We start from the raw sequence: 58,339 nt of genomic DNA, 5'->3' as shown, positions 1-58,339 counted from the left end.
AGAAACATTAAAACTAAACGCAGCGAGAAACATTGTTTGAATCTAGTTTAAAAAAAAAAAATTGGAGGGAGCCAGTTGGGGAAATTTGAAAATATGGACTATTAAATTACAGAGTTGTTATAAATGTTGTTAGGTCTAATATGGTACTGAAGTTATGCTTTTATTCTTAGTTCTTATTTTTAGGAGATGTCTGCTAAGTATTTAGGTATGGAATTTAAAGGTTACAGTAACTTTCAGATTTCTTGCAGACTTAATGATCTTGGGCAAATGACATTAAAAATTAGGGAGTATACGAGCAGGCCTATCGTGAGAGAATCTAAACCTTACTAAATAAAAGTGGTTCACTTCTTGGGCTTGCATGAATCAGTCCTTCCCAACCCTCCCTCCCCCTTCCCCCGCAGTGTTCTAGTCTATGGCTATATTTGCAGTAAGAAATAAGTACAAGATTTTTTGTAGTTAAATACAATTTTAGTTCCTGTTTACTAGCTTAGAAAAACAGGATCTCTAAAAAGTGAAAACAAAATCCTTTTTAAAAAATTGTATTATTCTTTTTTTTTTTTTTTTTTTATTTTTTATTTTTTTTTTAAAAATTGTATTATTCATACCAAGGATACATGCAAATCCGTATGTCTTTAAGGAAAGATTAAAATTGTCCTCTCTAGCACCTCTTTTCCCTACTTGCTGCTAACCCTGGACCTTTGAGAGGAAATAATTCCAACATACAAACAAGAGTTAGGGGCTCTGGGATTCAGAAAAGACAAAAAACCGCGTGGTAAACCTCTTCTCACCTTCTCTGTGGATTTCACCACCATATAAGGAAAGAGAGTGCACCATAACCTCCCTATCGGATACCCTCTGTATGCGCCTTTTTATTCTCAGGTGGGTCTCTCGAGTGCCCAGGTATCTGGAGTTCTGTTTTATGCATCCTTTCTGGGCTGCAGAGGAACAGAAGGCAATGTCTCAGCCGATTATCAAGGTAAGGGACTAGAAGACAGTCTAGTAGTGACTTTGCTCAAAGCAGAGTCTTTTCAAGTGGTTGACAGGACACAGAAAGTTTTCAGTTTTGCAGCATACCTTGGATTTTTGCTTGGGTCAAAATCCCATTTAACACAGTAAACTTACTGAAAACACCTATAACAGGGAAGATAGAGAGGCAGCATACAGGCGAGGGCTCCATAGCTCAGGGGTTAGAGCACTGGTCTTGTAAACCAGGGGTCGCGAGTTCAAATCTCGCTGGGGCCTACGAGTCGCTTTTTTTCCCCCTCCTAAGCGTTAAAGCAGTGGCTGCAGGACAAGGGTACCAATGCAGCTGTTCCGGCAGATCTCCCCTGTCTTCGGCAGCGCGTGATAAGACTTTCAGGCCAAGTGGACGTAGTTCCCCTGCTGCTGTCCTGGTCTGGATCCACGATCACAGCTGATAAATCCTTCTCCGCTGCCTCAGGCACGCGCTCGCTGGGGAAACAGACACGCATTTCTGCCGGTAGAAGGCACTCAAACTCATTTCTTTGAGAACCGCCTAGTGACGTGGCCTAGTGACGTGCCTGAGCCTTGAGGCGGAAATAAAAGGCCATTTTACCGTGGCTCGTTGGTCTAGGGGTATGATTCTCGCTTAGGGTGCGAGAGGTCCCGGGTTCAAATCCCGGACGAGCCCGTCTTTGTTTGCTTCTGGTAATTTATTTAAACTATATGGGCTATCTCATTTTGTTCTCTCTACTCTGCTTTGAACGGAGAAGGCAATGGCACCCCATTCCAGTACTCTTGCCTGGAAAATCCCAAGCGGCGGAGCCTGGAAGGCTGCAGTCCACGGGGTCGCTGAGGGTCGGACACGACTGAGCGACTTCACTTTCACTTTTCACTTTCATGCACTGGAGAAGGAAATGGCAACCCACTCCAGTGTTCTTGCCTGGAGAATCCCAGGGATGGGAGAGCCTGGTGGGCTCCTGTCTACGGGGTCGCACAGAGTCGGACACGACTGACGTGCCTTAGCAGCACTCTGCTTTGTAAAGTTGCGGCAGAGGACCCCTAGGGATGAGAAATGGTAAAGTTACGGAGAACTATGAGTTGTTTTTGAATTCTGTCTGATGATGCGATTCCCCACCCTCCTGGCTGGCAGGCTGACGTGGCAGCTCCGAGAGCCTGTCTCTAGACCTCGCAGTGCATCTGCTGTGAAATGGAAATGGTTGCACGTTCCCTTTTCTTGCCTAGCGCCAGGAATCCAGTTCAGTAAAATAAAACAGTGTATGGGAAACTGAAGAAGGAAAGGAGCAGTTTGCCCTGACTGGACGGACTCCATTTTTTAAAAAGAACAGGAACTCCATATTACACTCTCGGCGAACTTTGGACTACATACCTGGGGAGCCACAGAGATAAAATACCAACAGCCAAGCGGGCCTCCCTGGAGAATAAAAACCAGACCAGGCAGACTCCGTACCTAGACCTCCCGGAGCTAGAAGGAACGCAATGTCCACTATGTAATCTTAACAGTACCTATTGATGTGGACTAAACTCAATGTCCAGATAGCTTTAGAATGTAAATTTATGGCTGTAACCTGATTGTTTTCTTACTAACATTGTCCAGAGTGGACTTTAGAGAATTTGGAGATGTGGGCTTGGGCACGTACACTTTTGTATAAAAGGTTGTCACCAAGTCGATAGGGGTCCTTGGCTAAGGAGGAAACTCTGCCTGGGACCCGCCGTGTAATAAACTGCACTCCACTATCCAGGCTGTCCTGAGTGAGTTTGCTTCCCAGAGCGTTTGGGTGTAACAAAACTGCCTGGAAACTTCAAATAGTGCTAAATACAAACTGCTTTTCCCGCCCCTGAAGGAACGCGGGTCTGAAATATACTAACATAATCACCATTTTAAGCGTGTGTGATATGTTATCCTTTAAAAGAGTTTTTATGCAGTATCATATACTGTGGTGTCTTTTCTTTCTTATTTTTTCCTCTTTCTCCTACTCCACACTGCCTGTTAAAAAACAAGCCAGCAAACAAACAAAAACCGAAATTAAAAAAAAGAAAACACTCATGTAGAATGACCTTATTACAATGATTGTTGTTAAGGCGCGAGTCGTGTCCGACTCTTTGTGACCCCGTGGACAGTAGTACGCCGGGTTTCCCTGTCCTTCACCGTCTCCCGGAGCTTGCATGATGCCATTCAACCTTCTCATCCTCCCTTCGATTTTTCCCAGCAACAGGATCTTTTCCAATGAACAGAAGCATGGGAAGTCGCAAAACCGGGCAAGTCCAGATTGTCTATCAAGTATAAGTCAAGAAACTGTATTAAAGTGGCAGGATTAGCGGAGTCAAGGATGTTTGATCCGCATGGTTTCAAAAACCACCTGGCAGCGGTGGGATTCGAACCCACGCCCCCGAAGAGACTGGAGCCTTAATCCAGCGCCTTAGACCGCTCGGCCACGCTACCGACTGAGGGCAACATGCAAACGTACTGTATATGATCCTCTCTCCTCCCAGTCCCTCCACACCCAGTGGTTCATATATTTATCGTTTGTGGGAGGCTCTTCGTATTTCGCCCCCCCCTTTCTTCCTAATATGATTTTCTTTCTTTCTTCTTTGAAGCCGCAGTGCTTGAGACTAATGGGAAGAGTCTCTTGAGAGGCTGGACAACCTTTGTTAGCTCTAACGGGTACCGAGCGCCTGCCTGGGCCGGGCACAGTCTGGTCGCCCGGAAGAGTCGGCCCTCCCGGGTCTTGGGGGTGCTTTCTGTGGAAGGCGCCACACGGCGAGAGCCTTCGGTCCTTGAGCTGCTGAGTCTGGGGTCCTGCGGCGAGAAAGCGCCTGGATCTTCCTAGAGGAGACGCAGAAGCTCGCCAGGCGGTGAGTTCCATAGTTTATAAGGGAGAGCCAGAAAAGTCCCAGCCTGACCGAGCTCAGGAACCAGTCAGTAATGTGCCGAAGCCTGAAGAAGCCTCCCACTTGGGCCCCAGTGTCCAGCCCGCAGAGGACCGAAAACAGATGCTCTGTCAGCAACGCGGGTCCACTCCCCTCCCCAATATCACAGGATCACCCCTCGGCCTGTGACTGTCCAAAATGCAATTGCCTACCTTCGTTCCCGCAGCGTCTTCGGCTCACTCAGAAGCGAAAACATGCGGCGCGATTATTTTTTGTTGATCCTGAATTTTTTTCTCAAAAAAGATCTGTGAAATAGCAATCCTTAATGTGGACGAGAGTGCAGTGATTTATTCTTCCACTAGGTGTCACCCACGTCCATAGTTAGCAAAAGAAGATTTTACAACCAACTGTAAACGTGGCTGAAAGTTTCTTTATAAAAGTTTGAAAAGAGAGAATAAATTGTGTGGCTCGTTGGTCTAGGGGTATGATTCTCGCTTAGGGTGCGAGAGGTCCCGGGTTCAAATCCCGGACGAGCCCTACTTTTTCCTTTCCTAGTCAGCTGTCTTTCCCTTGCCTGCCTCCCATAAAGCCTCTGATTTGTTGATGTTAAACAAGCATCCTATGTAGCTATTAGTACAGTAAGGAGCACCATTTTATACTCCACTACTGCAGATTTAAACATATCTTTAGACAAATATTCCTTGTTGTATTCTTAAATCACGAGGATAAATGCCAGATATTATTAAGCATATTTCATATAAAATTTCTTCTACAAAATCATTATTTCTAAAGTCAAGTATCATTTCTCTTTTGTAGTTTCTTGTTATTAAACAGAAAGTGTTCCTTCAGAACTTAGGGAGGTGGAAATTTTCCTAGGCAGTAAGCCTGTGGCCCACACTGGGTCCTGGGACCTCCACAGGTCAACAAGTGTGACCACGTGTCTTGTCACCGAAAGCTTGGACTCCCTCCCGCATTCAAACCTAACATTCCAGAGCCCTTGGGTGTGTTAGTAGGGGCGTGGGAGTTTCTTGTGGAGTAGCACCCTGGGAAGGAACTTCTTGACAGGGGTACTCATACATGCCTGCAAATTAGCCTCAACCTGTAGATCTGTTTAATCATTCACTGGGGGTCCAACCCCAAACCAATGAAACCAAAGTCTTTGAGGATGGTCATTTCATAACAGATCTTCAAATGTAATTAAGGTTGGCCTGGGAGTTACAGATGCTACCTCGGTGCTCTACAGGCCACACCTGGAGACCACGCCCAGTATCCCAGCAACTAGACATCCTGCATCCCATTCCACCTGCCTCAGAATCACCCTCTTCCAGCTGGTACTTCCTCTTCACTCCTTAAGTTTGGTTCTGAGTACAATCTTTTCTCTGGGATATGGGGTGGGAGGGGTGGTAACTCTCATCCTCTGCACAAGGGCTAGACTCTCAGTTCATGACCTTCACCCTACTCGCTCCCTACCTGCTGGATATGCAGTGTTCACACCCCTTTATTTCAGTCAGATGCACTCTGACTCACCTGATGAACAAGACCTAGAAACCATAAGTAATTTTTCAGTTCAATCAGTTCAGTTCAGTCTCTCAGCCGTGTCCGACTCTTTGAGATCCCATGAATTGCAGCATGCCAGGCCTCCCTGTCCATCACCAACTCCTGGAGTTCACTCAAACTCATGTCCAAATTTTTACTTCACTCTTAATTATTTTCCTGAGTACCTTCTAGTACCTCTTAAGACATTTGGAAGAACTGTAAAACAAATGATCTTGGAATCATTGTTTAGTGCTTTCTCTTGTAACCTACCTTCAGTCCTGTAACAAATAATATTGTCTATACCTTTAGAATATTTCCAGAGTCTAAACAATTTTCACCACCTCCACCATCTCTGGACTTCAAGGCACCACCACCTCGCCCCTGCACTATTACAATAGCCCATCAACAGGCCTCTCTGACTGGCCCTTGTGTATACTCTCAAGGCAGCATAGACATAAACAAGAAGGACTCTATGGGGCCTTCCCAGAACATGCCTTCTCTCATATCCTTTGCCTTAACTCTTCTCTGAAGTACCTAGATAACAGTATTTGATGCATAGTATTTTCAGAGTTGTTTTAGAGATATGAAAACCCCCCACCAAATGGAAGATGTTAACTACTTGATGACCATGAACACATAGTCCCCAGCCTCTGGCGCCTAAGGACTGATACTGTTAACTCCTGTGACAGTGCCTGTTCCCTCACCATCAGCCAGTCAGAGAAATGTGCATGATCACATACCCTGTGACCCTTTCCCTCACCTGGCTTTTAAAAATGCTTTGTTTAGGAACTTCCCTCATGGTCCAGTAGTTAAGATTCCATGCTTTCACTCAGGGGACAAGGTTCAGTCCCTGGTCAGGGAACTAAGATCCCATATACTGCACTGTGCAGTCAAAAACAAAAATGCTTTCCTGAAACCCTTCGGGAGCTTAGACAATTTAGAGTAAGAGCCACCTTGTCTCCTTCTGCTACTGCTGCTGCTAAGTCACTTCAGTCGTGTCCGACTCTGTGCAACCCCATAGACGGCAGCCCACCAGGCTCCCCTGTCCCTGGGACTCTCCAGGCAAGAACACTGGAGTGGGTTGCCATTTCCTTCTCCATGTCTCCTTCTATGGCCCTGCAATAAACTTTTCTCTTGCTCCAAACTCCAACATTTCAGTTTGTTTCACCTCACGGTAAGTCAGGCACATGAACTTGTGTTAACAGAGAGAATAATCCTATTAAAACCTTTGTTGCTGTTCAGTTGCTATGTCATGTCTGCCTCTTTGTGACCCCATGGACTGCAGCAAGCCAGGCTCCTCTGTCCTCCACTATCGCCTGGAGTTTGCTCAAATTCATATCCATTGAGTTGGTGACGCTATTTAACCATCTCATGCCAGTAGCATATTGGACACCTTCCAACCTGGGGGGCTCATCTTCTGCTGTCATATCTTTTTGGCTTTTCAAACTGTTCATGTAGATCTCCAGGCAAGAATACTGGAGTGGGTTGCCATTTCCTCCTCCAGTGGACCATGATTTGTCGAAACTCTTCACTATGACCCTTCCATCTTGGGTGGTCCTGCACGGCACGGTTCATAGCTTTATCAAGTTATGCAAGCCCCTTCACCATGACACGGCTATGATCCATGAAGGGGATTAAAACTTAGGAGAGAGAAAATCATTGCTCTGCTTAAAATCCTTTGATGCATCTCTGTTTCATTTCACATTTTATCAAACTCCTTGCCATGACTTCAAGAATCTGTACATGACTCTGCCATTCCTTAGACTCCTCTCACTTTTTTGACCTCATCTCTAATGTCTTGCCCATTGTCAGCTGTGTTCCAACTACATTAGCCTATGGTAGGTCTCAGAAATGCCCACCTCAGTGCCTTTGCACATGCTCTTCTCTCTGCTTTGAATCTTGCCTGAGCCAATCTTATTGAGCCAATCCTGCTTTTAAGATCTCTGCTCAGATGTTACCAGAGAGAACTCTGTATGAAATAGCACCCACTCCCTTTGCTCTCTGCTCCTCTGTCTCTACTTTAATTACATTCTTTGCATGGACCAGCACCTAACTTTTGCTGGTGCTCCTGCTGTTGTTTAATTCTCCTTCCTCAGCCACTAACGGAAGCTCCGCGAGGACAGGGCATTGTAATTGTTGTTTTCACTGCCAAAGTCTATTTCAGAGGCTGGAACAGTTCTTAGCACCTAATAGATACTCAAGAAATATTTGTTTAATAAATTGTGTGAATTGTTTTATTTTATTTGTTTATTTTTAACCACAGAGCAAGGTCCTAACTGCTGGATCACCAGGGAATTCCCCGTATGAATTATTTTAAATCAAAAAGGAATCCCTGGGGACTTCCCTTGCAGTCCCAGGTTAAGACTTCTCTGCCCCAATGCAAGGGATGGTTTTCCAATCCCTGGTCAGGTAGCAAAGATCCCACATGCCTCGCGGCCAAAAAAAAAAAAAAAAGAACCCAAAACATAAAACAGAAGCAATATTATAACAAGTTCAATAAAAACTTTAAAAAATGGTCCACATTAAAAAACATTTTAAAAAAGAAAAAGGAATCCCTGATTCTGGATGCTGAAGGGAATAAAGAGCATGGAGGTATTGGAGCTTGAACAGAGGGATCTTGCAGGGTCAGGTGTCCTATGCATGTGCCATCTTCTAAGAAAGCCTGAGAGCGGGGCCATGTATGCAATATATTCTTTGGCAGCTCTCCTCGGTCACAGTATGGACCTGCAAATGCTTTACAGAAGCGTTGAAATGTTCTCCCAGTAGGACATTAAGAAAGGCACAAAGTGGGCTCTCACAGCTGTAAATTGTGCCTCAGTGCCACTGACTTCTATAGCAAGCTCTCCCCAGGCAGAGCTGCTGAAGTACAGAGCTGCTTGGGCAAATTCTGAACCACATGGTATTTTGAGGTCACACTGTAGGGTTGCATTTAGCAGGGCCATTCTGTTAGAGTCTGTAAAATAATGGACTTAATAAGATGAGGAACAAAAGTCCATAAAAGGGAGATTGCAGAAGAAGAGGAAAAAGAAAGAAAAGGAGCTGTATAATCCAATAGGATTTTATCAACTTCACTTGACCAGGTTTCATGATAAGCGATCTGTGACTGTGAGTCAAGGAAACAGTGCTCATATGTAGGGAGAATGCTGGGAGGAGTATATAAAACAAGAAGTGAAAACCTGTTGATGGTCACAAGATAGGTATTAATAGGCAAAGTGACTGTTCTCAGGGGCTATGACCACCAGTTGAAATCTGCCCCCTTGTGGACAAACCAAATATTACCATGAGTTTTTCCATTAGAGTCTTGGAGATGATTGATTTAATTTCCTTGCAGTCTAAAATCCTGCTGCTGCTGCTGCTGCTGCTGCTAAGTCGCTTCAGTCGTGTCCGACTCTGTGCGACCCCATAGACGGCAGCCCACCAGGCTCCCCCGTCCCTGGGATTCTCCAGGCAAGAGTACTGGAGTGGGTTGCCATTTCCTTCTCCAATGCATGAAAGTGAAAAGTGAAAGTGAAGTCGCTCAGTCGTGTCGGACTCTTAGCGACGCCATGGACTGCAGCCCACCAAGCTCCTCCGTCCATGGGATTTTCCAGGCAAGAGTACTGGAGTGGGGTGCCATTGCCTTCTCCACAGTTTGAAAGCATCAATTCGAAAATATCTTTTCTTCAGGTGCTCGGGCTTCTTTATGGTCCAGCTCTCACATCCGTACATGACTCCTGGAAAAACCATAGCTTTGACTATACCGATATTTGTTGGTGAAGTGATATCTCTGCTTTTTAATACGCTGTCTAGGTTTGTCACAGCTTTCCTTCCAAGGAGCAAGCGTCTTTTAATTTCATGGCTGTAGTCACCATCCACAGTGATTTTGGAGCCCAAGAAAAGAAAATCTGTCACTGCTTCTCCTTTTTCCACATCTGTGTCCCATGAAGTGATAGGACCAGATGCCATGATCTTAGTTTTTTGAATGTTGAGTTTTAAGCTAGCTTTTTCACTATCCTCTTTCATCTTTATCAAGAGAAGTTTTAGTTTCTGTGTTTTCTGCCATTAGAGTGGTATTATCTGCATATCTGAGGTTATTTCTCCCTTCAATCTTGATCTCAGCTTATGATTCATCCAGCCTGGCATTTCGCATGATGTACTCTGCATATAAGTTAAATAAACAGGGTGACAGTATACAGTCTTGTCATACGTCTTTCCAAATTTTCAACCAGTCCATTATTCCATGTCCAATTCTAACTGTTGCTTCTTGACCTGCACACAGGTTTCTCAGGTGGCAGGTAAGGTGGTCTGGTATTCCCATTTCTCTAAGAATTTTCCACAGTTTGTTGTGATCCACACAAACCAATCAATCCTAAAAGAAACCAACCCTGAATATTCACTGAAGGACTGACGCTGAAGCTGAAGCGCCAACACTTTGGCCACCTGATGCGAAGAGCCAACTCATTGGAAAAGACCCTGATGCTGGAAAAATTGAGGGCAGGAGGAGAAGGGGGCAACAGAGGATGAGAAGTTTGGATGGCATCAACGACTCAATGGACATGAGTTTGAGCAAACTCTGGGAGATAGTGAAGGACAGGGAAGCCTGGAGCACTGCTGTCCACAGAGTCGCAAAGAGTCGGACATGACTCAGCGACTAAACAACAGCTTTCAGATTAAAAGTTAATTTTCAAGGACCTCATTACTTTTTGCTGAATCTTCTGTGTGCAGTATATGCAGGTGGATCTTACAGGGGAAAAAGCTATATTACTGTCCAGGGAGATGGTGTTGGTGGGATTAAGCTGAACTACTTATTAAAGTACATGGGATCCCATGGATATACAGGGAAAGCAGAAAATAGAGCTAGCACCCATTAGCAAAACTCTTGAGCTGTTTCTTTAACTAAAGGTGAAGGTTCAGAGTGACAATCAAAGATTTAAAATCTTCAAGTAGAGGTGAATCAACATTTTTCTTTTCTTTTATTGATCTTTCTGATCTTATGTCCATATGGGGCTACAGGCTCCCACCAAAAAGTATCAAAAAGGATTGTTAAATTTTGCCAAGGATAGCCTTTTGATACTATTTTTAATGGTGAAATCTAGTTCTTTTAGGACATTCAGTCTTGGATTTTAAGAGTAGTTAAAGAGTATTTATTGAGCAAACATTTGCTGAACATTTGCAGTATTCCAGACTCTGTACTTGGAGCAGAGGTTACTTCAGGGAACCAGACAGATGTGGTTTCTACCCTCATGAGACAATCAAATAACTTTTCAAAAACTGAGAAATACAGTTAATTTAATATACTCGTGATAAGGGCCAAAAAGGACGAGTACAGAGTGTGATGCCAGCAAAACAGAGACTGTTCATTTAGGCTGGGGCTTCTGGGAAGGCTGGCCTAAGGCAAGGAGGAACACACAGGGTTTAAGCAGGTAGAATGGGGAGGGGTGAAGGGCATAAGGCACATATGCAGGAACTAGATGTTAAAATCTTGAGTTGAGAGGAGTCCTGATGAGTTCAGGGATCTGAAAAGGGGAGTTTAAGTAGGGTTAGGGAGACAGGGAGAGTGGTTTGCGGTGAGGCTCCTTTGCCTGGCCTGGTGGGCAGAGGTAAGGACTGTGGTCATTATTTTAAAGCTTATGAAAAGCCACTGATACAGTTTAGGTGGGGCGGCGGGGGCGGTGGAAAGCACAGGCACAGAACTAAATTTGTGTTTTCCAAAGATTACTGTGGTTTAGTAGTGTTGACAACAAAGCCATGGAGAACCCCTGTGTCAGCTTTCTAATAAGCAAGCCCAGAGCCCCACATCAGGGAAGTTTACGGATGAATGTGTTGTATCAACTCTAAAATTGTTCGTTGTTTTCATCTCGTGCATTCCACCAAATCTGCCAGCTCCCAGCTACTTCAGAGCAGGTCAGTGAGGCCCGTGGAATTAAGCTCAGGGTCACAGAACTATTTAGTGGCAAAGCCAGGGTAAAGAGAGGAACCTAGCTTTCATGACTCCCAGGCCACTGCTCATTTTGCTCTAGCTGGAGGCCTCTGAAAAGGGATGGTGTTTTTCTTTTTCTTTTTGTTGGTGGTGGGCTTTATTTTTGGTTTTGTTTATTTATTTATTTATTTTTAATTTGGAGGAGGAAATGGCAGTCCACTGCAGTACTCTTGCCTGGAAAATCCCATGGATGGAGGAGCCTGGTAGGCTACAGCATGGGGTCGAAAAGAGTCAGACATGACTGAATGACTTCACTTTCACTTTTGTTTTTAAAATTGCATCTAGGTTCTTTAAGGCCTTAATAATGATTGGGGTCAGGCAATCATCATTTGAAGGAATCTTATCTGATTTTCAGGGAAACTGGAATTGACCCCCAAGAAGACAGCAGAGATGGGAGTGGTAGGAAAGGTGTGAATGTGCTTGGAGGTGCTGTAGGGGAAGGACGGGTTAATGCTCCTTCCTCAATGTGGACTCAAGGGAAACCGTTCAGGGCTCAGCCTGGGACACACATGAGGAGTCAGGTACATTGTGCTCAAAGCTTTCTCAGAAGTAGGCATCAGAAAGGCTTACCAAGTAGCTATTAGATACAGTTAGGGCAGTCTCCCCTCAACCTGACCTCCCTTGGCCTACCACTTGGTGGCTGTCATTTCAGGAAGACAAAAAAATCATCAAAAAAAAAAAATTGGTTTGCCCCCAAGGGAGTACAGTCCCTCCCACTGCCTGTGTGCATACCCTGGGGCTGTGCCTGCAAGGGTGAGAGGTTAATAGCCTCTGATTCAGAACATGTCCTGCCCAAATCAGCAGCAGCTTGTTTTTGGACATGGGCAAGCTCCAGTCTTACTCACCTGGATGGAGACAGGTGAGGTAGTGGGAGGGCAGTTGGAAGAGGGCCCAGAGGCTTGTGAAGGTATTGAATGAATGCCTTCCTGTATTCCTACTGGCATGAATCCTGCCAGTAACAGCTTATCTAGGAAACAGCTTTGGAGTTGCCAAAGGTAGCCAATCAACCCTTCCAGAATAGGGGTGGCTTCATGCCTTTTTTTTTTTTTGGCAATAGTGTTTTCTGATTTAGGGAAATATATTTATGATCAGAATGCCAATTCCTTAAGCCATTTCACAGGCTATTCCATCTCACTCCTGAATCAGAGTTCTGCTCCCCACTTTTGGGACTGTTGCCTGGGATCTAGCCTCCTGTTTCTGCATAGCTCACCCTGACTCCTCAGGTGGCACTCATGGTAAAGAACCTGCCTGCCAATGCAGGAGACTGTAAGAGATGCAGGTTTGATCCCTGGATTGGGAAGATCCCCTGGAGAAAGGAAAGGCAACCCACTCCAGTATTCTTGCCTGGAGGAGACTCCAGACAGGAAAGAGGAGGCCCGCAGAGTCAAACACGGACCACACACGCACGTGTAGCACCCTGACTCCAGCCTGGGAGGCAGAAAACACATGGCTACTCCCCCAGCCTGGAGGGAAATAGAAGTGGTGGCCAGAGAATCCTCATCTTCAGAGGATAGCTTCCGGGGTCATTTAAACGTAGTTCAGAGCCTTTATTTGCAAAAGTAAAAGGAACACTTGGCAGCAGCGCGATTCGAACCTACGCCCCCAAAGTGACTGGAGCCTTAATCCAGCGCCTTAGACCACTCGGCCATGCTACCCCGTGGGACAGTCATTGTCCGTGGGGAGGGTGACTTGAGGAATATACTTTGTACGGTCCGCTCGCCTCCGCTTCCCTCCACAGCCTGTGGTTCATATATTTATCGTTCAGAGGAGGCTGTTCGTATCTCTTCCACCACCCCACCCCGCTCTTTTCTTCCTGATTTATTTTGCTTGCTTTCTTCTTTGAAGTCACAGTGCTTGAGATTTATGAAAAGAGTCTTATTGCACAAGAACGTCTGGAGAGGCTGTACAACCTTTGTTTACCTTATAGTCAAATTCTTCCTTTATTTTTCTCTACCACCTCTATTTTAGAGATGAAGGAACTGTGACTCTGAGAAGTGACATAGCTGAGAAGTGACACAGAAGAAGAAAAAGATCTGAAATCTTTCATCCATTCCATAAACCTTTTTTGATCTCCTGTGAGTACCAGGCAGTGTGCTAGATAGAGCAAGCAAGTACATTGTTCTGGCTCTCCAGAAGCACACTGCATGGGGGAGAGAAAGCCGAAGACATTCTTTGCCACACCACATGGTAGTCACTACTGCTAAGCTGTGTACAGGAAGCTGGGAGGAAAGCTTTGTATGGCACTCAAGGATAAGACAAAGTGGTTAATTCAAAAAATTATTGGAGGAACTGATAAAGTCCCGTGCCCTTTGCTTGGCAGTCAAGAGATATTGATTGATAGGTGGGCTTATGTCAAATGCCTGAGAGTTGGTGGGAACCAGCAGAAATTGCAAGCTCCACTTCCAAGGTTGGAAAGAAGCTTGAGCTGTTTGACTGTTGCCCACATCAGAGTAGTAGGTGAAAATGGTTTGGGAGGGCTGCTTGGTGAAAATGAGCAGTGAAGAAAGAAAACAGATTCCAACTCAGAAGTACTTCCCACCTTCTGTCTTAAGAGTAATGCTAAAAGGTGGGCATCTGGGTGATAAAGAAATAGAGAGAGAGAGCTAGAGAATGGTGGAGGGTGGGGGTGAGGAGTACTTTCTGCTTTAAGCAAGCTTGCTAAATTCAAGGTATTCACTCTTTCTCTGCCAGTCATCCCTGCTTCCAAGGCAGACACACGTGTTCTTACTACTCCCTTCCTCCCTTCCTGATCCTGGAATCTCCCTCCCTGGTGGAACTCAGATCTCTCCAGTTTATCTTTAGGATCCCTATGAACCGTCTTGAACACAAGTAGTTAAGGACTATAACTGAGAAATACAGACTAATCCTTCTTCAGGATCAGGGAGGGAGCACTCTGAGGAGCTGGCTGCGTCATGTGATATGAGACAAGTGCCTACCCTTTGCCCTGTGGAAGCTGTGAACCCAGACATTGTGGTTTCCTATTAGGGTGTTGAGTAATCCACGTCATAATGGAAAACTCAGCTTAGTTGTGGGGTGGGTGCCACTCTACAAATTATGATGCTATTTACCAACTCGAGGCTCATCTAGTGTGGTGATCCTTAAATATCAGGGAGCATTATAATCACCGGAGATGGACTACTAATTACAAATGCAGAGTCCAGGGCCTCATCTCCAGAGATTTTGATTCTATGGGTCTAGGGTAAAGCCCAGGTTTCTGTATTTTTCATCAGTAGCCAAGGGACTCTGATGGATTTCCCTTAGAAACCACCACCTGCACCTCTTTTTTTTTTTTGAATCTGTGGGAGCCAGGTGGTGATAGACTAAGGAGTGGCTGAGGACTGACTGTGAGGTCATCAGCCCTTCCACAACATGCTCCCCACCTTCCTTCCATTCCCATTCTTTGGCATGGGCAATTTGTGCTTCCTCAGTTTTATGGTAAAGTACTCAGAAGATGCATCTTCAAGGGGGCCCCTTGCCTCTTCTTATGGAGTAATGAGCACCCCTCAGGCCGAGCTCCTCTGAAACTGTGGTCACCACTGTGGATGGGCATGGAGGCCCAGCACTTGAGGAAGAGGACATATAAAGTATGGGGTGATGAGGGGAGTAAGCATACCCCGTATCAGAGTGGCCAAGAAAAAGGACAATTTGAAAAGGATACCTGGTGAAGGGCCTGCTGATGGATGGCAGGACTAGTAGATGTACAAATCAGTGTTAAGGTATTTTTTCCCTTTTGTAATCAAAAATGTTCAGGAAGTCTGTTAGACTCCATATCCTTGTGTTTTTTGTGTATTAGTGAATATAGGGCAGGTCTGTGTCCAGGCTTTGGGAGAAGGGTGAAACAGGCCAGAAACAGCTGCAGCCCCATGGAGAAGCACTTGTGAGAAGCCAGGGATGAACCAAGAAGAAAACCGGAGCATCTGTTTTAACAAGAGATTAAAGTTCTCCCCAGAGATCTTCTTGAACATTTGTAGAAGGGAACTAGAATTCTAATAGTGATGAAGCATGGAGCTTGGATTATTGTTATACAAGGGAGGGCAATCTCCCAAATCTAAAATAGTGGGTCTATTTAGGTTACATTCCCTTTGGCTTATTATTTCCTTTGTTACCACTCAGATGCCTGGCTCCTAGTTTGCCATCTAGGTCTCCTCATCCCATGCACTTTTTCCCCAAGTGATCTTTCATAGAACCCTGTTCCTTTGACTGTTAATAGTGATGTCCTTCAAATGATGCTCCAAGCTCAAATCAATTTGAAAAATCTTGAATTAAATGAAACTAGTCAAGCTTCTCTAATGCTGAGCTTCTCAGAACCTCATGCTCTGTGAATCTTGTGACTGCAAAGGAAGGGATATAATGAACAGTGTTTCCTCTAACTTTAGAACAGGAAACTTTTTTCTTCAAGTACACTCATTAACATTTCACAGAACGACATTTGCCTGAAGGCAAGGTGGCCCTCCAGTGTTTTTTGTTTTGCTTTTTGTTCACACTAGGTGGCATGTGGGATATTGGTTTCCCAGCTAGGGATTGAACCCATGCTCCCTGCATTGTGAGCATGGAGTCTTAACCACTGAACCACCAGGAAGTCCTTCCAGTGTTTCTTCTCTCCTTCTCTCGTAGTAATAGGGAGCCAAAATTTTAGCTGGGCACATGCCCACCCAGAATAAACCCTAAGTTTCCCAGTGTCCCTTGGAGTTGGGTCTGACCAAGCTATTGCCAATGAGATATAACTGGAAATAGTGTGAGAGGCTTTGGGATGTGTCCTCAAAAGGCAGTGCATGCCCTTTCCCTACCTTTCTTCTCCCTGCCGGCTGGCTGGACTGCAGACTGGAAGGCTGTGTTCAGAGCAGCCTTCTGGACCATGACACAGAAACCACACAGTGAGAGAGAAGAAGCCAGCATCTTGGGACACTGCACTAATCCTAGGCTAACTACCTTAGGTTTTTCCCTGGTGGCTCAGAAGGTAAAGAGTCTGCCTGAAACGTGGGAGACCTAGGTTCAATCCCTGGGTCAGGAAGATCCCCTGCAGAAGGAAATTACAACCCAGTCCAGGATCTTGCCTGGAAAGTCCTGTAGGAGCTGGGCCAACTACAGTCCATGGGTCACAAAGAGTCAGACACGACTGAATGACTTCACTTTGTTTACACAAGAAATAAACATTCATTTTGTTTAGACTATTACTTTGGGCTTTCTATCATTAGCAGCCATTTGGGAAGCATGTAAAGGTGATCTTTTTAGACTTTTTTTCCCTCAAAACAAGTTGTGTATTAGAATGTACACAAAGTCTAGGGATTTACACATAAGCTAACAAAAATAATAAAAGATATTCCAAAAAGGATACTTGGAATAGGAGAGGGCCTTAGCTGATTAAATGGGCTTCCCTTGTAGTTCAGTTGGTAAAGAATCTGCCTGCAGTGCAGGAGACCTGGGTTCAATCCCTGGGTTGGAAGATCCCCTGGAGAAGGAAATGGCAACCCACTCCATATCCTTGCCTGGAAAATCTCATGGACAGAGGAGCCTGGTGGGTTGCTGTCCATGGGTTTGCAAAGAGTCAGGCACGACTGAGCGACTAACACTAACACTTAGCTGATTAAGAGTATTTAGAATCAATAAATATATTCTAACAAATATACTAATTATAATAAAAATTGTTCAAAAGTTTTCTTCTAAAGCTTACATCTCTCTCTATATATATTTCAGTTCAGTTCAGTTCAGTTCAATTCAGTCGCTCAGTCACGTCCTACTCTTTGCGTGCTGGACTGCAGCATGCCAGGCTTCCCTGTCCATCAACAGCTCCTGAAGCTTGCTCAAACTCATGTCCATTGAGTCAGTGATGCCATCCAACCAGCTCATCCTCTGTCATCCCCTTCTCCTCCTGCCTTCAATCTTTCCCAGCATCAGGGTCATTTCCAATGAGTCAGTTCTTTGTATCAGGTGGTCAAAGTATTGGAGTTTTAGCTTCAGCATCAGTCCTTCAAATGAATATTCAGGACTGATACATATATATCTTTGATCTCCTTCCCCTATCAGTAGGTCCAAGGGCTATATACAAATATGTATATATTTGAGTATAATAAACTGTTTTTCTTTCAGTAAACTTCATTTGTCAAAGACAAACACAGTACTGTAAACAGTCTCCAAGGGCATTGGCCCCAAGGCCCCACTCTTCAATCTTTCCCAGCATCAGGGTCTTTTCCAGTTAGTAGGCTCTGTACGGACAATTCCTCAGAATCCACAGGAATTCTGAGCTTCCGGAGTCCAGAATGGTTCAGAACATACACTCAGCTGCTTAAGCTCATCCAGTCAGTAAGGTGAGCAAAAAGTTCCCTCCAGTCCTCATGCCTCCTTCATCCATCATTCCGTTTCTTGGCACTCCTGAGACAAGCTTCCTGGGTTCTTAATGGGAGGGCATTTAAGCACCAGCCCTTGGTGCTACACCACAACACACTCTTAACTGTTGTGAGTCAAATCCAGGGAAGGGACCAAGGAGTTGGAAATGTTTTCCTTCCTGAAGGGAGCTTGTTCAGAGTACTGTGGACATGGAGCCTACTTGTAAGTGGCAGCAAACAGATCATAACAACAATGAAAATAAAAATGTAAATTACATAATATATTAGAAGGTATAAATGAAATAGAAAAGAAAAAAGTAGAACATGTAAGTGCGGGTCAAGCATGTGTAGGCTAGAATTTCAGGTGGGTTGGTCTGCGTGGGCCTCATTGGCAGACTTGAAGGAGGACAGTGAGCGAGCACAGCGTCTGTGAGGGACTGACATCATGCATCTGGTGGAGGGGGCGGCCAGAGCAAGCACCCCAGGCAGGAGCCCCCCGACCTATACAGAAAACACAGCTAGGACAGATATGGATGGGGTGCGAATTTGTCACTAATGTGGCTCTTATCAACTCCTGGTGATTTTGTCATTCTTTTCATATCCATTAGTCACTGTTCTTGTTTAGTCACTAAGTTGTGTCCAACTCTTTGGAATCCCATGAACTGCAGCATGTCAGAATCCCCTGTCCTTCACCATCTCCCAGAGCTTGCTCAAATTTATGTCCATTGAGTCAGTGATGCTATTTAACCATTTCATCCTCTGCTGCTCTCTTCTCCTTTTCCTTCAGTCTTTTCCAACGGGTTGGCTCTTCACATCAGGTGGCCAAAGTATTGGAGTTTCAGCTTCAGCATCAGTCCTTCCAATGAATATTCAGGACTGATTTCCTTTAGGATTGACTGGTTGGATCTCCTTGCAGTCCAAGGGACTCTCAAGAGTCTTCTCCAGCACTACAATTAGAAAGCATCCGTTCTTCAGTGCTCAACTTTCTTTATGGTCCAACTCTCATGTCCATACATGACTACTGGGAAAACCATGGCTTTGACTATATGGACCTTTGTCAGCAAAGAGATGTCTTTGGTTTTTAATAAGTTGTCTAGATTTGTATTAGTTATTATTCTTCTCTAAATAAGAACTTTCCTTTATCACATGAAAGATATTTGGCTACCCTGAAATATAATTCCTACAGGCTAGGCAGAGTAAATGTGCAGCTCTTGTATTTTAATTATCAATTTTCATATTAAGGATTGATTCAGACTCAGAGGGGAATAGTGATTTTTGTCTTTTCACTGATGTGTCCCAAGTGTCTAAAATAGTGTCTGGCACAGGTAAATAAATAACATGTGAATGATAAAATTTCCTTATGCTGCTGCTAAGTCACTTCAGTCGTGTCCGACTCTGTGCGACCCCATAGACGGCAGCCCACCAGGCTCCCCTGTCCCTGGGATTCCCCAGGCAAGAACACTGGAGTGGGTTGCCATTTCCTTCTGCAATGCATGAAAGCGAAAAGTGAAAGTGAAGTTGCTCAGTCGTGTCTGACTCCTAGCAACCGCATGGACTGCAGCCTACCAGGTTCCTCCGTCCATTGGGTTTTCCAGGCAAGAGTACAGGAGTGGGTTACCATTGCCTTCTTCCAAAATTTCCTTATAGTAGGTGACAAAAATCCCATATAAACAGTGACTGAGGAAACTAAGTCTTAGTACAACCATGAGTCAAGAATTCTGAGTGTGAAACCTGTACTCAAGGAGTTTTTTAAGGGAAGTTGATAAGAATGTTTGTCTCCTGGTTACTGCTATTGGCTAACAGATGTTTCTAAATGCCCCTGGGACCCTGGGAGGAAAAAAACCATAATAACAACCACGTTGAATTTCTCCCAGATTAGTAGGACAGAAGACCTAGAATTAGCTTTAATTTGATATAGAAACAATAAGGTGATGCAAATTTTCTTGCCTAAGTTTGTAGAATAAGATCTATACCTGTTAGGCAGCTAAATATTTGTTACTTACAATACTGCACTGATTTTTTAAGTGAATCAATTATCTGGAAGGGTCTTTTTTTTCCCCCTGATATCTTTCCAGACATTTTTGAAGAACATTCAAGAACATATTTGTTTTCACAAAAATGAAATCATACTTTGTACTTTATTATATAAATTTTCATTTAATTCATCAGACTTGATGGAAAAGAATGTAAAAAGGAATGTGTACGTATGTATAAATGAATCACTTTGCTGTACAGCAGTAACTAGAACAATATTGTAAATTATCCATGCGTGCGTGCTAAGTCGTTTCAGTCATGTCCAACTCTTTGTGACCCTATGGACTATAGCACTCGAGGCTCCTCTGTGTATGGCAAGAGTACTAGAGTGGGTTTCCATACCCTTCTTCCAGAGATGGAAACTGCATCTCTGATGTCTCCAACAGTGGTAGGTGGGTTCTTTACCACTAGCACCACCTGGGAAACCTGATTTAAAAAATATAATTTATCAGACTTACCTCAAATTTTTATTTTATTTATTTATTTAAAAAAAACTTTTAATTTTGTATTGGGGTACAGCCAATTAATAGTGTTGTGTTAGTTTTAGGTGAACAGCGAAGGGACTCAGCTATACATATACATGTATCCATTCTCCCCCAAAACCTCCTCTTGGGAGGGGTCTTGCTTTGGTTACAAGGTACTGATGGGAAGGTGGGGGCACAGAAGGACAGGTGGAATCCAGGAGACACAGAACAGCTGGCACCATGGAGAAGGGAGGCTCTCAAGTTAGAGGTGGAGAGAGATGGGGGAGTTAAAAGGGAACTTTGAGAGTTTTACAGCAGATGGAGATTTTAAAAACTAGTTTTGTATTATTGTTTGTGTGACAACTGAGGCTCTGTGCCAGGGAGGGCTCCCACACTCCCAGGGAAAGTCAAAGCAACCTCCAAACATCTGTTCCATCACATTTCCTCTGCAGGAGATAGCAAGTGAGCCTAGGTCTGTCTGGAACGTTCTTGGATCCTGTGGGGAAAACACCCTGGGCGTCTCTATACTCTCTATCCAAGAAAACTTCAGTGGTGTCTATAATACTGTTTGCTAAAAGTTGGTGCAATTGGATTTGCTTAGGGAGATTTTGGAGAATGGTGAGCTCTTTAGTCTGTCTGTTGACTGCTGCTTTACAGATCATCCCACATGGTGGCCAAAAACAACAACACTCATTCGACCCCAAATCTGGAGGTTGAACTTCACTAGGCAGTTCTTGCTTGAGGTCCTGTATGTGGTTTCATACACAGGGAACTGAAACGGGTGGAGCCGTCTGGGCATTTCCCTTGCTGTATGGCCTCCCCCCGTGTGGTGTCAAAAGTCAGACTTCTTTCTGCAGGACACCCAGAGTCAATGTCCTAGGAGAACCACAGCCCAGTGGACGCTTGTGACCTCGGCTGAGAGGTCATGTGATGCTACATGATGGAATCAGGCACAGAAGCCCACCCTTGTTCTCAGGAAAGGACAGACTCTACATCTTGCTAAGGGAGTGATAAGGTTCTGGAAGAGACTGTGGGATAGAAATATACTGTGGCCATTTTGGGGAGAAATACAATCTGCTACATGGCTTTAAGGTGAGCAAGGCGTTGGGCAACTGCAGAAGTCTTGCAAGGGTAGCCAACCACATCTGTGAGACATGAATAAGCTCCACAGTTTCCTGAGGGAGTTGGAGCAGCTGGAAGTCTCCCTCCATGTGTTCTCTCCTCTGGTGGCCTCTACACAGCCAAACGTCATACGTGGCAGCTGAAGGCATCCAGAGTAAGTGTTTGCTTACTCCACTGTCCCTTTGAGGCCATTGCCTTGTCACAGGGACAATGTGGGACATGGGTCAGTTTCTAGCCATCCTGGAGTAGAGCTCATTACTTTGACAGGATGAGTCATGAGAGGAAATACTTATGTTGTTTTACATCCTGGCACTAATATTAGTTTCCAGCAACTACCTGCCTCCTGCAGTCTTCTTCTGAGACAGACCTGAGACTTAGCAAAGGGAGAGTGGTGGGAACTTTAGGTTGAATGCAATCATCTGATAATCCCTTTCCTTCTTCCTCCCCTCCTCCTCCGTTTCCCCCTGCCCTTCCTCCCCGCTTCCTTCTTCTCCTCTTCCTCCTCCATCTCCATCCTTCCTTCTTTCCCTCTTTTCTTCTTCCCTCCCTTCCGTCTTCAGGTGCACAGAACTAAGTTGATCATATTCTGTTTACAGCCTCTCTGGTTTTATTCAATTTTATTACTTTTCCTTTTTATTCCTTATCCTTGCTTCTATTTCTTTCATTCTCATGGGCATCTGTCTTAGAGTATGTAATCCACGTTCTTCCATCCTATTTAGATATTGTATATCCTTGGAAAATATATTATTTTGGAGCATGCATGTTTTCAGTTTAAATCAACTGGCAGTGATTTTTCTTTTTTCACACAGCACCATGTTTTTGAGTTCTATACATGTTGCTATTTGTAAAACTAGTGCATTATTTGAAGCTGTTTTATACTATTTTATTTTATTTATCTAAAACATCTCTACCTGTCCATTTCTGTCATGCGGGACATTTAAGTTACCTTTAGCTCTTTTCTGCCACTTATCATGCCATGATGAACATCGTTGTACGTATTCCATCTGGAAGAACTCTGTTGGAGTCTATGCTCGGGATAAGATTACACGGTCTCATATTATACCCATTCATAATTTCACCAAATACTTCCGAATTACTTTCTAATATCACTACACCAGTTTTTCAAGCCTACTAACATTTTTTTCCAGCACTTGATGTTAGATTTTCTAGTTGTTGATAATCTGGTGGTTATAAACCACTTATCTCTTTATGTTAATTTCCATTTATTAGATTACCAACACAGTTAAGCATTGACTTCCTCTTCTGAAATCTACTTTTCATAACTGTTGACAATCTTTTCTCCTCTGGAGTGTTTGTGTCTTTTTATTGTCGATATGAAGGAAATCAGTCCTGAATATACATTGGAAGGACTGATGCTGAAACTGAAACTCCAATACTTTGGCTACCTGATGCAAAGAACTGACTCATTGGAAAAGACCCTGATGCTGGGAAAGATTGAAGGCAGATGGCATCACCGACTTGATGGACATGAGTTTGAGCAAGCTCTGGGAGTTGTTGATGGGCAGGGAAGCCTGGCATGCTGCAGTCCATGGGGTTGCAAAGAGTCAGACACGACTGAGCGACTGAACTGAACCACTGAAAGAAGGAATTCCTTATGTCTAGGTATTAATCTTTGGTTGGTTTTAGGCATTACAAATGTTTTCTCCATTTGGCTGCCAGCACTATAAAACATTTATACCCAGTCTCAACTCTATTGAGAAAGGGTAATACTCTGAAATAAGAGATAGGCCTAGTTGCTTTAGTTGAGGATAAATTTGTAACAAGAGTTGATTCCTTGCCTGTAAACTTAGTATCATATCTGTATTTTAGCAACTTGGAAATCCTGGCAGGAAACAGTGAACAAGTTACAATACATAGAGTTCTTTTTTATACAACAGAAATGTTTTTGCAAGATGTGCAAATCAAAATCTGTTAATTGAAAATTTCACCAACAATTGATTATGCCCTTATATCTTTGTGGCATTTTTGTAGTACATATGAAAACAGGACAGTTTGAATTGTGAAAGGACAGCCAAAGTGAAAATTTTGGGAAAGTAAATAAAAACCTCCTGTATGTTCATTTTCATGGTCTGGAATTATGCTTTTATTTTTATCGAATAGAAAGAGACACATTCTTTGAAGGCTTTTCCAGGACTGTCTATCTCCTAGATAAATTTTACCCCCCAAATAGCTTTCTACATGACAATCAGAAAGACATATACAGATACATACGAAGGAGACTGTGTAGCTGTCTTTCCAAAAGAGCAATCATTTCAGAGCAAAAAAGAGCAAAATTAAATCCATTTTCCCATTCCTATATCAAAGACTGTAAGATTTTGGCAACAAAAATAATTCTATTGTCTCAATACCTGAGCCACTATCTTTTACTTAACGCCCTTATCTACAAATTTTCCATGTAGGTGTCCAATGTATACTATAATTCAGTGGTTCTCAAATTTTGCTGCATATTAGAGTCACTGGGAAACTTTTAATATACTCAACACTCAGGTCTTACCCAACACTAACTGAGGCAGGATGCCTCAAGGTGGCATTTAAAAATGCCTCAGAGAGTCCTAAGTTCAGCAGAGTTTGGAAATCACGCTCTCTGAGAGCCTAGGGCTTTATCAAGACTCATGTTAATGTCCAGGAATTGTTTCTGCCCTGTCCTGGACACCACATGGGAATGAAATTTGCTGAAACTGGAATTCAAGGCTTAAGGATTGAGACGGTGAGATTTTTATTATTCTTGCCATATCGTATCTCTGCCTGAAACTTTCTGCAACTTATTTCTTCATTAACGAAATGGAAATAACAACTATTTCACAAGTTTGTAGTAAGGATTGATGAAAATTTGGAAAACAATTAGACTCAGGACTTTAATAAGTGTTGTGAAAAGTCACTGCTTGTTTAATGAGGACACATACAGGACCTGCCTTACCCAACTGTCCCTCTGAAAGTAACTTCTCTTCCTGAAGGCAGCCAAGCACACTCCCCTCCTACAGGCTCCTCCCTTTCTGCTCTTTCCACTTGGAACTGCCCACACTCAGCTGGCTCCCTACCAGTTATTGTCTGGGAACAGTGAGACACAAAGGACTTTCTGAGATCCATGATCACAAGGATATGTTGTCTATGAGAGTTACAGCAAAAAGGAAAGGTGAGAGGGTCTAGCACAAAGCCAAGTAAGATCAACAGAAGGAGAGGTTGGGAAGGAATTGGGAGGAAAGGATTAGTAGACAGTGCTAAAAAGCATATGGAATTGGGTAGGATCAAGGTTAAGACAATTATGGGAGAGAAAGTTGTTTAGTAATAAGAATAAAACAATCAGATATGGGGTACTTTTAATAGCTTCTGTATGTTCTGCTTTGTATTAAGCACTCTGATGGATTTAGGAGAAATAGGTGATGAGATACCAACTATTAAGAAGCTGTGGAGACCACCACCCCCACCAAAACCCAGGAATAATTAGAGAACTGTTCAATGCCAGCCTGAGAGCTGAAATGGTCAGAAAGGGCTTTCTTGGGGAGCTGTACCTCTAGCTGGACATTGCAGGGTTATCATGGTTTTTATTAACAGAGAGAAGGAAATAAAATATCAAAGGCTAGGGGAGAAAGTCCCTGGGTAGGAAGATCCCTGGAGTAGAAAATGGCAACCTATTCCAGTATTCTTGCCTGGAAAATTCCATGGACAGAGAAACCTGGTGGGCTACAGTCCATGGGGTTGCAGAGTTGAACATGACTGAGCAGGCATGCACAGGGGAGAAAGTCAGTGGATGGGGCTGGTGGAATCTGATCATTCTCTGGTATTTGCTGTCCTCTCTTCCTCTGTAGGAATTAGACCAAAACATGTGAAAGATCTCATAACCCTGATGATACTAATGGTGATAATCTTCCTGGTGCTTCTATTCTGGGAAAATGAGCTGGATGAGGAAGCAATGGCGGCAACTTTAGAGCAGTTGCATGTGGATTACCCTCAGAGTGACATTCCAATAAGGTACTGCAACCACATGATCATACAAAGAGTCATCAAGGAACCCAACAACACCTGCAAAAAAGAGCATTTCTTCATCCATGAGAGGCCTCGAAATATCAACAGTGTTTGCAGTTCTCCCAGGAGGGTGACTTGCCAAAACCATGCCCCCAGTCTCTGCTTCCTGAGTGAAATCAAGTTCAAAATGACAGTCTGTAAGCTCATTGAAGGCACCAGATATCCTGCCTGCAACTACCATGTTTTCGCCACAGAGGGGTTTATTGTTGTCACTTGTGATGACATGGGGCCAGCTAAAATCCAGAGATACACTGAATAATCTGAGACCATCATCAGAGTCTGCTGTTCTCTCGTCTCCTCTCTCAGAGGCACTGGTGCAGGTTTTCCTGCACCCTGTGGACATGGGGTCATGCCTCGAGTGAAATGCATTTATCCTTCCACTATTGCTGAGCTGGAATCTTTTTATTCCACTTCAATAAAAAAAAAAATCTACTGAATTAAACCATAAACTCTGTATGTGTTTTAATTCCGTCTCCTTTTTCTGTGGGTCATTTAGTGAGAACCCAGAGTGAATCCTATGCAGGCCTGAAATTAGGTAAGGGAAATAAGGTACTCATCTGACACCCAAAATTTGAGGAACACCAAAATCCCCAGAGTCATATAGACAAATAAAATTTTAAGGATCAATATAAAATCCCTGATGAGCAAAATATCTGAATTTTAAACTAAGACCCATTCTGACAGGGTTGGATTTAGGATGAGGTAGGATACATGAGATAACAGTATAGGATCAGATCCTGTTAAAATTTTTATATTTATTCAGCAGAGTTTATTTTGCATTAAATTTATTTGTTTGTTTCTTTGTTTTTTATTGGAGTATAGTTGATTTACAATGTTGTGGTCCTTTCTGCTGTATAGAAAAGTGACTCAGTTATACATATATTCTTTTCCGTTAAGGTTTATCCTAGGATATTGAATATCATTTCCTATACCATAGGAGAGTCCCTTGGACTGCAAGGAGATCAAACCAGTCAATCCTAAAGGAAATCAGTCTTGAATATTCATTGGAAGTACTGATGCCGAAGCTGAAGCTCCAACACTTTGGCCACCTGATGAGAAGAACTGACTCCTTGGAAAAGACCCTGATTCTGGGAAAGATTGAAGGCAGGAGAAGGGGACGACAGAGGATGAGATGGTTGGATGGCATCACTGACTCGATAGACATGAGTTTGAGCAAGCTCCGGGAGTTGGGAATGGACAGGGAGGCCTGGTGTGCTGCAGTCCATGGGGTTGCAGAGAACCAGACATGACTGAGCAACTGAACTGATACTGTAGGACCTTGTTGTTATCCATTCTAAATGTATATAATAGCTTGCAACTGCTAACCTCAAGCTCCCAATCCATCCCTTCCTCGTCCCCTCCCTCTGGCAACCACAAGTTTGTTCTTTATGTCTGTGAGTGTGTTTCTGATTCATGTGTGCGTGCTCAATTGCTTCAGTTGTTTTGGGCTCTTTGTGACCCTAAGGACTGTAACTCACCAGGCTCCTCTGTCCATGGGATTCTCCAGGTAAGAAAAGGGAGTGGGTTACCATGCCCTTCTCCAGGGGATCTTCCTGACCCAGAGATCGGACCCTTGTCCCTTACATCTCCTGCATTGGCAGATGGGTTCCTTACCACTGTTGCCACCTGTGAAGCCCATTTCTCTTCATAGATAGGTTCTTTTGTGTCATACACATTAAATTTATTTTTAAATGTTGCAATAAAATACTGTTTATCTTGATTATTGGGCTTTTAACAGTTTGTACCTGCAGAGTGAGTACTTCACTCATCTCACACTCATCCTAGACTTTATCCTAAATGTAGAGGGAGTAGGGGTCATCTCTTAAGGTCTTCTATAAGGATGATGTGTATAGCTCAAGCTGTACCTGCTCTTATTCAACAGTTGCCTCTGTGCCTTGAAAGAAAAAGAAAAGGAGATCAGAAGAAGCCTAATCGGTCAGAAACCGTTTCCCTTAAAGGCTAGAAAGAAATGGATAAAGATTTCCCAGGGAAGGATCAAGACTCTCAGGGTTCAGTCTATTTCCTCTTTGTATCCCCAGAAGGAACAGAGATTACTTTGACCCAGACTAATCATTCTTTCCCCTTTTAGTTCTTAGAACTGGACTGTTTGTTTAGTTCCTCCTCATTTGCTATGGACAGAGGGTCTTTAGAATGAGAGGGCAAAGGAAGAGAAGGAAGGGAAATAGAGACTCCTAATTCTGGGGATTTGATTAAGTTCTGTTCCTCTATATCAGTTTCCTCATCTGTAAAGTGAAGAGATAAAACTAGATAATCTTTAAGCATCTTTCCAGGTCTATTCAGAGAAGGCAATGGCAACCCACTCCAGTACTCTTGCCTGGAAAATCCCATGAACAGAGGAGCCTGGCGGGCTGCAGTCCTTGGGGTCGAAAAGAGTCGGACACGACTGAGCAACTTCACTTTCACTTTTCATGTTCATGCATTGGAGACAGAAATGGCAACCCACTCCAGTGTTCTTGCCTGGAGAATCCCAGGGATGGGAGAGCCTGGTGGGCTGCTGTCTGTGGGGTCGCACCGAGTCGGACACGACTGAAGCGACTTAGCAGCAGCAGCAGCAGCCGCCAGGTCTATGACTCCACAATTCTATTTCTTAGGGAATCTAGAATCTTTTTGGAGTTGTCAGAGATAGGGAGTAGTAAGAAAAAAAGGGGTAATAGGCAAGTAAGGGCCAGGTTATGGGGTCACTAAATCTGAGCTATGACAGTTTAATCCTGTGAGAGCCAGACACTCATACACTGAGCTAAAGCAGACACAGGCAATACATAAGCTTTAGAGGGCCTGGTCTGTTCTTATCTTTTCAGTTGAGAGACTTCAAACAATTCAATTATTTATTTGTACGTAATTCAAGGTCAGATCAACCTATGCTATTTGGTAACTCTGTCATGGGTAAACATCAAGTTCTAACAGACTGGTGACATTTATGGAGGACAGGGAGTGACAATCATTTGTAAAGAACACTTGGCAACCTTGTAAGTAGAGGCTTACCTCTCAGGGGTAGCTCTTTTGCAGCTGAGTTCCATTACTCATTTCTCTGTGAGTAATGAATCCCATGGTCCTTGTCTTTATGAAAGCGTGGGTGTCACCAGGGAAGCAAAGCCCCCAGTGTCGGAACAGATGATGAGAAGGAATAGCTGACCCCTATCGTGTGACAGGTTGGGTCCTGGTAGCAGAATCATTTCCTGAGAAAATGTAGCTGAAATGGGGTTTTGCTTTTTGTTTTTTTGAACCGCTTTAGGCCTATGTTTCTATGTTCTGATTTCTGATTCCTTTTTCTCTCTCTCTCCCTCGGCTTAATTGTCCTTTCTTTCCTTCTTAGTACTTTTCCTTCCCTTCCTCCCCTAACCTCTTTCTTTCTATTTAAAAACAAAATCTTGCAGATAAATGCATTCCCATTAAAGTAAGTAACTAAGACTGTAAAATGGAATCTATCCTAGGAGTATTTTCATTTTCCAAGGATCAAATCCCACAAATGAATTGTGACATTTTAGACATTTGTAGTTTGAAAGGAGTCAGGGGCATAGTTTTTTAAAATGGGTACCAGCAACCCCAATCAAACCCAGGTGGCTGTGAATTCTTCCCTTGTAAAATGTTTTAGAAAAACTGGGCGTTTCTGTACTGCTCTTCTTGTTTACTTTTCTCCTTGTTGTCTCCTGTTTTCCAATTAGCCCCTCACTATTGATGTGATGGTAGAGGATATTTAGGAAGCAGTTCAAATTCTTCTTCCCTCCTCCCTTCAACCTGTACCAAGTCTCTGCTCAAGGCACACACATGAAAACATCCACTGAATTCTTAATAATCTATCAATAATCAATCGACCCGATTACTAAGGCTCATGTATTTTTGGTACTGGGTCTTTGCTCTAATTTCACGCACAGGACAGAATAGGGTGTACTCACAGGAGGGCGGGTCACACTGATTTGACTGGAACAGGTCTGTATACCAAAATAATCGGTGATCATCCTTGAGAGGCAGGTTGGGATCAGATCAAACAGAATTTTGACCAAGTGGACTCAGAAGATTAGATTACCTTGTAGAGACAATGAGAAATATCTCAATGTTCTTGAAATAGTGTCACTGCAAGTGTGTTTTTAGAAAAGTAGCATATTGAAGGAATTGGAGAGGCAAGGACTAGTGATTAGGAGGTAATACAGTAGATACAAGTATAAGGGAAGGAGGCTTTTAGAGGTGGGAGAGAAAAAAAGAGGGAAAAAATGGAGATGGTCATTCTAGAGCAAGAGAAAGAATTATTACCCCAAATAACCATTCCTTCTGGGATTCTTATTGTGAATTTTCCAGCACTGACCTCAAATAAAGGACTTTCTACAGTAGTCAAACCGTGTTATGTTGTTGGCAAACCTTATGAGAAACTAGGACATATATAGTTCATTCGTCCTGTAGAGAATGAAAAGAAACAAAGGCTATTTTCCAGGCTCAAGAAATTTCCAGCTTTAATAAAAAGGAGAAAAACTGTACCAACTAACTTCAAAAATTAAAAAAAAAAATAATGTATAAAATCAAGCACAATATTATCTATTCTGTAGGGTTTCAAAAACAACAGCAAAAATTACTCTGGGTTGAAGTAGAAATAAACAAGGAAGATTTCACAAGAGAAGAAGCAATGATACTGCCCAAGGGCACTGGGATTCTGACAGCCAAGTGGACACTGCATTCAGTTCTCCGAGCATCACTGGTTCCACTTTGTCTCCTCCTTCTATCTCAGACAATTCTGCCTTCTCCTTCTTGCACCCCCTTCCGTTGTTAGACCCAGTAAGAGAAACTCCCAGGAAATGAATACAATTTCACTTCTTGCCTTGCAACAAGCTGGAATCTTTCTCCACGCAATCAACTTGCCAAATGAACTGGTAAAGACAGAAATTCCATGACTGATAATCAGTGGGAAAAGAAATGAGAGATGGGAAAATATCATGGTGGTTTTTTCACGTGGCTGCCATGTGCCAGGTACTGTGTGAAGCTGGAGGATTCACAGCAATAGTGAGGAATATGTTAGGTGAGATTATTGGGACCCCCTGCAGAGATTACAGACTTTACCAGTGAGATTATAGATGAGGTGAAAAGAAAGAGCAATGACTACTTGGTTCTGAGTACTTTAGACATATTATCTTATATAATTCTCATATTTTCTTTTTTTCGCAAGAGGAAACTGAAGTTAATTACATGAGGTGGAATAAATTGCTTATTAGTGGATAAACAGGGGTTTGAAGTTGGATCTTCAGATTACACAGCTGATTGTCTTTCTCCTATCTTATTCTTTCATTAATAGGTGTAGATGTCTTAGCTTATGTGTAGGAGTCAACCCTGGGAATGTCATAAAGAAAAGAGAGCTACTCGTTTAATATTTTCTTCATTTTTATCTTTTAGTTTTTACTGCAGAAGAGTTTGCCCTAGATCTGAGATGGAGATCTTCTTTCTGCTGCTACTTGGCCTGGGGGTGATTTTTGCAGGAGTTTCAGAAAGTATAATGGAGATAATTAAAGAAGAATTTTTAGAGAAAGAGATGAAATATGACATGGCAAAAAGTTACCAGGAAAAACACACCATTGAGGTATTAATAAATTTGACTGTGTCATATAAAAATACCAGCCTCAGCATGTCCAAAGATGTGTCTTCCTCATTATTGACCTTTAGAAGATTACATTATAGCTTGCCCCCCAAATGCAATCCAGGTAATAACAAACATTACTGCAATGACATGACAGTCTGGAGAAAAGTTTCAGAAGCTAACGGGTCATTCAAGTTGAGCAATAACTTCATCCATGGCTCCGTGGAAGTGGTCGATGGGGTACCCAAAGCCCCCAGCTGCAAGTGTGGACAGACTTCAGGCATAAGCTGCTCTGAGACTCCAGAACTGAGGACCACTACATGCCAGTTCACTGTGGGCAAACAATCCCCCAGTTGCCAACACCATGGTGTTACTTCATTAAAGAAAATTTTGGTGGTGCTGACAAGTCATTCTCTGATGAGCTGGTTAGTTAGTGTCTCTAACTTGTAAATCCCACAGAACTTTTCATTATTGGTTGTTGCTTTCTACTATCCACATCTATCCTTTCAGCACTATAGGAAACTCTTAATTATTTATACCAACTGGAGAAATGAAACAAATCCACAATTGTAGATAATTCAATTGAAATGTATAACTGATGCTGGAGTGTAGATGCATTCTCTCTTTCTGTCTCCCACATACACATATGCACGTACAAACTTTCTCTGAACCAAACTGAATTCCATCCTAGCTCAGCTATAAAGCCAAGAAGTAGAGTTTACCCAACTTGACACAATTAAGGAGAGAAGGCTCCAAACCAGTACAGAGTATTGAAAGTTAACTGTACTGCCACTGAGATGATTCAGAGAAATAGTGAATGACAGGGGGATATTATTATCATTGCTTCTCTTCAAAGAAAATGTACGTTTATACATGCACACGAGTGTGAGTGCCACCTATGTAGCCATGGGATCTGCCTGTGCCAAAAGAAAAGATCCTTTGGTTTAGCTGTTGCCTTCAGTCAACGGCTCCAGCCCTATCCAATCTCCATTCCTCCATCTTTTCCCCTTTCTATTTCACAAGTTGCTACAGAGAGAAAAAATAAAGCTCCTATTGTAATTTTTACTCAAGCATAGTTTGATTTCCAGGGGCCCTGGGAGAGGAATGGCAAGCTATGGAGGGATAAAGGAGGTAGAAAGAAGGGAAATAGCAAGTCTATGCCAAGTCTATTTGTAAATCTTTATGGTTCAACACTCTACATAAAATTGGACAGTTATCTTGTTCACAAATGTGTGTGTATGTGTTCTCGATTCCTCATCATACATCCCCCCTCTATGGTGAGACCCTTTTTTAATGTCATAATTTTATTTTAAGGCAAGGAATAGTGACTTTATTCAGAAAGCTGGCAGACTGGGAAGACAGCAGACTGGTATACCCAAAAAACCATTTTCAATGTCCTAATTTTAAGTAAATGCATGTAAATAGAATGTTGTACGTCACTCTCTATATACATTTTCCTAATGTTTTTCATATCTGGTGCAGAATTCTCATTATACTGAAACTGCAAAACTCTGACAATCAACCAATATGCAACATTAGGGCAGATGTTTTTATATCTTTTAGCTGAATTTTCCTTGTCAGTATGATAGCTGCTTAAATAAACAATCACTATGGTCTTGGCCAAATACTGATAGTTATGTTATCAGCAATTATTTTTCACTTGGCAGCTGGAGAAGAAACTTATAGAAGTGCCTGGAGTTTGAGAGCCTCTTCTCTGTGGGAGGAGACTGCAAGCCCTGGAAGGGAGCCATATCACTGGGTTCCATTCTAGGGCTAGTTCCATGTAGCCAGGCTGGTGCCACCACTCACTCACCAAACATGAGATGGGCTCTGTCCGCGGTGGAGCAGTCTAGTAGGTCTCCTCTTGGCTCAAACTTGGTTCAAATTTGAGTAATTCTTTCCTACTATAGAGTTCAGCTCTGGGTGGTGGGCATACTAGCCCCAGAGACAATAACTATACTAGCTCTAAGAGAGTTTTTTGGTAATATGTAAGAAAAAGTAAGGTGTCTCTTGTGGCTCAGTGGTAAAGAATCTGCCTGCCAATGCAGGAGACATCAGTTCAATCCCTGGGTTGGGACGGTCTCCTGGAAAAAGGAAATGGCAAACCACTTCAGTATTTTTGCCTGGGAAATCCCATGGACAGAGGAGCCTGGTAGGCTACAGTTCATGACGTTGCAAAGAATCGAACATGACTAAGCGACTAAACAACAAGAGAAGGTAAATTCAGCCTAGTTCAGAATCTAGTACAGATTTCTTCCTTTACCAGGAAATAAGAACAATGACCCAGCAGAACAGATACCTCTTTCCAGGTCAGGAGCATTTTCTAAAGGGTCTTAATTAAGACCAAACCTTTCCAGTTCTCAGAAGAAATCAGGAGCTCTTGGTTCCAACTCTTTGGTGCTTTGATCTCCCAGAATCTACCTAATCATCAAACTATGAAGTCTGAAAGATGTCAAACGTGAAGGTGCCATAGACTGTTAGACCTTCCGAGTGCTAGCACTCCTCACCCTCAAAGTCAGTCATCCCTTCAACACAACAGCATCTGAAGATCCCTAATGGTGACAACAGGCAGGGGATTTCAGATTCTACAACACTGAGTTTTCATCATGTTCCTTTTCTGCTTCCAAACCACAGAGACCCCTGCTCCACTCCCACCCCCCTGCCCCCCGCCCTGTCTGTGGAAAAATCATCTTTCACAAAGCCAGTCCCTGGTACCAACAAGGTTGAGACTGCTGATGTAGATGACGATTTGTTCAAGGAATAGCCACAGAGAAAGGGGAGCAAAAGCCCATGTGCCCAAACAATTGTGTGAGGTAGAGTTATTTTGCCAACCTGGATTGTTCAACTTGGGTCTGATATATGAGAGAGAAATAAATATATCTTTTAAAATCCACTGTACTTTGAGATTCCATTCCATCCTCTTAGCTTTACCCTAACACATTTTAAAACTTAAGGAACTGATATTAAATACAAATCCCTGGGCCTCAATCCAGAACAATTGAGTTCTGTATATTAGAGATAAGACTGGAGTTGGCTCTGATGACTTTAAGTGTGGGACCTCATGGGAGAGTTTGAGTAGGCCGTGGGGCTTGTCTTGCATAAGGTCAGACAGCAGGGCCAGGTAAGCTGGCAGAGCCCTGGGCGTGTGACAGCTGCAGGCTATGCGGCTGGCTTGTGCTGTCCTTGTCTCCCCAGCTCAGGCTGTTCCAAGAATCCCATGTTCTTCGTGATAGGACTGTAGGCTGAGCTCTTTGTCCTGTCACATTCAGTGCCCCTTCTGAGAGCTCTGCTGTGCCCGGGAGGCAGAATCTGTTAGTGGAAGTATTGGAGGAGCAAAGATGGGCTCTCAAAAGGCACCTCCACAAAGAGTAATGATTCTTACTTCCACCTTTCATCTTCTGTCCCTTCCTCATCTAACTTTCATGTTTTCTTCTGTTGATCAGATTGTGTCCTCAACTTTACATCTCCCTTTTATACTCTGTGTGTCTTCTGCTTATTTGGCTTCCAGGCTTTGCACCACTTAACTCTATGTTTTCTTCTTTGTGTGTCTTTATTCAAAGTCACTGTTCAGATAGAGAGTGACGAGTTGGACAGATTTCTAGAACCAGGCCGGCCACCCATAAGAGTTTTACTCAAAGGCCAATACTCAATCTGGCCTGGCTTCAACCCCAGTGGAGCAACCTGCTCATCCAAGGCTCATGTCATGGAACACATAGCCCTGAGTTGCCCAGGTGGAAAAGGACAAGAACAGCACGAATTGCTGAACTCACTCTGGGAACACATCCAGCCCCTTTAGAGGAGTGCCTCTGAATCACTCCTGTGTCTGCTTCGGAAATTCTCTCTTGTCTTCCTTTAGAAAATTCTGATATTTCTCAGCTGTCTTTATAAAAATCATATTCATTGTTAACATTTTTATGAGCTGCTTCCTTTGGGGCCTATTTACCAGGCTCTATGATAATAGCTAACTCATTTGAAAAGACTCTGATGCTGGGAAAGATTGAGGGCAGGAGGAGAAGGGGACAACAGAGGATGAGATGGTTGGATGGCATCACCAACTCAATGGACATGAGTTTGGGTAAACTCCGGGAGTTGGTGATGGACAGGGAGGCCTGGCGTGCTGCAGTCCACAAGGTCGCAAAGAGCTGGACATGACTGAGTGACTGAACTGAACTGAACTGATGATAATAGCTGAGCTTCCCAGGTGGCTCAGTGGTGAAGAATCTACCTGTCAATGCAGGAGACACAGGAGATGCAGTTTCAATCCCTGGGTGAGAAAGATCTCCTGGAGGAGGAAAGAGCAATCCACTCCAGTATTCTTGCCTGGGAAATCCCATGGACAGAGAAGTCTGGCAGGCTACAGTCCATGGGGTTTGCAGAGTCAGACACAATTGAGCACACACACATGATAATGGCTATGAACATCATTTAATGTGTGGCAAATTATATTGATGTAAATTTAATCACAATTCAAAATTACACTCATCATATTTTTTATATTTTCTAGTTTTAGTCCTCATGTCAGGCAGTCACCTGTAAATTAATTATAAAAGTGAAGGTATGTTCAGGTAGGCCTAGAGTGGCTGAGTAGACCTTTGGACCCAGTGGGGAGAAATGTGATGATATTATGTGAGATGGCCTGTTATGGAAGCACAGTAATAATAGAACAGTTAACGAGTGAAATGTATTTCCAGGCAAGCAATTGAGAAACATTCATACGTAAGGCATTATACCAGCTACTGTGGGAAAAGGGCATAATGAAAGAAATGTGTAGCCTGTACTGGATACAGGCTCATAAGATTGTACCTTAAGAGAGGAACATGTCTCTGTTGCTTGAAGTGATCAATGCAGGCACTTGTAAAAGAAGACTTAAAATCTTGAACTTGTTGGACAACCCATTAAAATAGCTAAAAAATGAATAAAGAGAAAACAGTACTAGGAGTGGGAAGACACATATGAAAAGAGTGGGTGGAAATATAGTTGTTGATAGATGAATGCTAGAATAAATAACTTGAATGATTTTTTTCCTCATAAGATTGCAGAAGGCTGAATGGCTCTCAAAGATATCCAGGTCCTAATCTATTAAACTGGTGAACGGGGCTTCCCTGGTGGCTCAGTGGTAAAGAATCCACCTGCCAATGCAGAAGACAAGGGTTTTACCCCTGATCTAGGATGATCCCACATGCCAGGGAACAACGAAGCCTGTGGGCCACAACCATTAAGCCTGTGCTGTACAGCCTGAGAACCACAACTACTGAGCCCTCGCGCTGTAACCTCTGAAGCCTGTGTGCCCTAGAGCCTGTGCTCAGCAACAAGGGAAGCCTGAGCACTGCAGCTAGAGAGTAGTCCCCACTAGACGCCCACACAGCAATGAAGACCTAGTACAACCAATAAATAAATAAATAAAAATTATTAAAAAATAAACAATAGAAACTGTCTCTGCAGTGTTGGGCACTAACCCCATTTATGAGGGCTCCATCTTCATGTCCTAATCACTTGCCAAAGGCCCCATCTCCTAATGCCACCATATTAGGAATTAGGATTTCAACATATGAATGGGGGGGGGTTTACATAAAGATTTAAGTTATTTAGATGTCTTTTTTCTGTATCCCGTTCAGTGAGGTTTTGTCATACGGTCAGATTTGAAATGCGGTCAGATTCACGCTACAAAAATTCATGTGCAGGTTTTTATGTGAACATAGCTTTTCAGGTCAGCTGGGTAGATACCCAGAAGCATGAATGCTAGGTTGTATGGTGGGTCTCTCTTTAGCTTTGGAAGAAACTGTCAAACCATCTTCCATACTGGTACATTGTTTTGCATTTCTACTAGAAATGTCCCAATTGCTCCACAGCTTCACTTGTATCCCTTGAACTTTGACATCTCTTCTCATTATTCAGAACAGTGTTCAGTAGTGAGAAAATGAAGTAGCGAATGAATACACTGGATGTAATACACTCTGTTTTAATCTTTTTTTTTTTTCACTTTGTTTCCATAATCAAACAGTAATATTCACTGAAGGGCCAGGAGCTGGCGAAGCCTCTTTTTCTTTCTTCCCAAGGAAAAAGGATTAGGTAGTCACCCCTTTGAGAGTAAAAAATTTCCATTCCCTACTTTACTTTTTAACATATCTATTAGACTTTTGAATTGTGTGTCATGTTGACGCCCAATTGACATCTACTCATAATTTATATGACTTTCATAGTCGTTCCAAATATATAATTGTCTGAGACATGCTAATTCCTTTTATGATATATTTATATTTAAAGCTTATTTTTATTGAGTTTAAATTATAAAACAATGCATGTTCATTGTAAAAATTTCAAAGCAGGAGAAAGTAAATGTCCGGTTTCACTCTCACATCCACCCTGGTGTCTAATTTTAAAGTAGTCATTCTGATTACTGCTCATGTCATTGAGCTTTTAAACATTTTGAAAATTCCTCCTGGAGATAATCAGGTCAATATGTTTATTGTGTATAATTGTAGGCCTTTTCTTCCACATATACATAGATTGGTGCACTCCCAGATAGATTTTTTAAAAGCATAAATTGGATCATATACTTTTTAATTCTGAGACTTGTTTTTCCTATAAAAATATGTCCTGGTGCTCTTTCTACATCAATGGAAAGATCTATTCATTCACTGTGTTAAACTTATCACTTAAAAAATAATTTTAAGTCATAGGAAGCTGAATAATTGTACACATCCCCAGGTCCCTTTCATCCCAGCTTCCCCCAGTGGTAGCATGCTATGTAACTACAGTGCAATATGAAATAACAATACTGTTAACTAAACTATAGGCCTCATTCAGATGTCATCAATTTTTATATGCAATCAGTGTGAGTTTTAAGCCAGCTTTTTCACTCTCCTCCTTCACTCTTATCAAGAGGCTCTTTAGTTTCTCTTCACTTTCTGCCACTAGAGTGGTATCATCTGCATATCTGAGGTTGTTAACATTTCTGCAGTCTTGATTCCAGCTTGTAACTCACCCAGCCTGGCATTTCACATGATGTATTCTGCATATAAGTTAAATAAAAGGGTGATAATATACAGCCTTGTCATACTCCTTTTCCAATTTTGAGCCAGTCTGTTGTTCCATATAAAGTTCCATGTAAGGGTCTAAACTAAGATCATGGCATCTGGTTCCATCACACCATGGCAAACAGAAGGAGGAAAAGTGGAAGCAGTGACAGATTTTCTCTTCCTGGGCTCCAAAATCATTGCAGATGGTGACTGCAGCCACAAAATTAGAAGATGCTTGCTTCTTGGAAGAAAGGCTATGACAAACCTAGACAGTGCATTAAAAAGCAAAAACATCACTTTGCTGACAATCGTCCATATAGTCAAAGCTAGGATTTTTCCAGTAGTCATGTACAGATGTGGAAGTTGGACCATAAAGAAGGCTCAGTCCCAAAGAACTGATGCTTTCAAACTGTGGTGCCGAAGAAAACTCTTGAGAGTTCCTTGGACTTCAAGGATATCAAACCAGTCAATCCTAAAGGAAATCAACCCTAAATACTCATTGGAAGGACTGATGCTGAAGTTGAAGCTCCAACACTTTGGCCTCCTGATACAAAGAGCTGACTCATTGGAAAAGACCCTGGTGCTGAGAAAGACTGAAGGCAAGAGGAGAAGAGGGTGGCAGAAGATGAGATGGATGGATGGCTTCACTCATTCAATGGGACATGAACTTGGCAAACTCTGGGAGATGGTGAAGGACAGGGGAAACCTGGCGTGCTGTTGTTCATGGGGTCACAAAGAGTCAGACATGTCTGAGCAGCTGAATGACAGAAGTGTGAGTGTGGGTGTAGTTACATGCAACTTTATCTTGTGTATAGATTCATGTAATCACTATGATAGTCAAAATACAGAACTGTTCCTTTACCACCAAGGAGCTCTTCCACCTTGGTAACTACTGATTTGTTCTCCATGTCTATGATTCTTTAATTTTAAAGTAAAGGAATGCATATAGTGTGTAGCCTTTCTTTTTATGTTTTTAAATTAAATCTTTTATTTTGGGATTATTATAGATTCACATGCAGATGTAATAAATAATCAAGAGTAATCTATGTACTGTTTACCCACTTCTCCAATGATAATATTATGTAAAACTGTAGTACTATGTCAAAATTGGGATATTGACATTAACACAGTCAAGGTACAGAACATTTCTGTCACTGCAAATATCCCTCATGATCTCCTTTTTTAAGTACATTACACCTCCCCTCACCCTGGCAGCACACACGCACACATTCCCACGTCTTTTTTCCAGCTTTGTTGGGATATAATTGACATAAAATGTTGTGTAACTTTAAGGTACATTTAAGGTCCCTGAATATCTTTTCATGGCTTGTTAACTCATTTCTTTTTAGTACAGAATAATATTCCATTTTCTGGATGTAACTACAGTTTATTTATCCATTCATCTATTGAAGAACATCTTGATTTCTTCCAAGCTTTGGCAATTGTGAATGAAGCTGCTATAAATATCTGTGTGCATGTTTTTATGTAGATATCCATTTTCATCTCCTTTGGGCAAATACCAATGAGTACAACTGCTGGATCATATAATGAGTATGTTTAGTTTTGTAGGAAATGTCAAATGTCTTCTAAAACAATTGCCATTTTTCATTCCTACTGGCTACTCCTTTTCTTCTAAGGGATTCTTGCCCACAGTAGTAGATATAATAGTTATCTGAATTAAATTCGCCCCTTCCCATCCATTTTAACTCACTGATTCCTAAAATGTTGATGTTCAATCCTGCCATGTGTATGTCTTCTTTGGAAAAATGTCTATTTAGGTCCTCTGCCCCTTTTTTAATTGGGTTGTTTGTTTTTTCTATTGAGTTATATAAGTTCCTTATATATTTTGGATATTAATCCCTTATCAGAAATATCATTTACAAATATCTTCCCCATTTAATAGATTGTCTTTTCATTTTGTTGACAGTTTCCTTCACAGTTGAAAAACTTTAAAGTTTGGCCCCATTTGTTAACATTTGCAATATTTTTCGGATCAGTCTCTTCAGACAAGAGAAACAATAGCAATGACAAACCTAGACAGTGTCTTGCAGAGACATCGCTTTGTCAATACAGGTCCATATAGTCAAAGCTCTGGTTTTTCTAGAAGTCACGTACAGATGTGAGAGTTGGACGTAAAGAAGGCTGAGTGCCAAAGAACTGATGCTTTTTTCCCCTCATAGAAAGTAGAAAAATAATTTATTCCAAAAAATGGCAGAAATACGAAATTTATCCTGAAATTCATTCATACTTTGGTATAATAAACTATGATATAAGTTTGTGGGACAGATTTTCCCTTGAACATGTTCTCCTACTGACTGCCCCACTGGACACTTATTATCATGTAACAGTTTTTAAGCATTTTGCTGATTCTCATGTTGTGAGCAGGCAGGAGCCATCTTCAAATCCACAGAATTCCAAAGAGAGAGTAATGTTATTTCTCAGGAGAACAGCACTTTTGATCTCAGAAGAGTATACATAAATATTTTACAGACGCAGCATAGTTTAAACAGGCACATCATTCATCAAAGCATAAAAAGGGCAACAGGAAAAAAGTACTGCATTGTAGAATATGATATTCAAATGTGGGTGAAAATTCAAGGCAGCTGATGGCCACAGTGGGCGAGTCAAGGGATGTGGTCTGGGTATGGAGGTGTTTTTTCATCTAGAGGAGTTCTCTCCATGACCTCAATGACTCAGTACTGGTGAGCAAGCCAATTCCCAAAGGCCAATGATACTTTAGGTACCAGAATGTTTCATTTTCAACTGTGGTCCAAAGAGAGGGTTGAGTTGGGCCTGAATTGCAATCAGCCAAAAGAGATAGCAGCAAACGGAACAAGTCACCAACATAGTGACAACAACTCCCTGCTTGGGATCCTTAGGGATGAACCAGAGCATCTGGAAAGCTAATGATGCCCCAGAACACATTCATCATGGTAAGAGACACAGTGAGGCCAGTATATGCCATGGTTGCTGTGGAAGGTGCCAGCCCTGCCAAGTTACCTCACTTTAATCCCATCCTGAATTGATGCTTTTGAACTGTGGTGTTAGGGAAGACTCTTGAGAGTCCCTTGGGCTGCAAGGAGAACAAGCCAGTAAATTCTACAGGAAATCAACCTTGAATATTTACTGGGAGGACTGACGCTGAAGCTGAAGCTCCAATATTTTGGACACCTGATGTGAAGAGCCAACTCATTGGAAAAGACCCTGGTGCTGAGAAAGATGGAAGGCAAAAGGAGAAGGGGACAGCAGAAGATGAGATGGTTAGATAGCATCACTGGACATGAGTTTGAGCAATGGGGACCAGCACTGGAGCAGGAGATAGAGCAGGAGCCGCATGTGTGTCGGAGGGCACGCTGGGTAGGTCCTGGCAGGCTGGTCAGAATACTAGGCAGTTATCAATTTGGTGTCTCTGCACTGGGACTGAAAACAAGAGTCTTTGTTCTGACTCTTTTTAAAAAAACATTTCTTTACTCAATTATTTAGCTGCACTGGATCTTAGTTGCTGCACTCAGGACCTTCGATCTTCATAGCAGCATGCAGAATCTTTGAACATTGCAAGCTCAGAGTCTTAGCTACTGGATCACTAGGGAAGACTTTGTTCTCACTCTTCAATAGTGGAAACTCAGTTTCTTAGCAGGGGACCAAGTCCCACTGGTTTTCAAACCAGCTAAAGGGGTTCATCCTCTTAATGTCAGACCCCAGTGCTGGGGTGTCTAATATGATTCATTCTGTCACTCCTCTGAGAGGATCTTCAAGTTTGTGATATTTCCTTCCTATTCTGTGTCACTTACAGGTCTTGATGAGATTTGGTGCTGAAAGCTCAGCTTCTGTCTACACCAGTACCAAATCAAATCTCAGAGACAGTTTTGGTTGCCTTTTGGATAGCTTTATTACTTTGCCAGGCAGAGTGGAACACAGCTCCTGGCTTGAGAAACTATGTGTCCCCACCCAGGAGGAGTTGATGAAGAGTTTTATAACAACAGTCCCCAAGGATGGGATTGCTGACAAGCTTAGGGGGTGTGCAGGTCTCAGGTGGTTGGATCTTTTAATCCTGATGAGTTTCTCCTGTCTTCAGGTGGTTTCTTGGCTGCTCCTCCCTCTTGATTAGCAATCTGCCCTTTGGAACTCAGGGAAGGTCATGGAGGCCATGGAGTCTTGCCTATGAGAAATGGAAGACAAAGAGGCCTCTACATGGTCCCACTTGGTTTCAGATTGCATTTCCTCCTTCTACCAGACTCCATGCAGTCCTTTCTTTACAGCTTTGGTTGTAGAAGAACTGTTCTGCTAGTCTTCAAGTCATTTGCAGCAAAAGTTCCTCTCTACGTAGTTGTAGGTCTGATGTGTTCTAGTGGGAAGGTAAGTTTGTGGTCTTCCTATTTCACCATCTTGATCCTGTCTCTGGGGTTTTTACATTGTTCATGAATTTAACTTTTTGCACATAAATGAAAAGCGAAAATGAAGTCACTCAGTCATGTCTGACTCTTTGTGACCCATGGACTGTAGTTGGCCAGGCTCCTCTGTCCATGGGATTTTCCAGGGAAGAATACTGGAGTGGGTTGCCATTTCTTCCTCCAGGGGATCTTCCTGACCCAGGGATCGAACCCAGGTCTCCCACATTTCAGGCAGACTCTTTACCATCTGAGCCACCAGGTAATCCCTTCTGCACACAAGGAGTACATAAAAGAGCCTCTTGATGAAAGTGAAAGAGGAGAGTGAAAAAGTTGGCTTAAAGCTCAACATTCAGAAAACAAAGATCATGGCATCTGGTCCCATCACTTCATAGCAAATAGATGGAGAAACAGTGGAAACAGTGGCAGACTTTAATTTTGGGGGCTCCAAAATCACTGCAGATAGTGACCACAGCCATGAAATAAAAAGACGCTTACTCCTTGGAAGAAAAGTTATGACCAATCTAGACAGCATATTAAAAAGCAGAGATATTACTTTGCCAACAAAGGTCCATCTAGTCAAGGCTATGGTTTTTCCAGTGGTCATGTATGGATGTGAGAGATGGACCATAAAGAAAGCTTAGAAGCGAAGAATTGATGCTTTTGAACTGTGGTGTTGGAGAAGACTCTTAAGAGTCCCATGGACTACAAGGACGTCCAACCAGTCCATCCTAAAGGAAATCAGTCCTGACTGTTCATTGGAAGGACTGATGCTGAAGCTGAAACTCCAATACTTTGGCCACCTGATGCGAAGAGCTGACTTATTTGAAAAGACCCTGATGCTGGGAAAGATTGAGGGCAGGAGGAGAAGGGGATGACATAGGACAAAATGGTTGGATGGCATCACTGACTCAATGGACATGAGTTTGAATAAACTCTGGGAGTTGGTGATGGACAGTGAGGCCTGGTGTGCTGCAGTCCATGGGGTCGCAAAGAGTCAGACACGACTGAGTGACTGAACTGATTGACTGACTGAGTACATAAAACACTCATGGTTTTAGTATTTTATTCTGTATGTGTTCTGGGTCAATGTCAATTAATTGATTATTTCCTTCATGATGATTTGTGTTTTCTTGTTTCCTCTTATGCTTAGCGAGATCTTTGACTGGATGCCAGATACTGTGAATTTTACCTTGTTTGTTTACTTTGTATGGATATTTTTGTATTTCTATAAATGTTCTTGAACATTTTGCTGGGATACACATAAGCTATTTGGAATCATGTTGAACCTTTTGATTTGTTAGACAAGTACAGAGCAGTAAGTCTGAGTGTGAAAGTTGTTCAGTTGTGTCTGACTCTTTGTGACCCCATGCACTACACAGTCCATGGAATTCTCCAGGTCAGAATACTGGAGTGGGTAGCCTTTTCCTTCTCCAGGAGATCTTCCTAACCCAGGGATTGAACCCAGGTCTCCCACATTGCAGGAAGATTCTTTACCTTATAGGTAGTTCCTTATAGGAAGGTTCCACATTCTTTATAAGGTTTTTCCACATTCTATACACAGTTTCACATTCTTTACCTTATAGGTGGTTCTTGGCCACAAGGGAAGCCCAAGAATACTGGAGCCTATCCCTTCTCCAACGGATCTTCCTGACCCAGTAATCGAACTGGGATCTCCTGAATCGCAGGCGGATTCTTTACCAACTGAGCTATCAGTAGAGCCCAGTAACAATCTAGGGCTAATTATTTCCCTCTACTGAGGCAAAGCCTTCCTGAGCACTTGACCTAATGCCCATGAATTTTGACATTTTCCAGCCTGGCTAGTGGGAGTAAGTACTATTCCCTCTGGTCCTTATAGGTGGTTCTTTCCCAGCATCAGGTGATTTTCTCCCACACACATGATCAGGAATACTCTGCTGAATACCTGAGGGGAACGCTTCACAGATTTCCAAGTTTCTGTCTTGAGGCAGCTGTCTCATGTCAGGTACTTTGTCTTACGAACTCATGTTTCCTCAATCTCTTCACTTCCTCAGTTCCATCTCTTCCTAAGTGCACTGTCCCTTTATTTTGCCTGAAAGTTTTCTCAAGACAGTAAGTTGAATATATCACAGGGCTCACCATGTTCCTGTCTTTCAAGATCAGTGTATTTTGTTGCAAAATGTTCGGTGTCTTGAAAATAATTTTTCCCAGAATTTTGTCCATTTTTAAAATTGCTTAGGGTGGGAGGGTAGGTCAGATCCATGTTCAGTTCAGTTCAGTTCAGTCGCTCAGTCATGTCCGACTCTTTGAGACCCCCATGAATTGCAGCATGCCAGGCCTCCCTGTCCATCACCAACTCCCAGAGTTCACCCAAACTCATGTCCATTGAGTTGGTGATGCCATCCAGCCATCGCATCTTCTGTCGTCCCCTTCTCCTCCTGCCCCCAATCCCTCCCAGCATCAGTCATTTCCAATGAGTCAACTCTTTGCATGAGGTGGCCAAAGTATTGGAGTTTCAGCTTCAACATCAGTCCTTTCAATGAACACCCAGGACTGATCTCCTTTAGGATAGACTGGTTGGACCTCCTTGCAGTCCAAGGGACTCTCAAGAGTCTTCTCCAACACCACAGTTCAAAAGCCTCAGTTCTTCAGCACTCACACTCAGCTTTCTTCACAGTCCAACTCTCACATCTACACATGACCACTGGGAAAACCATGGCCTTGACTAGACATACGTTTGTTGGCAAAGTAATGTCTCTGCTTTTTAATAAGCTATCTAGGTTGGTCATAACTTTCCTTCCAAGGAGTAAGCGTCTTTTAATTTCATGGTTGCAATTACCATCTGCAGTGATTTTGGAGCCCCCCAAAATAAAGTCTGCCACTGTTTCGACTGTTTCCCCATCTAATTCCCATGAAGTGATGGGACCAGATGCCATGATCTTTGTTTTCTGAATGTTGAGCTTTAAGCCAATTTTTTCACTCTCCTCTTTCACTTTCATCAAGAGGATTTTGAGCTCCCCTTCACTTTCTGCCATAAGATCCATGTTACTTCAACTCAATTGGAAGATTATATTAGTCCTCTTAAAAATTATTTTGAAGCCAAATCTAAAGTATTTTTATATACAACTGGTTCCCTACAAATTTTTGGAGCTATGTGATCTGTTTTGGCTTTTCTACTGGGAAAATAGTTATGTCATAGTACAGCTGCACTGATGATGAATATCTGCAGTTAGTGATGCAAAAGCTAGAAAATGGATGGGTTGAGTACAAATTTCACAGGACACAAAGATACTTCATTGAGGCAAAAATTGGCATTTTGTTTTTATTGCTGTAGAATATTGGGAAAGAAAGAAAGAAATTCTTTATTTCTATAACATGAGAAGGTGTCCCTAACACGAGACTTTGAGGGTTTTGATGGTTAAAATGTATGTTAATGGGTTTTATATTAAATTTAACTCTTTAGCTATCTGAAATGTGAGAACAAAGCCATACTGTGCTCAATACTCAGACAATTTTTCTTTCATTTCTACAGAGAATTTAATGATAAAGCAATCATATCATGTGGTTATTAAAGCAAAATTAAATTTTCACAACACTATGCCATCTTTATGGTTTGGGACATATTTCTTTTACTTTGATAATTTCTTTCAGACAATTTTTAGCAGAAAGAGAAACTATGATAATGTCAAGAAATATTGACATAAAAAATAATTACATTTTCTGTTTTAGAACAAATTCAGGTGATTTGATTTTCCTAATTGCGTATAAAAGAAAGAAGACACATAAATAAGAATCGAGGTAAACGCTGCCACTGTTGAGCTGAATTTTTGATGCAGATATACTGAGCTTAGAAAAGAAATTTGTATTTTTCTTGTATTTAAGTTTGGAAGGTAATTTCATATTATACATATTTAAAAATTGTTTTCTAAGCTAGTGTTGGTTTTTAAAATTCAATTTTGTTGGTTTCTGCCATTAGAAAATATTGTTATGCAATATGTTTCACTAAGATTTTCTGTGTACTCATGTATATGGGTATGTAATTCAGTCTATGTGTGTGTAAGGAAGTCTTTCAGTCTTTATCTTTAATTTCTTTACACTTGTATGCCTGTTTTGTGTAATGAAGATATTCCTTACTAATTCCAAAATTATGAAAAATATTATAATATACTTGCATCAGTATCTTTAGTGTTGTTTTCTAAATATTACTTTGATGTCTAGTCCACTGTACATTGGGGAGTGAGCTTTTGTGTGTGTTTGTGTGTATGCGTGTGTGTGGTGTGTGGAATGAACACTGGAACCTGTATTACTTTTTCTTGATATACAACACTTGTCTCATTGGATGTATTTTCCTTTTCTCAAGAAAATATGAGATTCTCTATCCTATCATATTTGATACTTTCATATTCCTGCTATTCCTAATCTGTCAAGGAGCAAATTATAAAATCAAAACAAACCAGTGGCAATGTCTTGGTCTGTACCTTATAAACTCACTTTGACATGACAGAGGAAAAAAATCTTTGAAATATTTTTTAGAATCATACAGTGAGCAACTAGGCAAGGCATGAGGAAGTATAGATTTGCAGGAAAATGCAATCAATTGAGAGATTTTTTTCATCTAAGACCTGGTTTGCATTCCATTTTGCTAAATAAGATGTTGAAATTACTGTACATTTGTGCTCTGAAGGTTGATTTTCAGTTACTGAAGGTCTTATTTTGTGTCTGTCCATTCTGTGTACCTCTGTAAGCTCAGATACTCAAGTCTTCACAGTGACCCTAAGGGGAAGACATGTGCTGAATTATGAGCCATGAGAATGACATTTCCCTCTAGGTTTTCTCAAACTATCGTGTTTTCACTCTGCTTATAGATATGAAGGTCTGAAGCATAAATATGGCCTCCTTATGTTTGTGAAAAGTAAATTTAAAGCTGCCAAAGGTGCGACTTTTCTTCCTGAACTGAATGGAGAGATACTCTGCAATTTACTCACAGAAGTATGTCTAATTATAAGGATTGAGTGTTTAGACTGTCTTTGCTCAACCATTTAAACCAAGGAACTGATGTTTCCTGATGCTGATAAAGGATGGGAGTTTTGCTGATATAAAAATGTGGCATTCTGAGAAACTGGCACTTAATATTGGATAACATGCCCAAACCAGCTCTTAAAGATACATGTCTTCAATGACACTTCCTCAGAATTATTTATTTTAACTTTGAGAATTTGACAACTTTCAAGATCACAATTAAAAATTAACCCTTCAGAAATAGCAGTTGAATAAGGTTTTGTTTAGGGCTCCCTCTCCCTCACCATGTAATCTTTTCCACTATTTGGGATCAGGTTGCAGATTTTGATTTTTCCTGACTCTTTCAAATAAACATTCGCTGCTTTTGTATTTGTATCCATTCCTTTGTGGAGAAGGCAATGGCAACCCACTCCAGTACTCTTGCCTGGAAAATGCCATAAACAGAGGAGCCTGGTAGGCTGCAGTCCATGGGATTACTAGGAGTCGGACATGATTTAGCGACTTCATTTTCACTTTTCACTTTCATGCATTGGAGAATAAAATGGCAACCTACTCCAGTGTTCTTGCCTGGAGAATCCCAGGGATGGGGGAGCCTGGTGGGCTGCCGTCTATGGGGTCACAGAGAGTTGGACACGACCGAAGCGACTTAACAACAGCAGCAGCACGGTGGAGTGAGCAGACATGGAGACACACACAGAGGAAAGGAAGGTCGTGACTGCAATCTCAGATGATGAGATTTATATCTTCAGAAGGGCACACAGGATGGGAAGAATTTAGGAGTAGAAAACCTGAGAAGAAACCATGAAGTCTAACTTAAAAAAAAGAAAGATGGGAAAAACACTCACAAGGTCAGTAATGCACCTTAGTGGAAGAGCTCTTCTGAGCGAGAAGAGGAGGCAGAGGAGACTACAACATGGACCAACAATTCCAGGCAATGAGGTGATGGCAACAGTATTTACACCAATTCACACAGCATTTGGTGCTCATGCGACATGATGGACCCTGTTTGATCCCTTGTGAAGGGCATTGATGGTCAGAAATGAGCAAGAGGAAGAAGTCATAAGATCAAGAATGGTCCTCAGAAGAGCAGGATGTTGGTGAGGGGAAGTAGGGATCAAGTACAGCTCTTTTCAGCACAAGTTCTTAACTCCAGGAAGAGAACAGACGCATTTACTTTGGAAGGAGGGAGCACATGAGCCTCCTCTCTGCCTCTCACCCCACTGCCCTCTCTGCCACTTGTCCTTCTTTACCTTTCCCTCCTGGCCTTCATCTCTCTCTTGCTCTCTTCCTCAGTTCTTCCTTGTTACCTTCTCTCTCTCTCCTCACCTTTTCCCCTCTCTCTCCCTTTCTCCTTTACTCTCCTTCTTCCTTCACCTTTCCTTCTCTTACCTACAGTCTTCTAGACTGATGTCCTCTAAGGTCACTTTTATTTTACAGGTATTAAAATAGATTGTGAGTTGTCGATTTTAAAATAGTCTAAAGTCTTGGAGCTCAGAATGGCAAGAGGTAGTAAAAATGGGTCCTGCACAGAAACAGAAGGTACAGCCTCACAGTGGACATAACTCCTTCTCTCTTGTATTCCCTTCAGGGAAATATGGGGACTCTGATCAACATGAAGCCCCTATTTCTGCTCTTCCTGCTGCTGAAGCCACTGCAGTTCATGAGGATATATGATGAATCTTTATCAGACGAACAACGAGAAAGATTAGAAAACTAGATGACTTATATGGTACAGGGCTTATGAGACCACTTGCCTAAGAAACATTCAAATCCCATGTCATTATTGATTCTGAAAGACCATAGTGATCCAGACCACTATAATGATGAAATGAGATGAAATGTGTTCACAATAGACTTTATTGTGTTAAAGAGCATTTCTTCCTCCAAGCATCATATGAGGACATTCAACAGATCTGTGACAACACATTGGTGCAATGTAGCAGTGGGATTAGGAAATGTCACAGGAGCTGGAATGTAATAGCCAGAGTGCATTGCATTTTAACAAGTGGGATCATGATGTCATTTTGTGAATACACTTCATCTTACAAGGAGTGATGGGTCTTTATCACTTGTCAATGGAGAAATGATGTTGGAGAAATTATTCCTGATTCTGTAATTGATATTATTAAATTGTAAAGTGTCATCCACCAAGATAGTATCCTCTCCCTACAGTTCTAGAAGTATATTCTCTAAGATGTTAAAGCAAGAAGATAGAACACTATCCTTACTGATAGGATAAGTCAAACTTGAGAATGGAAATTTTGATCCCATTCACTTTCATCATTCACTGCCTGTCTTTTTTCTCCTTAGACCAGGCAAAGTGGGCTGGGTTAAAAGATGGTGCTCTGAGATGTGGTTTCAAACAGGTCACAGAGTTTAGCACATTTTGAATGTGATTTGAGGATGAATGCCTGCAGGGGAAGGATAAACAGCACCAAGAGGAATTGGAAATGATTTCTGAGGTGTGCTCCAAAGTTGTATTCATGCGAATTGTGGTTCAATAGAAATAATGCAGTGCATTGACATAGTGAGGTGTCTTTGGTATGCTTATGTGGGGTTTCTAGGTTTGGACAGATCCTTCTCTGTGACACAATTTGAAACAAGAAGAATTGGGAAATGCCTGAGAAATTGTGAAATTCTTCCTCCTAGTGCTATATTTGTAGAATTTCCACTTGTTCTCTTCTTTCTATACAACACAATACTCATGGGAACAAGATAGTATAGATTCTAACAGGAGCCATGTCAACATAAATACCTAAATATTCAGAATAGCAAACTCCCCAAAGTATTCTTATTGTCCAGTGCTACTTTCATTGATTCCCACATTTTTGTTTTAGCTTAGACATCGCTGTTTACACAACTACACACAATTCCTCACTTTCTGGCAAAGTCACATTTATTCACTATTTCTTATCAGTTTCCTGTCACTGTGGCTTCATCTGAGAATATTTCACTTCCAAAAGAGGCTGGAGATCCAGTGTGAGAAAAGAAATCAATCTGTCCTGTTTCAGTAATAACTTCTTTCTCTTTGAAAAACTATTATCTTTTTATCATTATTCTCTATAACTTCCTGAAAATGGGATAAGACATAGTGAGGAGAGATGGAGTGCCTGTCTCTCTTGCATGTTTCATTACAATCCAGTCTGCATGTGTCTTCCATTCCCTATCTCTATCTTCAGACTCAGAGCTAATGTCCTCATTTATCAGTAAAGACCAACAGCCTAGGGCCCAAGGCTACCAGACCCCATTCAGTGACTAAGTAAAGGACACCAGAAAATCAAGCCTCTTGATACAAATTTTCATATGGAAACTCAAGACTTTTGATTGTAATGTCTAGTGAATGAGGACCCCACCACCCTTTTGAGAATCACCATGACATCCTCTAAAAGTCAACCTTCTATACATCAGCTGAAGAAGTTCTCCACGTAGTCTAGCTTAGGTATGTGCTGTGGACCATCTCATCTAGGCCATATTCACCTCAAAATCTTGAGGTTCTGCCACATACAACATTCTCCAACATACAAGAAATATATTTTTGAGAATATGGTGTAGTAACTAGTTATAGTAGTAACTAGGCAAGTAATTATCAAAATATATCTCTTTTTCTCAAGATGAAAGATCAGATCCTTACACATTCTATAATTAGAGCCATGGAAGTAGAACAATGATTATTTACACAGATTGTTCCTTTTATCTATTATAACAGACTGTTCTTATTGCATAAGAAACCAGATCTTGGCCCTGACCTACTAGATTTTCTAAGATAGGTAAAAACAGTAATTTACAGCTTTATGCATATTAAGATTGCAATAGATTATTGTCCTCTGCCCATTAGCAGTCTCTCCTTAATAAAACCACACTAATAAAGTGAACATTATCCTTTCCTTAATTCCCATGACAATTTATTTTTTAGGTTAAGAGCCCCTTGAGATAATGCACATTAATTTTACTTAACTGTGGTAAAGTTATTCCTGCTTTTGTGCTTGTTTATGTCCCTTGGCATAATGGCTTCAGGTTTCATCCTCACTGTAGCATAGGTAAGCATTTCCTTCCTTTTGAAGGCTGAATCATAAAACTAAGATCATGGCATCTGGTCCCATCACTTAATGGCAAATAGATGGGGAAACAGTGGAAACGGTGGCTGATTTTATTTTTCTGGGTTCCAAAATCACTGCAGATGGTGACTGCAGCCATGAAATTAAAAGACACTTACTCCTTGGAAGGAAGGTTATGACCAACCTAGACAGCATATTATAAAGCAGAGACATTACTTTGTTGTCAGGAAGCATTTAACAGGAGGCTTCCTGTGTGCTGTTTTGAATCTGTCATGAATCCTCTGTCCCTTATTAATTCCTGAATATTCAGGAATTAAGAGGAGTTGGCAAACCACTCCTGGGGCTTAGGAATGCATGCATTTCCTTCTTTAGTTTTTCCATACAGTGATAAGTAACTATTTACGACCCTCTTCCTTTTTATGAACCATATGGTAAAAGTGATCATTTACAATTTTCTCTCTTTGATATGGATTGCCTTATGATAATTTGTAAGTCTGGACTTTTGATTTTTATCTCTGCTGAAAATAGCTACCTTGTAAGACAGTATATATACCCACACTGTGTTGAATAAAACACCTTTGCTCCATCAGAGCTTGGGTCCCCGCGTCTTTCTTTCTATTTTTCTCTCTCTCTCTCAGGCTAATTCTTTGGAGCACAGAAGCCCACTGAGCTCACTTTCTTGCCTGGGCTTCTAAGACCCTCTTGAGAAGTCACACTGTGCCTTCACCCCCTCGAGAGGGCGTCTGGTGCCTCTGTGTAGCAGTGCAAGCCCTGTGTCAAAGGGCTTTATTGGTTTTCTATGTAAACCAAGGAATATCAGCCTTTTCTCTCTCTTTTACTTTCTTATTGTTGACTCAACCACCAGCTTCTGGTCCATTAAAGGACCTCAACACTTTGTCAACAAAGGTCCGTCTAATCAAGGCTATGGTTTTTCCAGTAGTCATGTATGGATTTGAGAGTTGGACTATAAAGAAAACTGAGCACCAAAGAATTGATGCTTTTGAACTGTGGTGTTGGAGAAGACTCTTGAGAGACCCTTGGACTGCAAGGAGATCCAACCAGTCCATCCTAAAGGAGATCAGTCCTGGGTGTTCATTGGAAGGACTGAAGCTGAAACTCCAATACTTTGGCCACGTGATGCGAAGAGCGGACTCATTTGAGAAGACCCTGATGCTTGGAAAGATTGAGGGCAGGAGGAGAAGGGGATGATAGAGGATGAAATGGTTGGATGGCATCACCAACTCAATGGACATGGGTTTGGGTGAACTCCGGGAGTTGGTGATAGACAGGGAGGCTGGCGTGCTGCGGTTCATGGGGTCACAAAGAGTTGGACACAACTGAGCGACTGAACTGAACTGAACTGAATATTTGATTAAATGTATATGTCACATGTTGTTTACTCATCCTTCCACTGATGAACACGTCAATTATTTGTTTATTGTGAATAGTGCTGCTTTGAACATGCATGTACAAATATCTGTTCATGGTCTTGCTTTCAATTCTTCTGGGTATATACCAAGAAGTGAAATTTTAAATTAAATTTCTTTCAATTTAGAACCACTAACAGAACCACTGACTGTAACTGCCCACCCTGGCCCAGCATCATAGTAACCACTGCAGGAGTTATCTTAAACTAGAGGGTCTAGTAAGGAATGCGAAACCAACAAGCTACCATCAACCAGAAGAATTCAGGAAAAATCAAAAGGAGAGAAGAGATTCCTGTCCATAAGGCCCAGCAACCTCCCAGAATCCTTCTTGCTGGACTCCATCTTGACTGACACATGTTCCACCAGGAAGGATCCAAAGGTAAACCCAATTACCATAAAGCCCAACACTGTAATCCCATGGCAGAACATTTCTCCTGGGTTTCCTTACCCTACTACTCTCCATCCAGGCCCCTATTCCCAATAAAGTCTCTTGCTTTGACAGCACATGTGTCTCCTTGGACAATTCATTTCTACTTTGTCTCTGTCCATTCAGTGCATCTCTGTAAGCTCAGATACTCAGGTCATTACAGTGACCCTAAGGGGAAGACATGATTTGAGCTGAGCAACAACTGTGTTTCAGTGGAGCCATTGACCCTCTGGGACTTCCAAGTGGCACTGATGGTAAAGAATCCACCTGCCAATTTAGGAGACCTAAGAGACACAGGTTCAATCCCTGGGTTGGCATAATGCCCTGGAGTAAGAAATGGCAACCAATTTCGGTATTTGTGCCTGGAAAATTCCACAGATAGAGGAGCCTGGCAGGCTACAGTCCATGCAGCTGCAAAGAGTCGGACATGACTGAGCACACACACACACACACACACACACACACGCATTGACCCTCTAATGACCCGTAAGGATCACATTGTTCTCCAGGTTTTCTCATTTTGACCCCATTCTTAGCTTGGTTATGGGTATGAAGGCCTGAAACATAAATATTGCTTCCATATGTTTGTAAAAGCATAAATTTAAATATGCCTAAGGTGAGATTTTTTCCCCCCTGAATTTAATGGAGAGATACTTTGGGATTTACTCACAAAGGTAAGTCTAATTCTAAAGACTGAGTGTTTAGAGTCTCTCTTTGTGCAACCATTCAAGCTAAGGAACTGACATTTCCTGATGCTGGTAAAGGGTAGGAGTTCACGGATATGAAAATGTGGTGTTCTGAGACATTGGCACTTAATATTGGATAACATGCCCAAATCAGCTCTTAAAGACACATTTCTTCAAAGACACTTCCTCAGATTTATTTATTTTAACTTTGAGAAACTGACAACTTTCAAGATCACAATAAGAAATAAACTGCTCAGAAACAGCAGTTGAATAAGGTTATGTTTGGGGCTCCCCTTCCCTCACTATGTAACCTTTATTTCAAATATTATTTAGGACCATGTTGTACATATCTTCTGTGTTTTGATTTTCCCCCGCCTTTTCAAATGGACATTTGCTACTTTTGTATTTGGTGTCCGTTCCTTTGTTTGTATTACAAGGGAGCAGCCTTTTGTCAGCAATTGCAGTTCTGCTGGTGTTTTACCTGTGTGGTTTTGCCTTCTCTTCTCAGAAAAAAGCATGAACTTCAGGTGGACCAAAAAGGGGAACTTACATTCCTGGATTTATTCACGTGACAAAGACAAGCCCAATCAGAAAGGTTATTTTCTATGTTGGATGAATGTGAGAGAGGATGGCACATCTTTCAGTGACCCTACATAGTGTTATAAAGGTGGTAATGATTTACCCTGCTATTCTGTGGAGAGGCCCTGCCTGCACACGAACTTAGCATAGAAAGCAGAGTGGAGTGAGAGAGAAAACAAGAGTCTAGTGAAGGACTGGATTTCTTCATCCTGCTGTGTGTCCTGGGCGTCTGTCTCTGTGAGTCGGTACAGGTCCTCTTGGGTTTAAGTTAATTTTTTGCGCTCCTGCCCCTGGTCTGGCTAAAACCAGACATTCCCCTTGCTGTAATATTATGAATATTCTGCATCTGTAAAATTTCATTGATTAATATATTTGTATAGTCTGGAAAATAATCCATTCTAAGAATCTATAATTCAATGAATATAGAACACTGATCATCTCAAATATTAGCTCTTACAGTTACAATTGTAGTGGTGTTTTTGTTGTGTCCATGAATACATCCATGGCAACTTAAATTTCCCTTAAATTCTTGGACATTTATGTTTTCGAAGTTGAAATTTTTGTTCCTATGCAGTAAAACTTGCTGTCCATATTGCTATCTAACATATGGTACATAGAATTCAAGCTGTTGAAATTGGGGGAAAAGTATCAGATTAAAAAAAAATTTATTACACTTGCCAAAGTTTTCACTGTAACCAGAAATATAGGATTGTTCCCCTTGTCACACTCTCAGCAGCAATGAATTTGGAAACTGTAATAATTATTACCAGTTTGAAAGATACAAATTTCACTTTTATTCTGTGGTTGGGACTATAAAATTATTATATGATTATTGTCCATCGATGCTTCATATTAAGCTGTATTTACAAATCCTGCTTTTCTTCTTTAAAGAGATTTACACTGAAAACACTTAATGACCCCTCAGAGATATATATTCATGTACCTAAGGAGCCTTTGACTAGTCTCAGTTATTTTAAACTGTAAATAGAGAGTTCTGACCTGGGAGTCAGGACCCACACTTTAGGAGAAAATGCTCTAGACAGACAGCCCCTCTCAGGCCCCTCCCAGCCTATAATCTAAGCTGCTTTAACACTCCCAAACAAGTTTAAAAGTAAAGAGGAAAGCCTTGTGAATTTGTTTAAAGCATAAATTTCTGGGTCCATTCATAGACACAATAAAACGCTTTTTCACTCTCCTCATTCAACCTCATCAAAGAAACTCTTTAGTTTCCCTACGCTTTCTGCCATTAGAGTGGTATCATCTGCATATCTGAGATTGTTGATATTTCTCCCTGCAATCTTGATTCCAGCTTGGGTTTCTCTAGCTCATCATTTCACATTATGTACTCTGCATAGAAGTTAAATAAACAGGGTGATAATATACACCCTGGAGATACTCCTTTCCCAATTTTGAACCAGTCCATTCATTGTTCTATGTCTGTTTCTAACTGTTGCTTCTGACCTGCATACAGGTTTCTCAGGAGGCAGGTAAGGTAGTCTTGTATTCCCATCTCTTTAAGAATTTTCCACAGTTTGTTGTGATTTCACAGTCAAAGGCCTGAGCGTAGTCAAAGAAGCAAAAGCAGATGTTTTTCTGGAATTCCCTTGCTTTCTCTATGATCCAATGAATGTTGGCAATTTGATCTCTGGTTCCTTTGCATCTTCTAAACTCAGCTTGTGCGTATGATAAATTCTCGGTTCATGAACTCTGAAGCCTAGCTTGAAGGATTTTGAGCATTACCTTGCTAGCATGAGAAATGAGCACAATTTGAACAGTTTTCAATGTTAAAACTGAAAATTTTTAAATTTAAAAATTAAATTTACTATTTAAAAATAAAAAAAAAAGCTAGTTTGAACATTGTTTGACATTTACCTTCATTTGTTTGGAATGAAAACTAATCTTTTCCAGTCCTGTGAATCATTCAGAAAAAGAATTATCATACACATAAGTGAAAGTGTTAGTTGCTCAGTCTTGTCTGACTCTTTGTGACCCCATGGACTGTAGACTGCCAGGCTGTGTTTCCATGGAATTCTCCAGGCAAAGATTCTGAAGTGGGTAGCCATTCCCTTCTCCGGGGATTTTCCCTATCCAGGGATTGAATTGGGTCTCCTGTTTTGCAGGCAGATTCTTTACCATCTGAGCCACATGGGAAGCCCTGTTAAATACATAAACTAACTTTTTAAAATTAATTTATTTTTTAATTGAAAGATAATTGCTTTATAGAATCTTGTTGCTTTCTGCCAAATATCAACATGAATCAGCCATAGGTATACTTTTGTCCCCCTCCCTCTTGAACCTCACTCTCATCTCCCTCCCCATCCCACCTGTCTAGGTTGTTACAGAGCATAAGGTAAAATTTTAACTTAGAGATGAGTGAATGAACTTTATTCTCCAAAAAATCAGTACTGAAATTACATATAAACCGTGTGAAAAAAAAAAAATCACCACCTCTTATACTTCAGTATAAATTCCAGATGGATGAAAGGCTTAAACTTTCTGAAAATCCATAAAGACGTAAGATAGCATTTAAGTGAAAACACATATACTTGGGGGTGACTGAAGATTTTAAGAAGCCTGAAACCACAGCATGAATTCATAAACAAAGGATGAAGAGGTTAGAGGATATACAAAATGAAGGGCTGTCCTGGCCCTGGTGCTACAGGAGCCTCAACTCTGCTGCCCATGCTCACCGTGTCCTGCTCTTTCCAGCCCAAGATGGCACAGAGACCACAAATATTGATATCCATCTCCACCTTGGTCAGGGTCTCTGGGTTATTTTCAGTATTAGAAATAACTTGAATTGCCCCATTCGAAGACTTCTTTTCTACCAAGAACACAGTGGAGTAAACAAACAAAAAAACAGAAAACTGTTCTGCAGCAGCACAGCTAGGCTTTGAGGAAAATGGATCTGTTTTTTTTTTTTTTTTTTTTATAGATCTCTAGGCAATGGCACCCCACTCCAGTACTCTTGCCTGGAAAATCCCATGGGTAGAGGAGCCTGGTAGGCTGCAGTCCATGGGGTCGCTAAGAGTCAGACACAACTGAGCGACTTCACTTTCACTTCTCACTTTCATGCATTGGAGAAGGAAATGGCAACCCACTCCAGTGTTCTTGCCTGGAAATCCTAGGGACGGGGGAGCCTGGTGGGCTGCCATCTATGGGGTCGCACAAAGTTGGACACGACTGAAACGACTTAGCAGCAGCAGCAGTGACTCAGAGACAAGTTTAGCACTGGCCACTTTGGTGGTCTGTGTGTTTCTGGTAGTCTCTTCTCCTAGAGTTACAAAGTCAACCTAGGGAAGGAGGTACATTCTAGCCTCAAGTGGGGAAGCGAGACTGAAGGAAGTCATACAATAGCACTGAGGAACAGAGATGTGAAAATCAGACTGACTTGTGAAAAAGGCTTGAACCAAGATTCTGCCAGACCTAAAGTAAAATTTGAAGCAATGTCCCTTCACAAAGAGATACTGTTTACTATCAAAACAAAAACAAAGCTATAAGAATACCTTTATCATAAGCTTGTTTGGATGATGATGTTTGTTTAGTGCTGAACTCAGGACTTGGCGTATACTTGCCTATGATCTTAGGCATTGTTATTTATGATTTTTATTTTTACTTTAAGGCAACCACAAGAATGTACTTAATTTAGCCATTCACCTTTGCTCTTCTCTTTTCCTGTTTCAAGCTCTGCCACTCTTACGGGAGGTCAGTATTCCCAGTATCAGGATATCTGCAGCCCCGTCCTTAACATATCCACTCTCTGAAGCTTTGACCATACAAAGAATAAATGAGGCAAAAGACCATGGGCAAAGATAGGCCAAGAAGACTGCTCTCTAGTGTACCTGAGG

At 41.9% G+C, this 58,339-nt stretch overlaps 2 protein-coding genes, 1 long non-coding RNA gene, 4 other non-coding genes and 2 pseudogenes across 10 annotated transcripts; 6 read left to right on the top strand and 3 right to left on the bottom strand.

The window, feature by feature from the left end:
* Positions 1-548: 548 nt before the first annotated feature.
* LOC147364961 (uncharacterized) lies at positions 549-2,016 on the bottom strand. The gene is made up of 2 exons (XR_015135073.1): positions 1,302-2,016; positions 549-935 (listed from the first exon to the last, which is right to left on the bottom strand). It is a non-coding gene; the product is annotated as an uncharacterized LOC147364961 (long non-coding RNA).
* TRNAT-UGU (transfer RNA threonine (anticodon UGU)) lies at positions 1,170-1,242 on the top strand. Its single transcript has one exon. It is a non-coding gene; the product is annotated as a tRNA-Thr (tRNA).
* TRNAP-AGG (transfer RNA proline (anticodon AGG)) lies at positions 1,580-1,651 on the top strand. Its single transcript has one exon. It is a non-coding gene; the product is annotated as a tRNA-Pro (tRNA).
* A 142-nt stretch (positions 2,017-2,158) lies between the features above and the next one.
* On the top strand, positions 2,159-25,783 carry RNASE12 (ribonuclease A family member 12 (inactive)). Of its 4 annotated transcripts, none has more exons than XM_086322158.1 (2): positions 2,159-3,837; positions 25,118-25,783. In XM_086322158.1, exon 2 carries the CDS (start codon positions 25,156-25,158, stop codon positions 25,591-25,593), a length of 438 nt encoding a protein of 145 aa, XP_086178284.1. In that variant the 5' UTR covers positions 2,159-3,837; positions 25,118-25,155; the 3' UTR covers positions 25,594-25,783. The 4 variants fall into 4 exon arrangements, with proteins under 4 accessions (XP_086178284.1, XP_086178281.1, XP_086178283.1 ...); XM_086322155.1 differs by lacking the exon at positions 2,159-3,837 and adding an exon at positions 20,210-21,444; XM_086322157.1 differs by lacking the exon at positions 2,159-3,837 and adding an exon at positions 21,483-22,913.
* Positions 3,343-3,424, bottom strand: TRNAL-AAG (transfer RNA leucine (anticodon AAG)). Its single transcript has one exon. It is a non-coding gene; the product is annotated as a tRNA-Leu (tRNA).
* TRNAP-AGG (transfer RNA proline (anticodon AGG)) lies at positions 4,318-4,389 on the top strand. Its single transcript has one exon. It is a non-coding gene; the product is annotated as a tRNA-Pro (tRNA).
* A 1,945-nt stretch (positions 25,784-27,728) lies between the features above and the next one.
* On the top strand, positions 27,729-31,977 carry RNASE11 (ribonuclease A family member 11 (inactive)). The gene has a single exon (XM_086322154.1). The coding sequence runs from the start codon at positions 30,652-30,654 to the stop codon at positions 31,360-31,362; it is 711 nt and encodes a 236-aa protein (XP_086178280.1). The 5' UTR covers positions 27,729-30,651; the 3' UTR covers positions 31,363-31,977.
* Positions 31,978-40,593: 8,616 nt separating this feature from the next.
* LOC147364956 (V-type proton ATPase subunit e 1 pseudogene) lies at positions 40,594-40,896 on the bottom strand (annotated as a pseudogene).
* Positions 40,897-48,833: 7,937 nt separating this feature from the next.
* On the top strand, positions 48,834-49,453 carry LOC147364955 (inactive ribonuclease-like protein 9; annotated as a pseudogene).
* The last annotated feature ends 8,886 nt before the right edge of the window (positions 49,454-58,339 follow it).

This window comes from Bos grunniens, chromosome 10, assembly GCF_055505025.1.
Source record: "Bos grunniens cultivar Pamir isolate PY7600 chromosome 10, Bosgru_T2T1.0, whole genome shotgun sequence".
Lineage (NCBI taxonomy): Eukaryota > Metazoa > Chordata > Mammalia > Artiodactyla > Bovidae > Bos > Bos grunniens.
The sequence above is the reverse complement of the archived record's forward strand: the minus strand, read 5'-3'. Positions and strand labels throughout refer to the sequence as shown.

Coding starts and splice junctions, on each gene's coding strand:
- RNASE11 (XM_086322154.1), top strand. CDS start 30,652: ATGTGTAGGAGTCAACCCTGGGAATGTCATAAAGAAAAGAGAGCTACT.
- RNASE12 (XM_086322155.1), top strand. CDS start 21,378: ATGTGTTCTCTCCTCTGGTGGCCTCTACACAGCCAAACGTCATACGTG. Junction 21,445..25,117: donor GGCAGCTGAAGGCATCCAGA/GTAAGTGTTTGC, acceptor CTTCCTCTGTAG/GAATTAGACCAAAACATGTG.